This window comes from Neophocaena asiaeorientalis, unplaced genomic scaffold (assembly GCF_003031525.2).
Source record: "Neophocaena asiaeorientalis asiaeorientalis breed wild unplaced genomic scaffold, Neophocaena_asiaeorientalis_V1.1 scaffold322, whole genome shotgun sequence".
Classification (NCBI taxonomy): Eukaryota; Metazoa; Chordata; class Mammalia; order Artiodactyla; family Phocoenidae; genus Neophocaena; species Neophocaena asiaeorientalis.
The window spans coordinates 1,133,648-1,205,736 of NW_020185329.1; positions in this window are offsets into that span (position 1 = coordinate 1,133,648).

The window sequence follows — 72,089 nt, forward strand, 5'->3', positions numbered from 1 at the left end:
TTCTTGGTGAACCTGGCCAGAGGTTTGCCAATTTTGTTTACCCTTTCAAAGAACCAACTTTTGGTTTTATTGATTTTTCTATTGTCTTTTAATCTCTATTTTAGTTATTTCCTCTCATCTTTATTATTGCCTTCCTTCTGCTAACTTTAGGTTTTGTTTGTTCTTTATTAAATTCTTTTAGGTGATGAGTTAGCTTGTTTATTTGAGATTTTTCTTGTTTCTTAAAGAAGGCCTGCATCTCTATGAACTTTTCTCTAAAAACTGCTTTTGCTGTATCCCATAGATTTTGTATGGTTGTGTTTTCATTGTCATTTGGCTCAAGGTATTTTTTAATTTCTTTGATTTCACCATTGACCCATTGGTTTTTTAGTAGCATGTTGCTTAGTCTTCATGTAGTAGATTTTTTCTCATTTATTTTTCTGTGGTGGATTTCTAGTTTCATGCCATCATGGTCAGAAAAGATGCTTGAAATAATTTGTATACTCTTAAATTTGTTGAAGCTTGTTTTTTGCCCTAGTATGTACAACCCTGCATTTTATCCCTCCCCTCCCACACACACATTTACTGCTTTTCACATCATTTTTTACATCTTTTTGTTTTGTGTACCCCTTAACTACTTATTGTGTATATAGATGACTTCACTACTTCTGTCTTTTAACCTTCTTACTAGCTTCATATGTGGTTGATTTACTGCATTTACTGTATATTTGTCTTTTCAAATGAAAATTTTCTTTTTGTAATTTTCATACTTCTAGTTGTGGTCTTTTCTTTTTCACTGAGAAAAGTCCCTTTAACATTCTCATAAAGCTGGTTTTATAGGTGCTGAACTCTTTTAGCTTTTGCTTATCTGTAAAACATATGACCTCTTCATCAAATCTGAATAAAAGCTTTGCCAGGTAAAATATTCTTGCTTGTAGGCTTTTCCCTTTCATCACCTTAAATATATCATGCCAGTCCCTTCTGGCCTGCAGGGTTTCTGCTAAAAAGTTAGCTGATAGCCTTATGGGAGTCTCCTTGTACATAGCTTGTTGCTTTTTTCTTGCTGCTTTTACTATTCTCTCTTTAATTTTTCCCATTTTAATTAAAAAATGTCTTGGTGTGGTTTTCTTTGGGTTTATCCTGTTTGGGACTCTGTGCTTCCCAGAACTAAGTTTCTGTTTCCTTTCCCAAGTTAGTGAAGTTTTCAGTTATTAAGGCTTTATATAATGTTATCTGCCCCTTTCTCTCTCTGTTCTCATTCTGAGACTCCTATACTGAAAATGTTAGTTTGCTTGATGATTTCTCAGAGGTCTCTTAAACTGTCCTCATTTTTTAGAATCTTTTCTTTTTTCTGTTCAGCTTCAGTGTTTTCCACTACCCTGTCTTCCAGATCACTGATCCATTCTTCTGTATCATGTAATCTACTTTTGTTCCTTCTAGTGTATTTTTAATTTCAGTTATTTTATTGTTCATCTCTGTTTGGTTGTTCTTTATATTTTCTCTTTATTAAAAATTTCTGACTTCTTACTCTCTTCATCCAATCTTCTCCTGGGCTCTTTGAACATCTTTATGATCCTTACCTTGAACACTCTATAGAATAGATTGCTTATCTCCACTCCCTTAGTTCTACTTCTGTGGTTTTATCTCTTTTCTTCATTTGGAACACATTCCTCATTTTTGCCTAATTTGCTCTTTTTATTTCTATGTGTTTGGTAAGTTGTTTATATTTTCTGACCTTGTAAAAGTTACCTTTTTTAGGAGACATCCTATGAGTCCCAGCAGTGCATTTTATCTCTGGTCAGCAGAGCTATATGCTCTGGGGTATCCCTTATGTTGGCTGTATGTGTCCTTCTGCTGTGGTGGACTGACTACTGTAGATGGTCATATAGGTGTAGCTGACTCCCAGTCTGGTTAGTTGCCTGGCCTTGACCTGTGCAAAGGCAGCTGTACTCTGATTGACAGCATCAGTTCATAAGGTGGCTTGCTGTAGAGCCCAGGAGGGTCCCAGGGCTTATTCTGGCCCCCTGGTGGGCAGAGCTGTGTTCTTGTGTGAGTGATTTCAGGACCTGTATTCTTGGATATGTTGGAGGGCTTAAGTCAACCATTAGAACTCTATTCTAATGAAGGTGGAGACTCTGTAGATGATACAGAATACAGAAGGTTTATTTATTTGTTTGTGTTTGTGTCCATTCATTCATTTCATTCATTTACATATTAATTTATTTATTCAATAAACATTTACTGAGCATCTATTTTGTACCAGGCAATCTTTTAGTCATTGAGGATACAGGTGTACATAGATACATACATAGATTAAAAACCTGGCCTCCATGGAGCTTATATTCCAATATTCTAATAGTGACAGATACTAAAAAAAACAAATAAATAGATAATATGTGAGGTAGGGTTAAGAAACCTTTGAAAGAACAAAGTAGGATAAGGATATAGAGTCAGGATGGGAAGGTGCTATTTTCAATGTACCTGGTATGTTTGAGGACCAACTAAGAAACCAGTGGCTGGAGCTGAAAGAACTATAAGAAGAATGGTAGAAAATGGTGTCAGAGCAGCAGCAGGACTGGAGACTATAGAGTTTTATAAGATAGTATGTGTTTGAGCTTTTACTCTGAGTTAAATGGAAACTATTATGGGATCTTGAGTCAAGGAGTGTCATGATCTGACATTTTAGAAGGATTATTCTGCTGCTTTTTAGAGAGTACACTGTATAAAAGCAAGGATAGAAGCAGAAAAACCAGTTTGGAGGCAATTTAAATAATTCAGGAGAAAATGGATGGCTGTCAGATTAGGGAAACAGCAATGGAAGTGGAGAGAAGTGGTCTGGAATCTAAATATATTTCCAAGGCTGGGCTGACAGAAGTTATAAGCTGACAGAATATGCTAACGAATTGGATGTGTGTCATCAGAGAAAGATAGACATCAAAGATGACTCATATTAAGGAATGACTCTAAGTTTTTTTGGTCTAAGAAACTAACTGGTAGAATGAAGATGCCATTTGTGAGATGAGGAATAAAGTGAGAGCACAAGGACTTTGATGGAAGGTTTCAAATCAAGAATCATGTTTCAAAAATGTAGAGCTTGAGTTGCCTATCAGACAGCCAAGTAAGGATGTCAAGGAGGAAGTTATAGACATGCATCTGGAGATCAGAGAAAGGTCAAAGGTAGAGATATACATTTGGGTATCATCAGCATATAGATATGGGGCCTTGAGATTGAATGAGTTCACTGGGTAAGAGAAAATAAATAGAGAAGATGACCAGGAACTGAGCCCTAGAATTCTCTAACAAAGGTCAGGATGTTGATAAGAGAGTTATCAGCTTTGTCAAATACTGCTAGTAAATCCAGCAGAATGACAGATTTTACTTAGAATCCTCATTGTGACACAGGTGACTTTTTCTCCCTCATATACAATTGTGGTTCCCATCAATAGCTTTTCCTGCTAATTTGAATATGAAAAATGACCACTAAAATGAAACCAAACCTTCATCCACCACTTGTATGAAGGCTCAGAACTGGTTTCTATTTGGGATCTGTTTGTGTGTGTGTGTGTGTGTGTGAGAGAGAGAGAGAGAGAGACAGACAGACAGACAGACACAAAGAAACAGAGAGATATTGTGCAGAGAAGCACAATAGAATTAGACATTGTCCCTGGCTTTGAGGACTTTGTCTAAAAAGAAAGACAAGAGAACCACTAAATTGTATTCATGTGGATTCAAAACATGCTTAAATAACTGCCTGCAGAATTTCAGCATAGAAATATTAAGCAATCAAACAGGTGTTATGGGGCTGGGAAGGGTCTATAATGCTTGGAAATTATTGTGACTGCCTTTGGGAAAGGTAAGGAATCTCTTTCAGGAAGCTATGCCTCAGAGTCATTTCTCAAGTTGTGTTATTACATTCTAGATTTGCTTAAGAATGTCCAAAAGTGTTCCATTGTCTAGAGGATAATCTCTCTCCATAGCCCTGGCTGGCTTTCAAAGTTTTTCAAAACCTCATCCCAATCAGTCCTTCTAACTATTCTATTCTAACTTATAGCAAGCACTTCCTTCAAACTCTTAGATCACTAGTTACCTACCTATCATTCATTAGTTGTCTTTTTAAAAAGTTATTAAGATTTTACATTTTTAGAGCACTTTTAAGTTCAGAGCAAATTTGAGGGGAAGGTACAGAGATTTCCAATATATACCTTGCTCCCACATATGCATAACCTTCCCCATTATCAATAACCCCCACCAGAGGGTACATTTGTTACAACTGATGCACCTACATTGACAGATGATAATCAGCCAAAATCTGTAGTTTACATTACATTTCACTCTTGATGTTGTACATTCTATTGGTTTGTACAAATGCATAATGATACTATTCATCATTACAGGATCATACAGAGTATCTTCATTGCCCTAAAAAACCCTCTGTGCTGCATGTACTCCTCCCTCCCTCCAATCCCTGGAAGGCACTGATTTTTTTACTGTCTGCATACTTTAGAATATAATATAGTTGAAATCAAGCAGTATGTATCCTTTCAGATTGACTTCTTTCACTTAGTAATATGTATTTACATTTTCTCCATGTCCTTTCACAAATTGGCAGCTCACTTCTTTTCAGCACTGAATAATATTCCATTGTCTGGATGTACCAGAGTTTATTTATCTATTCACCTATTGATGGACAACTTGATTGCTTCTAAGTTTTGGTAGTTATGAATTAAGAGTCTATAAAATCTGTATGCAGATTTTTGTGTAGACCTAAATTTTCAAATCCTTTGGGTAAATACTAAGGAGTACAATTGCTGGTAAGAGTAACTTCAGTTTTGTAAAAAACAGCCAACTGTCTTCTAAAGTGGCTGTACCATTTTGCATTTCCACTAGCAATAAATGAGAGCTCTTGCTGCTCCACAACCATGTCAGTATTTGGTGTTGTCAATGTTTGGATTTTGGCCATCTTAATAGATATGTATAGGTATCTCATTGTTATTTTAATTGTCTTGTCTTTTTTTTTAACATCTTTATTGGAGTATAATTGCTTTAAAATGGTGTGGTAGTTTCTGCTTTATAACAAAGTGAATCAGTTCTACATATACCTATGTCCCCATATCTCTTCCCTCTTGCATCCCCCTCCCTCTCACTCTCCCTATCCCACCCCTCTAGGTGGACACAAAGCACCGAGCTGAACTCCGTGTGCTATGTGGCTGCTTCCCACTAGCTATCTATTTTACGTTTGGTAGTGTATATATGTCCATGCCACTCTCTCACTTTGTCCCAGCTTAAAATTCCCCCTCCCTGTATCCTCAAGTTCATTCTCTAGTAGGTCTGCACCTTTATTTCCATCTTGCTCCTAGGTTCTTCTGCTCATTTTTTTTCTCTTTATTTATTTTTTTTAGATTCCATATATATGTGTCAGCATATGGTATTTGTTTTTCTCTTTCTGACTTACTTCACTCTGTATGACAGTCTCTAGGTCCATCCCCTCACTACAAAAAACTCAGTTTCATTCCTTTTTAGGTCTGAGTAATATTCCACTGTATATATGTACCACATCTTCTTCATCCATTCATCTGTTGCTGGACACTTAGGCTGCTTCCATGTCCTGGCTATTATAAATAGAGCTGCAATGAACATTTTGGTACATGACTATTTTTGAATTATGGTTTTCTCAGGGTATATGCAGAGTAGTGGGATTGCTGGGTCATATGGTAGTCCTATTTTTAGTTTTTTAAGGAACTTCCATACTGTTCTCCACAGTGGTTGTATCAAGTTACATTCCCACCAACAGTGCAAGAGGGTTCCCTTTTCTCCACACCCTCTCTAGCATTTATTGTTTGCAGATTTTTTGATGATGACCATCATATTTGTATCATCTTTAATTTTTTTCATCAGTGTCTTATAATTTTCTGCATACAGGTCTTTTGTCTTGTTAAATAGGTTTAGTACTAGATATTTTATTCTTTGTGTTGCAATGGTAAATGGGATATTTTCTTAATTTCAATTTTAGACATTTCATCATTAGTGTATAGGAATGCAAGAGTTTTCTGTGCATTAATTTAGTATCCTGCTACTTTACCAAATTCATTTTTTAGTTCTAGCAGTTTTCTGGTAGCATATTTAGGATTCTCTATGTATAGTATCATGTCATCTGCAAACAGTGACAGCATTACTTCTTTTCCAATTTGGATTCCTTTTATTTCTTTTTCTTCTCTGATTGCTGTGGCTAAATATTCCAAATCTCTGTTGAATAAGAGTGGTGAGAATGGGCAACCTTGTCTTCTTCCTGATCTTAATGGAAATTGTTTCAGTTTTTCACCATTGAGGAATAGGTTGGCTGTGGGTTTGTCATATATGGCCTTTATTATGTTGAGGAAAGTTCCCTCTATGTCTACTTTCTGCAGGGTTTTTATCATAAATGGGTGTTGAATTTTGTCAAAAGCTTTCTCTGCATCTATTGAGATGATCATATGGTTTTTCTCCTTCAATATGTTAATATGGTGTATCACGTTGTTTTATTTATGTATATTGAAGAATCCTTGCATTCTGGGGATAAACCCCACTTGATCATGGTGTATGATCCTTTTAATGTGCTGCTGGATTCTGTTTGCTAGTATTTTGTTGAGGATTTTTGCATCTATGTTCATCAGTGATTTTGGCCTGTAGTTTTCTTTCTTTGTGACACCTTTGTCTGGTTTTGGTATCAGAGTGATGGTGGCCTCGTAGAATGAGTTTGGGAGTGTTCCTCCCTCTACTATATTTTGGAAGAGTTTGAGAAGGATAGGTTTTAGCTCTTCTGTAAATGTCTGATAGAATTCGCCTGTGAAGCCATCTGGTCCTGGGCTTTTGTTTGTTGGAAGATTTTTAATCACATTTTCAATTTCTGTGCTTGTGATTGGTCTGTTCATATTTTCTGTTTCTTCCTGGTTCAGTCTTGGCAGGTTGTTCCTTTCTAAGAATTTGTCCATTTCTTCCAGGTTGTCCGTTTTATTGGCATAGAGTTGCTTGTAGTAATCTTTCATGATACTTTGTATTTCTGCAGTGTCAGTTGTTACTTCTCCTTTTTCATTTCTAATTGTATTGGCTTGAGTCTTCTTTTTATTCTTGATAAGTCTGGCTAATGGTTTATCAATTTTATTTATCTTCTCAAAGAACCAGCTTTAATTTTATTGATATTTGCTACCATTTCCTTCATTTCTTTTTCATTTATTTCTGATCTGATCATATGATTTCTTTCCTTCTGCCAATATTGGGTTTTTTTTTTTGTTCTTCTTTCTCTAATTGCTTTAGATGTAAGGTTAGGTTGTTTATTTGAGATGTTTCTTATTTATTAAGGTAGGATTCTATTGCTATAAACTTCCCTCTTAGAACTGCTGTTGCTGCAGGTTTTGGTTTGTCATGTTTTCATTGTCATTTGTTTCTTGGTATTTTTTAACTTCCTCTTTGATTTCTTCAGTGTTCTCTTGGTTATTAAGTAGTGTGTTGTTTAGCCTCCATGTGTTTGTATTTCTTCCAGATTCTTTCCTGTAATTGATATCTAGTCTGTTGATATCTAGCATTGTTGTTAGAAAAGATACTTGATACGGTTTCAATTTTCTTAAATTTACCAAGGCTTGATTTGTGACCCAAGATATGATCTATACAGAAGAATGTTCCATGAGCACTTGCGAATAATGTGTATTCTGTTGTTTTTGGATGTAATGTCTTATAAATATCAGTTAAGTCCCTCTTGTTTAATGTATCATTTAAAGGTTGTTTTTCCTTATTTATTTCCTTATTTATTTTTATTTTGGATCATCTTTCCATTAATGAAAGTGGGGTGTTAAAGTCCCCTACTATGATTGTGTTACTGTTGATTTCCCCTTTTATGGCTCTTAGTATTTACCTTATGTATTGAGGTGCTCCTATGTTGGGTGCATAAATATTTACAATTGCTATATCTTCTTGGATTGATCCCTTGATCATTATGTAGTATCCTTCTTTGTCTCTTGTAATAGTCTTTGTTTTAAAGTCTATTTTGTCTGATATGAGTATTCTTACTCCAGTTTTCTTTTGATTTCCATTTGCATGGAGTATCTTTTTCCATCTGCTCACTTTCAGTCTGTATGTGTCCCTTGGTCTGAAGTGGGTCTCTTGTAGATAGCATATATACGGGTCTTGTTTTTGTATCCATTCAGCCAGTCTATGTCTTTTCATTGGAGCATTTAATCCATTTACATTTAAGTTAATTATTGATATGTATGTTCCCATTACCATTTTTAAATTGTTTTGGGTTTATTATTGTACGTCTTTTCCTTCTCTTGTCTGTCCTGCCTAGAGAAGTTCGTTTAGCATTTTTTGTAAAGCTGGTTTGGTGGTGCTGAATTCTCTTAGCTTTTGCTTGTCTGTACAGCTTTTAATTTCTCCGTCAAATCTGAATTAAATCCTTGCTGGTAGAGTACTCTTGGTTGTAGGTTTTTCTCCATCACTTTAAATACGTCCTCCAACTCCCTTCTGACTTGCAGAGTTTCTGCTGAAAGATCAGTGTTAACCTTATGGGGATTCCCTTATGTGTTATTTGTTGTTTTTCCCTTGTTGCTTTTAATATTTGTTCTTTGTATTACTTTTTTTATAGTTTGATTAATAGGTGTCTTGGCATGTTTCTCCTTGGATTTATCCTGTATGGGACTCTCTGTGTTTCCTGGACTTGATTAACTATATCCTTACCCATATTAGGGAAGTTTTCAACCATAATCTCTTCAAATATTTTCTCAGTCCTTTTCTTTTTCTCTTCTTCTTCTGGGACCCCTATAATTCGAATATTGGTGCATTTAATGTGGTGCCAGAGTTCTCTAAGACTTCCCTAAAGTCTTTTCATTCTTTTTTCTTTATTCTGCTTTGCAGTAATTATTTCCACTATTTTATCTTCCAGGTCACTTATCCGTTCTTCTACCTCTGTTATTCTTTTATTGATTCCTTCTAGAGAATTTTTAATTTCATTTATTGTGTCGTTCATCATTGTTTGTTTTCTCTTTCATTGTTCTAGGTCCTTGGTAAACATTTCTTGTATTTTCTCCATCCTATTTCCAAGATTTGGATCATCTTTACTCTCATTTTTCTGAATTCTTTTTCAGGTAGATTGCTTATTTCCTCTTCAATTTTTAGGTCTGTTGGGTTTTTGTCTTGCTCCTTCATCTGTTGTGTGTTTCTCTGTCTTCTCATTTTGCTTAACCTACTGTGTTTGGGGTCTCCTTTTCACAGTCGGCAGTTTCATAATTTCTGTTGTTTTTGGTGTCTGTCCCCAGTGGCTAAGCTTGGTTCAGTGGGTTGTGTAGGCTTCCTGGTGGAGGGGACTAGTGCCTGTGTTCTGGTGGATGAGGCTGGAACTTGTCTTTCTGGTGGGTAGGTCCACGTCCGGTGGTGTGTTTTGGGGTGTCTGTGGCCTTATTATGATTTTAGGCAGCCTCTCTGCTAATGGATGGGGTTGTGTTTCTGTCTTGCTAGTTGTTTGGCATAAGGTGTCCTGCACTTTAACTTGCTGGTTGTTGAGTGCAGCTGGGTCTTGGTGTTGAGATGGAGATCTCTGGGAGATTTTCTCCATTTGATGATATTACATGGAGCTGGGAGGTCTCTTGTGGACCAGTGTCTGGATATATATCGTTGTTCCAAAGTCCACCTCCTCAGTTTGGGATGATTCATTGTCTATTTAGGTATTCCACAGATGCAGGGTACATCAAGTTGATTGTGGAGATTTAATCTGCTGCTCCTGAGGCAGCTGGGAGAAATTTCCCTTTCTCTTCTTTGTTCGCACAGCTCCTGTGCTTCAGCCTTGGATTTGGACCTGCCTCTGCATGTAGGTCACCTGAGGGCATCTGTTCTTCATTCAGAGAGGACGGGGTTAAAGGAGCAGCTGCTTCAGGGGCTCGGGCTCACTCAGGCCGGGGAGACAGAGGGAGGGGTATGGATGCGGGGCGAGCCTGTGGCTGCACAGGCTGGCATGATGTTGCATCAGCCTGAGGTGCACCGTGCGTTCTCCCAGAGAAGTTGTCCCTGGATCACGGGATGCTGGCAGTGGCAGGCTGCCCAGGCTCCCAGGAGGGGAGGTGTGGATAGTGACCTGTGCTTGCTCACAGGCTTCTTGGTGGCGGCAGCAGCAGCCTTAACGTCTCATGCCCATCTCTGGTGTCCGTGCTGATAGCTGAGGATCTGCCCATCTCTGGAGCTCCTTTAAGCGGCGCTCTTATTCCCCTCTCCTTGCGCACCAGGAAACAAAGCGGGAAGAAAAAGTCTCTTGCCTCTTCGGCAGGTCCAGACTTTTTCCCGGACTCCCTCCCGGCTAGCTGTGGCACACTAGACCGTTCAGGCTGTGTTCATGCAGCCAACCCCTGTCCTCTCCCTGGGATCTGATCTCTGAAGCCCGAGCCTCAGCTTCCAGCCCCCACCCGCCCCTGCAGGTGAGCAGACAAGCCTCTCGGGCTGGTGAGTGCTGGTCAGCACCAATCCTCTGTGCGGGAATCTCTCCACTTTGCACTCCACACCCCTGTTGCTGCGCTCTCCTCCATGGCTTCAAAGCTTCTCCTTCCGCCACCTGCAGTCTCCACCTGCGAAGGGGCTTCCTATTGTGTGGAAACATTTCCTCCTTCACAGCTCCCTCCCACTGGTGCAGGGCCCGTCCCTATTCTTTTGTCTCTGTTTATTCTTCTTCTTATTTTTTTGCCCTATCCAGGTATGTGGGGAGTTTCTTGCCTTTTGGGAGGTCTGAGGTCTTCTGCCAGTGTTCAGTAGGTGTTCTGTAGGAGTTGTTCCACATGTAGATGCATTTATGATGTATTTGTGGGGAGGAAGGTGATCTCCACGTCTTACTCTTCCGCCATCTTGAAGCTCCTCCCTGTCTTGTTTTTAAAAAGTGTGTTTCTTATCTCCTCAAACAGAGGAGATAAGCTATGGAATAAATGAGACATTATTTTACTTTTTTTTTCCTGTCCTCTACTACAAATTATTATTAATAATGCTATTTGGATGAATGCACAAAAAATGCCAAATATGTTCTTTACCTGTCATTCCTAGTGTTTACCCAGAGGTAATGCAACTAAGAAAAAGATGAACAGAAACATTTTGGGGGTGGTGGATAAACATTGGTGAGGTATTCATCTGGTGTGTTTTCTAAACTTAAGCAGAATATAAATGAAGAAATTTAAATCAATATTTGGTGTGTATATTATTTGTCTTCAGAGAATTTCATAAAACTTCTCTCAAATCTGCCCTCCTTCCTGCCAAGTAAGTCATGACTTACTTCCACAAAAAGAAAAAACAATGCCTTGACCCACGGAGCTTAACTCGAGTGATTAAATAACTTATCTTTTAGGCTGGGACAATTTTGAGAAAGGGGATGCTAATAACAATTACACCAGATAAGCAGACATGAGCCAGGACAATCCTAGAGATGTTTCCTGGGTCATGGACTCCTTGAAAATGGATAGAATCTATAGTTTCTACCTCTAGAAAAATCTTACCTTAAGTTTCAGGATATACTCAACCCTCATAGACTGTCCCAATTCGCTGATTAAGAATCCCTGACTCACATGACCTCATGTCCATCTGAATGCCCTACTCCCTCAGTAAACTCACTGTCCACATTAAAAGGTTAAAATGATCTTCAAAGGTCCCTAAATTAAAACAGAAGGAAAAATATATATAGATATCATTTTCTGTAGCTGGTATATATTTTCAACCAAAATGTTTATAAATTTTATATCTGTGGAGAAAATCCTATTTTCTAAAGCTTCCCCTTAAAAGTAGGAGATATGTTCCCATTTAGTGAAACATAAATATTTTTCTATCTATATGAGCATAGTAACTACTTTTGAAATAGGTCTATATTTTTCAGTACGTTCAAATACAACCCTAAGCCCTTTGTCCTTAACTCCTTTTGGCCTCCTTGACATGCAGTTATAAACTCACCGAACTTGTTATAATGTCTGAGGGAGCTTGGTTACTGTACCACATCATGCCAGTAGGTGCCACTGTAACATGCTGGGCTTCTTTGGGAAGAGTTCTTAAACTACATATTTTGTGATTTCAAATTTTCAACAAAAAGATTATAATAATCCCATTATAAAGTTCAAACAAGGCTTCATGTGTATGCACTCTACTCATTCTGTTCCTTCAATTTTCTAAATATAATTAGTAAAAATATACAAGAAGCAATCATAGGACACTGCCAGTCAGTTGTCCTAAAAGTGGTCAATGTTTCTGTACACATACACACATACTCACACACACGTACATACACACACACACACACACACACACACACATATTTTTAGGATAGACTTTTATATCTTAAGAATTTTTTTAATAATAGTTTTAAAAATTTAAAGTTACTGCAATCTCATAGAAAATTTGATATCACACACAAAAATAGAAAATGTTTAAATCACCCACAATTCTATCATTCAGAGATAACCACTACTATCATATGCCTACAGATTTTTCTGTATATTTTCCTATTATAGAATACACATAAAGAAAAAGTATATACACATATAACTCCCTGCTTGTCTTTTTTTCAGCTCATACAAAAGTATAGACACTTTACAAAAATCTAGAATTTAGAGTCAGAGAAGACCCTAATGATCTCCTTCTTTGTTTAATGCAGTTTTATTATAGATGAAGACATGAAAACCTGGATCTTGCCCAACTTTTTTATTTTCAAGTGAACAATTAGACAAAGAACCTGTATTTCAGTAAGTAAATTGTTTATTAATATATAATCTCAAATTTAGATGTTATAGAATAGTTCAATAAACATGTATAGACTATCTACTATAACTACAATTGTACTTTTTTGAATAGTACTTGAGAGATAAAAAAGAACTTTCTTGTGGGGCTTACCTGGTGGTGCAGTGGTTGAGAGTCTGCCTGCCAATGCAGGGGACACGGGTTCGTGCCCTGCTCTGGGAAGATCCCACATGCCGTGGAGCGGCTAGGCCCGTGAGCCATGGCCGCTGAGCCTGCGCATCCGGAGCCTCTGCCCCGCAATGGGAGAGGCCACAACAGTGAGAGGCCCGCATAAGAACTTTCTTGTGAATTATTTTCTTTAATTTCCAGAAAGTGAGAAATACCATTATTATTATAACTTCCATTTTAGACATTAGGGAATTGAGGTTTAAACAGGTCAACCAACATGCCAAAAATCATATAAGAAATAAATGGATGAGCTGAAATTTGCAATTTAATCCTCTGATCTCAAACCCCATGTTATTTTTAGTATAGTATTGTAATCCAGGTAGTAAAGTTAATTAAAAAGAGTCGGTCCTTAAGTGATCTTACAATTTTGCTGAAGAGACAAAATATGTTAATCAGAATGTATGAACAGACAGAGAAACAAGCAAGAAAATCTAGAATTTATTGACTATTCACTAGGGGCTGAGCACTGTGCTAAAAATTTTCTTGCATTATCCTATTTGAGCCTTGCCTCTGAGGTAAGAACTATTTTCCGCATTTTACATGTGAAAAAACTGAGGCTTAGAGAGGTCAAATAATAAATCAGTTAAAGAACTAGGGTTCAGGCTCAGACAGCTGGACCACAGAATCATTATGCTGAATAATTATGATACGAATACAATGAATCTTCTTCACTGAACAACTTGAAGTTCTGTTTGAACCATTAAATCTGACATCGTTCCCAATGCTGAGAGTGGTGGGAAGAAGTTTCATAGAAGTTGTAGAGTGTTAGTCTGTTAAAAGTCAGTGGGACTTAAACTGGACTTTGACATTGAGTAGCAACAGTGGATGAAGTAAGATTAAGAACAGAACTGTTGCCATTGCAGGTGTGGGCAAGCACAAGAGAAAGGTAGAAACAGCAAAGAATGTGGCAACCCACACAGAAGCCTAAACCACATCTTGAATAAACGTTTTGAGCCAGATTTGGAAGGGCCAAATGCCTGGATAAAGAGTTTGAGCTTTGCCATTAAAGAATTGAGAGCCACTGAAGATTTTTGAATGCGAAAGTCTGACAATGGTGTGCCATTGGGGAGGTGTTTCTGGAAGGGAAGGATGTCTAGGTTAGTATAATTGGCATTGAACAGCAGCAGCTGTCAGCTGCTTCAGCCTAAAAGTTCATCTTTGGTTTTGCCTACAGAGTTAAGGAAAGAATCATTGCTGTCCATGGTTCTATTGAGGCTACAGCCTGGGGCAAGGTTGGAAAAAAAATAAATGTCAGCCTGATTCCTTCTGTTGAGAAGTAAAAAGCATAAACTCCACCCTGCTTTAGCAGTGTGAATTTTAGTATTCACATTTCAATAGTTCTCAAGTGTGAATGCACATTAGAGTTACCTGGGGCACTTTTCAAAAGCACAAATGCTCCTGATCCACCCGCTGGAAACTGATTTAGTTTCTTAGGGAGGAGCCCAAACATTGGGAATTTTGACAGCTCCCAGACTATTCTAATGTATAGCAATGGATAGAGAGCCATAGCTGCAACGGAGGAAGCTAAAACTAATGCTGTGTGTGTCTTATGGTCTTAAAATGAAATCTGCTTTCCAAATCTATTGTTTAAACCTGAGTATCCAGCCTCTTATAGCCAGAAAAGCATTTTAAAGGGTATCTTTGGATACTTTCTTTTACATTTCTGTATAACTTTGTGCAGAAGCCAAGAGAAGTAATGGAAAAACTTAATTGACTTGTTAGGGAATTTTTTCCCCTTGATTCTACTTCTCTTATGTCTCTCAAATGTAAGAAGGCAGGGGCTGATCTTATATGTAAACTTACCATCCAGACCTACCTTTCTGGCTCATCTTCTTACTTTCCCTCCACTAACTTTCCCTATTCATTCAACAACTACTGTGTTCTCAGCAGTTGGTGCCAATGCAAGTAAGACACTTTCTTTCCTCAAGAAACATTTGGCTGAATCATTCTTCAAGTCTCAGTCAAGGTAAGTCTTACCTCTTTCCTGGGTCTTTCCCTGGTGGACTCCACTTTTGAGAGGGTTTTAGCTCTTCTCCCTCAAATTGCAATTCCTCAGGTACCTTTATGTCCTGCTCACAGGAGATGCTCCATGAACCTTCTCTAACAGTCTTCCATGATAAACTTCTCCCCATACTCATCACTCTTGAACTCCACTTGTGAGTCCTGATGTTTAGGTAGTAGCACACTCTCATCTTTTTCATTTTCTCATCTGCTCATTCTAATTAGAGCTAATGATTCATGGACTGTAGCTTTTTCTGAGGAGGCCTCCACAAGATACTGGACCCTTCCTCCTAGGATGGAGCCTGGAAACTTGGATATTTTTATATCTCCTAGATGACGTTGTTAGCCAAGTTTAGAAAGATCTTTCTAGAGCAATATTTTAAGTTTATTTTAAATTTAAATGCACAGTAAGTAAAACATTTTTACCCTGCAACTCAATGCCACCACTTCCATAACTAAAACAAATATATACCTACTATATGTGAAGTATTCTGATATTTTCTATCCTATTTTAGTTCATTTTAAAAAATGGAAATCTTACAATTCTTTACTGGGTTGTATTTCTTAGTTTGAAAAATACTCTTCTAGAATTTAGCACAGTTATTCACATAAGTATTTGAAAAATACTAGTGGTATTGATTTATATCTTTTTATTTTACTTCTAGGGAATGTTTTTTTACTTAAAAATATCTCCCTATCCCATTTCTCTCTCTTTTAAACTAAGTTATGAATATAAGCCACTCCCCTGAGGCTGCTTACTATATCCCAGCTCTCTGTTTCTTTAAATCTTCAGAAAGTCTTGGTGCTTCCAGTAGGCATTTCTTTGGACAACTTCACCCATGCTCCAGCCCGTAAGGATAAGAGAATAGCTCCTTTCAACACCATAAAGACCTTACCATATATTTTGGTTTGTATTGTATATCTTCCTTGGTGGACTTTAGCCTCCTAGAGAACACAGACCTTGTCTGCCTCTACGTTTATTTCAAGAACTGCCAATACTGCTGTATACCATTTGTTTGTTCAATACATAGTTGTTGAGTGATTGTCTTGTGCCTCTTAACTTGGACTATGTGTAATAAAACTTGACATCAATTTATTCAGGCAGAGACCTCTTAATATACCAAGCTGTCACTTCTAGCTTTCCAGGTGAAAGATAAGGTGGTTGACACTCACACCAAGACAGATTGAATCACCTGTTCTCCAAAGTGAGAAAGTAAGGACAGGAGCTAACTCAAAGGGAATCAACAATACAGGAGCTGATTCATTTTTTCCTGTTTCTTTATTTTTTTTGGGGGGGGGCAGGTAATTGTTGGACAAGGCCCTGAAAACAACTGACAGGCCACATCATTTAATTGCAGAGGTAGAGCTATGAATATCCCTCTTGATTTTCCATTCAGTGTTAATTGGACCAAAGAAGGTGCTAAGAGGACCTCTCAGAGATTGAAGGAAGTTCTCTTAGTTACTTGACAAAAAGCTGATGCCAAACTCCTCACTAGTAAGTTGGATTTCACATGGATGCTGTGGATGCTGCTCAGAGAAAATGTTTAGATTTTTAAAAATGGTTTACGGGTAATACACTGTACTCTGATTGAAATTAATAGGGTTAAATGCGAGCTTAACTTTTAAAATATTCCATTTTAGATATCTAGGTTATGTTAGGCTACATGATAACCATATTACAGAAGCTATGTAGAGAAATAATAATAATTAAGAAACAGAACATTTCCATGCTGAAAGGCTAATTTTTATCACAATGAGATCTAGTTAAATTTATAGGACCATATTTTATATACATATACACAGAGATATACATACAGATATATATTTATATCAAGACTAGCTAATGCCATTAAAGAGGCCCAAATTCTGTGTAGAAAGAGAATGAACTCCTCTGAACTGATTATTGATATCTGAGACTGATAACTTCTTTGAATAAATTGGATTAAATAACTGCATGAAGATCAGAAGATACAATTTTCTTTTGATTTTTATAAATTTGCTTTACAGATTTCTTTTCATTCATTCAACAATAATTTATTGAGTACTCCTGATGTGTCAGGCAAAATGCCAGGTTCCTGACATTAAGGAGCTCTCAATCTAGTAAGAAAGCATATAAACAAAAAGGTTTTTTGAATACTAAGTTTCAATAGAAAACATAATAGAAACCTTCTTGGCTGATGTAATTCAAACCAGTATTTTGAGAATGATAGTTAAAGGGGAAAATTATAATAAATACTAATGCTATAAGTACTGTATATTTTGCTTAAAATGATAGTCAATTAACTAATTTTAATGTAGGTCAAGGACTTTTGCGTACAGGTTCAATAATTGGAGTTTCACATGCTCTTTCTTATGTAAACCACATCCATTATGCATTATATACTAATTTCCAATTTTATTTTTCATTTTATTTTGAAGAGTGAAAAATTTAAAATACCAGCCTCAAAACAATCTGAGTTCTGAACCCCTCTGGAATGTTATGTTTTTTGCCCCTACTCTTTTACAATTTTTCACCCATCCTTAATTTGACTTGCTTTTATCAAATCATTCTAAACCAATAACTTCATTTTCACAGAAATAACAACCCCTTTTCTTTCACACTCATATTTCATCAATTTAAATAATATATGATTTAATTACATAATTAAAAATTCAATTGTCATAAACAAATACGGGAATGAACTTGGTTGATTCTTGGAAGTGTGCTATTCGAATGCTGCTGAGAACAGATGTGAGTGCACTAGACAGAGTACCAGCCTCACCATCCTGTGTGCCCTGTCAGCTGCTTTATGGAGGATGGGAAACATAAGTTAATATAAAAAAATAATTATTTGAAAAGTCAAGAGAATTCCTAGTGTTGTAATCATGAGTTGAGCAAAATGGAACAGGAACACAGAAGAAATTAGAGAAGGGTTCATAGAGGTGAGGGTATTTGAACTGGATCTTGAGGCTTGAGAGGGGTTTTCAACATGAAGAAACAGCAAAGGATATTCCAGTCTGAAGAAACAGCTTGTAAAAGGTCAGAGAGTCAAGAAGGATATGGAGTGCTTGAAGCTAAATTGAAAGTTGAGGGTGATTGTAGCATAGAATTTAATGGGAAGAGTAGCAAAAGATGAAGTTGGATGAGTAGGATAGGGTAGATGGTAGCAGGGTGTAATAATTAATTAGAGACTTAAAATGTAATTTAGAATACATGATTTATTAATTTATAAAAGTAGGCTGGGTATTCATTAGGTATTTATTAAAGAAATGTAAAGGGAAATAGTTTAGTGTCTATTACTGTGTATCCCTTCTGGCAGAATAACAAGGTCAATATTAAATCTTACCTAGAATGTAAAGTATTTAAAAAAATTTAAACTCTCTTCTAAGTAGAAGGCTTGAAGTAATGCTTTTTATTTTTAATTTTTTGTGGTACGCGGGCCTCTCACTGTTGGGGCCTCTTTCATTGCGGAGCACAGGCTCCGGACGCGCAGGCTCAGCGGCCATGGCTCACGGGCCCAGCCGCTCCACGGCATGTAGGATCTTCCCAGAGCAGGGCACGAACCCGTGTCCCCCGCATCGGCAGGCGGACTCTCAACCACTGTGCAACCAGGGAAGCCCGAAGTAATGCTTTTTATATGAAGAAGACTTGTGTATCTCAAAACTCAACACTACAAAAGAAAAAAATCCAACTAGAAAATGGGCAAAAACATGCACAGACATTTCATTGAAGAGAATACACAGATGGCAAATAAACACATGAAAATGTGTTCAACATCATTAGCTATTAGAGAAATGCAAATTTCAGTCACAGTGATATATAACTACACTCGTATCAGAATGGTTAAAATGGAAAATTATGGTGAGGGAAAATTGTGTCAAGGATACAAAGAAATTGGATCACTCACACATTGCTGGTGGGAATGTAAAATGATATAGCTACTTTAGAAAATGGTTTCTTTCAAAACTGAGAATCTACTTAATATCTGGTTGTACACCCAAAAATTTCAGTCTTGAGTATTTATTCCAGGATAATGAAAGTTATTTTCATGCAAGAACATTACACAAATATTCATAGCAATTTTTATTTATAATAACCCAATTTGGAAACTACCCATACATCCTTCAATCATTGCATAGTCAAATAAACTGTAGTAATCTCTACCATGGAATACAATTCAGCAAGAACAAGGAGAAAACTTGCCACACACAAAACTTGGATGAACCTCAAGGAAATTATGCTGAATGAAAAAAATCTTAAAAAGACATATAATGTGTGATTCTATTTGTGTAACATTCTTGTAATACATAATTATAGAGATGGAGAACAGATTATTAGTTCCCAGGTATTAAGGGTGTTGATGAGGGTATGGAAAATGGGAGTGTGGCTATAGAGGAATAACATAAAAGAAATCTTTGTGGTAATGGCACAGTTAATATCTTGGTTGTGATTACACAAGGCTACACATGTGATAATATTTCCTAGAACTATACACACATTCCCACATGAATGTGTGAATATATAATTGGTGAAATCTTAATAAATTATATGATTATGCTCATTTCAAATTCCTGGTTTTAATAATATACTAGAATCATGTAAGACATTAACATTGGGGGAGGATGGGAGAATGGTGCACTGGACTTCCCTATGTTTCTTTGCAGCTTCCTCTGAATCCAGTTATTTCAAAATAAAAAGTTTTTTAATACTTTATATGTGTATGTGTTATAATTTTGATATGTTCTATTCCTTGTGCCAAGTATAAATGTTCAACCATGCCTGTTACCTGGTAACAGCTTCTGTGTTAGGAATTCTTTACTAGGGTGTGAAAAATCTATTAAGGGTCAAGTTTAAGGTCAAAGCCACAAAATATACGATGGATGTATCTTACCCTTGACTAAGTGATAGGCTTTATGATGGCTGGCTTCAAAACTCCCTACATGTCTTGTGTAGAATGGATCTTGGCAAGAGAGAATTGTTTATGGGAAATACACATTGATTATGTTCAGTAATGTCTGGCACATAGTCAACCTCAACATATTAATTCATCTTTTCTTTAATGAAGGGAATTTAATATAGCGTATTTCAAAATAAACTAACAGAAACCATTTAGTTACTAGCAAACATGTTTTTCTGACCAATATCATAATAAAAGCAAGAAAATCACTTCATATGATTCAAGAAAATTCTAAAAAAGTTTCATTCCACATGCAAACTCTCAGAGCAATCTCCCTTTGCAGGCCTGCTGGGTGGGTTTTCAGGATTGTAATAAAGATGTTATTTTTACCTACCCTTTTAAACAAATGCCTAAACTTTCATATCTAAGGGACAATACTTTTCCTTTCAGATGCAGAAATCAGACATAATGTAAGTCGCCTTAGAGGGGAGAGAAATGATGACTTCAATTTCTTTCAAGAGTTAGGTTACAAGTATAAGGCACTTTGATGACTACAGGTTTGATTAGCAAGGCCAAGCAAGGGTACCTGAAAAGAGGACAGGAGCATGACCTCTGAAGAGAGAGGCAGACATCGAAAAAGGAGATGGGGGAAATGGCTCACAGCAGGCTCTGAAGTTAGAATAATTGCATTTAAATTCAAATTCTGTTGCTTGCTAGTTGTGCCATGTTTCCTCAAGTATGTTCATAGAAACTACCTCATGGGGTAGCCATGAAGAGTCCAGAAGTCCAGCATTAGGTTCATAGGGGCCCACAGACAATGGTAGCCAGTGGTGGTGGTGGCAATGACTGTTGTAAGATTGTCGAACCTCAACCCCACAGAGTACATCTCTCGTGTACGTTTTACATGTCCCACCTTGGCTCACAGTCACAGGAAGCACTCTGCAGATTGCAGACCTGGGCTTCTACAGATACCACTTTCGACAAAAAAAGATACAATTCTGTCCAATACTTAGAAAAATTTCTCCAACTATTTATTCTCTGGAAAGCAATAATCTCTTCTTTTGGTTGAGTGTCTCTGGCAGGTTTTAGTTTGCTACCCACAGCAGGTGATCAATAACTGCTAGCTGACAATCATGAAGAAAGTACATTATCATAGGTGTTGTTTGAATGCATGAAACAGAAACCTACTAAAACCAATTTAGCCAAAAAAAAAAAACCATACACACAAAAAAAGACATAAATCCCAATTGTGAGATAGGCATTGGGTTTTATGCCCAGGACCTGAAAAGTCATCAAGCAGCCATTCTTTCTCCATCTTTCAGAGATAGCTTGTCTCCGCACTTCCACTTAAGTCTTTCATTCTCCTTCCTGCTTTAGATCATCTACAAGGTTCATGGATTCTGCTCCCCCATACCATTAGCTTGAATGTGGCTTTGGTGTCCTGGCAACTTGGAAGAATTACAGTTTAGTGCCTAACACTCCTTGACTGGCTCAATCTCCATATTTTACTTCCATTCTCCTGAGAGACTACCTCCTGACCTACCTCAGGCAGACATTCCTCTCTGGTTCAAGGGGCAAGGTCTGTGGTTTGAGTCCTGCTCCTGTTGGGCTGTGGGCATAGCAGCTTCTCAACAAGAAAGGATGGGCAAGGAGAATATAATGAATATTTCTAGAATATGGACACAAATATTTCAGAAATAAGTATCAAAGGAATTTTCAAATTGAATATGAATGCAATTTTCAAAATAACTTCCAGGATAGGTCTTGATATTGATCCAACTTTAGATCAGGTTATGGGGCCCATCCTTATGTATGTACAGAGTAAGTGTTCCCCAACATTTTGTGAATTCAAGGCTGACAGGAAAAGGTCCTGCTTCAAGAACCTGACCTTAGACAGGCACATTATTCTTGGATTGTCCGATTTCTATACTTTTGCTACTTTTGCTCCAAATGGTCAATGAATGTGCATTTCCCCTATCACGGGTTGAGATCTCCCTAATATCCAGCTAAGTATCATCTAAGGCACAAAGGCAAAGGGGCAGGGGGACAGCCAGCAGCAGTCCTAATGCGCCACCGTGTTGTGGATCTTGACTCCTCATCCAATTCCCTTGGTCTTGTTGTCTCAGTCTCTGGTGCCTCAGCTGCTCTTTGCAGCACATTAAGGACTTGCTGTGTCTATTAGCCACCAATAATGCACTAATACATTCGTTCTCTTATTACCTCGGACACTAATTTGGTGGAATTGGATAGTGACAGCAAATGGATGTTGTTGAAGTTAATGACCCAGAAATTTACAAGATAAGTTACATTAGTAGTCAAATTGATTGTAATCATTGTATCATTGAGCAGAATCTGCATTAAGTACAGTATATTGTGCTCTGTCCTTCACAACTCCATTAATTGAGAGAAAGAGGTGATCAGGATCTTCAGCCTTTTTATCTTCCTTCCTGTTTTCACAATGATTCTGTTGTGACTTCTACTTTCTCTTACATCTTGAAGAGAAAGATATTAAGCATACAAGGAAAGAATGGGATTTTAATTTATACATCTGTGAATTCAAATAGTTATGAATTCAAACAGGTCACTCAAGTAGTTATGGTTATTTATTTCTTCCTTTATTGGGTATCATGATTTATGCTAGGTCTTTTCTTGATCTCATTATTTATGCTAGGTACTTCAGGACAAATTGTAAGACATAGATTTTGCCCTCAAGGAGCTTACATTTGAAGTAGAATAATGCACCGATGACGAGACAGAAGACTCTATGTGAAAGTCACAGTGAGTGGAATAATCACTTCTGAGAAGGGACATGTTGAATTAGACAGAGAAGTTGTCATGTTGGAGCTGGGATTTCAGATAGAGATTAAAATATTTCTAAGATTTTGATAAAAATTAGTAATCAAGTCTTTATCTTTTAATTTATAAATAAAAATATTATTCAAAATATACTTACTGTTGAAAAATGTTCACAAATTCTTAAACCCTGTTTTCCTCCTCTATTAAATGGGGATAATATTGTTGGTCTCATATGTCTTTGATAATATGAAAATAATCAAAGAGGACATAAATATTCCATATCTCATTTAATTTTTTTAAGAAAATTAAAAGCTACATGAAGCCAAGATGGAAGTAACGTGAAGGGTCAGTCTTAAATATATTATTTGGGTTATAAATAAACAAGATGTGAAGATGGCAGAGTAGAAGGACGTGCGCTCACTCCCTCTTGTGAGAGCACTGGAATCACAACTAACTGCTGAACAATCATTGAGAGGAAGACACTGGAACTCACCAAAAAACATACCCCACATCTAAAGACAAAGGAGAAACCACAATGAGACAGTAGGAGGGGCACAATCACAATAAAATCAAATCCCATAACTGCTGGGTGAGTGACTCACAAAATGGAGAACACTTATACCACAGAAGTCCACCCACTGGAGTGAAAGTTCTGAGCCCCACATCAGGCTTCCCAACCTGGGAGTCTGGCAATGGAATGAATAATTCCTAGAGAATCAGACTTTGAAGCCTAGTGAAATTTGATTGCAGGATTTCGACAGGACTGGAGGAAATAAGACTCCACTCTTGGAGGGCACACACAAAGTAGTATGTGCATTGGGACCCAGGGGAAGGAGCAGTGACCCTGGAGGGGTCTCCAGCAGAGGCGAGGGATGGCTGTGGCTCACCGTGAGGACAAGGACACTGGAAGCAGAAGTTCTGGGAAGTACTTCTTGGTGTGAGCCTTCCCAGAGTCCATCATTAGCTCCACCAAAAAGCCTGGGTATGCTCCAGTGTTGAGTCACCTCAGGCCAAACAATCAACAGGGAGGGAACACAGCCCCACCCATCAGCAGACAAGTGGATTAAAGTTTTACAGAGTTCTGTCAACCAGAGCAACACCCAGCTCTACCCACCACCAGTCCCTCCCATCAGGAAACTTGCACAAGCCCTTAGATAGCCTCATCCACCAGAGGGCAGACAGCAGAAGCAAGAAGAACTACAATCCTGCAGCCTGTGAAATGAAAACCTCATTCAGAGAAAGGCAGACAAGATGAAAAGGCAGAGAGCTATGTAACAGATGAAGGAACAAGATAAAACCCTAGCAAAACAACTAAGTGAAGTGGAGATAGACAACCTTCCAGAAAAAGAATTCAGAGTAATGATAGTGAAGATGATCCAGGACCTTGGAAAAAGAATGAAGGCAAAGATCAAGAAGATGCAAGAAATGTTTAACAAAGACCTAGAAGAATTAAAGAACAAACAAACAGAGATGAACAATACAATAACTGAAATGAAAAATACCTTAGAAGGAATCAATAGTAGAATAACTGAGGCAGAAGAATGGATAAGTGACCTGGAAGAGAGAATGGTGAAATTCACTGCCACCGAACAGAATAGAGCAAAAAGACTGAAAAGAAATGAAGACAGCCTAAGAGACCTCTGGAACAACATTAAATGCAACAACATTCACGTTATAAGAGTCCCAGAAGGAGCAGAGAGAGAGAAAGGACCCAAGAAAATATTTGAAGAGATTGTAGAGGAAAACTTTCCTAACATGGGAAGGGGAATAGTCACCCAAGTCCAGGAAGCGCAGAGAGTCCCAAGCAGGATAAACCCAAGGAGACACACGCCGAGACACATGGTAATCAAATTGACAAAAATTAAAGACAAAGAAAATTTATTGAAAGCAACAAGGGAAAAATGACAAAGAACATACAAGAGAACTCCCATAAGGTTAACAGCTGATTCTCAGTAGAAACTCTACAAGCCAGAAGGGAGTGGCACGATATATTTAAAGTGATGAAAGGGAAGAACCTACAACCAAGATTACTCTACCCAGCAAGGACCTCATTCAGATTCCATGGAGAAATCAAAAGCTTTACAGACAAGCAAAAATTAAGGGAATTCATCACCACCAAACCAGCTCCAGAACAAATGCTAAAAGAACTTCTCTAAGTGGGAAACACAAGAAAAGAAAAGGACTTACAAAAAAAAACACATAACAATTAAGAAATAATAATAAGAGCATACATATAGATAATTACCTTAAATGTGAATGGATTAAATGCTCCAACCAAAACACAGGCTCGCTGAATGGATATAAAAACAAGACCCATATATATGCTGTCTACAGGAAACCCAATTCAGACCTGCGATACATACAGACTGAAAGTGAGGAGACAGAAAAAGATATTCCATGCAAATGGAAATCAAAAGAAAGCTGGAGTAGCAATATTCATATCAGATAAAATAGACTTTAAAATAAAAAATGTTACAAGAGACAAGGGAGGACAATACATAATGAGCAAGGGATCAATCTAAGAAGAAGATATAACAATTATAAATATACATGTACCTAACATAGGAGCACCACAATACATAAGGCAACTGCTAACAGCTATAAAAGAGGAAATCGACAGTAATACAATAATAGTGGGGGACTTCAACACCTCACTTACACCAATGGACAGGTCTTCCAAACAGAAAATTAACAAGGAAACAGAAGCTTTAAATGACACAATAGACTAGATAAATTTAATTGATATTTATAGGACATTCCATCCAAAAATAGGAGAGTACACTTTCTTCTCAAGTGTGCATGGAACATTCTCCAGTATAGATCACAGTTTGGGTCACAAATCAAGCCTCAGTAAATTTAGAGAAAATTGAAATTATATCAAGAATATTTTCTGACAACAACACTATGAGATTAGAAAACAATTACGGGGGAAAAAAAACGTAAAGAAAACAACATATGGATGCTAAAAAATATGTGACTAAATAACGAAGAGATCATTGAAGAAATCAACAAGGAAATAATAATAAAAAAAAATCTAGAGACAAATGACAACAGAAACACAACTATCCAAAACCTATGGGATGCAGCAAAAGCAGTTCTAAGAGGTAAGATTACAGCAATACAAGCCTACCTCAAGAAACAAGAAAAATCTCAAATAAACAATCTAACCTTACACCTAAAGGAACTAGAGAAAGAAGAACAAACAAAACCCAAAGTTAGTAGAAGGAAAGAAATCATAAAGATCAGAGCACAAACAAATGAAATAGAAACAAAGAAAACAATAGCAAAAGTCTATAAAATTAAAAGCTGGTTCTTTGAGAAGATAAACAAAATTCATAAACCACTAGCCAGACTCATCAAGAAAAAGAGGGAGAGGATTCAAACCAATAAAATTACAATTGAAAAAGGAGAAGTTACAAGAGACATGGCAGAAATACAAAGCATCCTAAGAGACTACTACAAGCAACTCTATGCGAATAAAATGGACAACCTGGAAGAAATGAACAAATTCTTAGAAAGGTATAACCTTCCAATACTGAACCAGGAAGAAATAGAAAATATAAACAGACCAATCACAAGTAATGAGATAGAAACTGTGATTAAAAATCTTCCAACAAACAAAAGTCCACGACCAGATGGCTTCAAAGGTGAATTCTATCAAACATTTAGAGAAGATCTAATACCTATTCTTCTCAAACTCTTCCAAAAAATTGCAGAGGAAGGAACACTCTCAAACTCATTCTATGAGGCTACCATCACCCTGATACCAAAACCAGACAAAGATACTACATAAAAAGAAAATTACAGACGAATATCACTGATTAGTATAGATGCAAAAATCCTGAACAAAGTATTAGCAAACAGAATTCAAGGACACATTAAAAGGATCATACACCATGATCAAGTGGAATTTATCCCAGAGATGCAAAGATTCTTCAAGCTACGCAAATCAATCAATGTGATACACCATATTAACAGATTTGAAGAATAAAAACCATATGATCATCTCAGTAGATGCAGAAAAAGCTTTTGACAAAACTCAACACCCATTTATGATAAAAACTCTCCAGAAAGTGGGCATAGAGGGAATCTATCTCCACATAATCAAGGCCATATACAACAAACCCACAGCAAACATCATTCTCAATGGTGAAAAACTGAAAGCATTTCCTCTAAGATCAGGAACAAGACAAGGATGTCCACTCTCACCACTCGTATTCAACATATTTTGGAAGTCCTAGCAACGGCAACAAGAGAAGGAACAGAAATAAAAGGAATACAAATTGGAAAAGAAGAAGTAAAACTGTCACTGTTTGCAGATGACATGATACTATACATAGAGAATCCTAAAGATGCCACCAGAAAACTACTAGAGCTAATCAATGATCTTGCTAAAGTAGCAAGATAGAAAATTAATGCACATAAATCTCTTGCATTCCTATACACTAATGATGAAAAATCTGAAAGAGAAAGCAAAGAAACACTCCCATTTACCATTGCAACAAAAAGAATAAAATACCTAGGAATAAACCTACCTAAGGAGACAAAAGACCTGTATGCAGAAAACCATAAGACACTGATGAAAGAAATTAAAGATGATACAAACAGACGGAGAGATATATCATGTTCTTGGATTGGAGGAATCAGTATTATGAAAATGACTATACTATACAAACCAATCTACAGATTCAATGCAATCCCTATCAAATAACCAAAGGCATTTTTTACAGAACTAGAACAAAAAATCTTAAAATTTGTATGGGGACACAAAAGGCCCTGAATAGCCAAAGCAGTCTTGAGGGAAAAAAATGGAGCTGGAAGAATCAGACTCCCTGACTTCAGACTATACTACAAAGCTACAGTAATCAAGACAATATGGTACTGGCAGAAAAACAGAAATATAGATCAATGGAACAGGATAGAAAACCCAGAGATAAACCCACGCACCTATGGTCAACTGATCTATGACAAAGGAGACAAGGATATACAATGGAGAAAAGACAGTCTCTTCAATAAGTGGTGCTGGGAAAACTGGACAGTTACATGTAAAAGAATGAAATTAGAACACTCCCTAACACCATACACTAAAATAAACTCAAAATGGATTAGAGACCTAAATGTAAGGCCAGACACTGTAAAACTCTTAGAGGAAAACATAGGAAGGCCAGTTTTTGACATAAAGCACAACAAGATCTTTTTTGATCCACCTCCTAGAGTAATGGAAATAAAAACAAAAATAAACAAGTGGGACCTAATGAAACTTAAAAGCTTTTGCAAAGCAAAGGAAACTACAAATAAGACAAAAAGACAACCCTCAGAATGGGAGAAAATGTTTGCAAACCAATCAACAGACAAAGGATTAATCTCCAAAATATATTAACAGCTCATGCAGCTCAGTATTAAAAAGCAAACAACCCAGTCAGAAAACGGGCAGAAGACCTAAATAGACATTTCGCCAAAGAAGACATACAGATGGCCAAGAAGCACATGAAAATCTGCTCAACATCACTAGTTATTAGAGAAATGCAAACCAAAACTACAGTGAGGTATTACCTCACACCAGTTAGTATGGAAATCATCAGAAAATCTACAAACAACAGATTCTGGAGAGGGTGAGGAGAAAAGAGAACCCTCTTGCACTGTTGATAGGAATGTGAATTGTTACAGCCACTATGGAGAAGAGTATGGCGGTTCCTTAAAAAACTAATAATAGTGTTACCCTATGACCCAGCAATCCCACTGGGAATATACCCATAGAAAACCATAATTCAAAAAGACACATGCACCCCAATGTTCACTGCAGCACTATTTACAATAGCCAGGTCATGGCAGCAACCTCATTTGTAGAGATGTGGTTGGATCTAGAGACTGTCATACAAAGTGAAGTAAGTCAGAAAGACAAAAACAAATATTGTATATTAATGCATATGTGGAACCTAGAAAAATGGTACAGATGAACCAGTTTGCAGGGCAGAAATAGAGACACAGATGTAGAGGACATACATATGGACACCAAGGGGGGAAAGTGGCAGGGGGTGATGGTGGAGTGATGAATTGGGTGATTGGGATTGACATATATACACTAATATGTATAAAATGGATAACTAATAAGAACCTGCTGTATAAAAAATAAGTAAAATTAAATAAGAAATTAAAAAAAAAAAGAAATGTAACCAAAAAAGTCCTTTATATTAACATTTTCCCCTCATAATTAACATTTATGTTCAAAATAAATTTTTAATTCTCTTGTCCTCTGGAAAAAAAAAATTTTAAATAAATAAATAAATAAACAAGATGCATCCCTGAAATGATTGTTTCATCTGTGGTGTGCATGCACACTTGTGCACTTGTGTATGTGTGTATGTATGTATGTATGCATGTATGTGTTTATAGCCATGCATGCAAGTCAGCTCTGAAGGCATCGTAAAGAGGAAAGTTCTAGAACGTTTTTGAGAGTCAGTAGACTAGCATGGTAGCATGTGACACTGTGTGCTACAGCCTTTTAATTGAACAGATGAAGAAACTGCAACCAAAAGACAGGAAGAAGTAAATTACCCTATGGCACACAGTTAGGTAAAGCACAAAATGTAGATTAGAACCCTGATGAACAAAGTCCTAGAAAAATATTCTTTCCACTACTTCAAGACCCTGAGGTGTCTCCTGTGAAGGACAGTATTGATTAGGCATTCTGGTTTGTTTTCTGGGTTTTTAGTCTCATTTCTTCATCTTCCTCTATCCTAGAAGGAACCTTCCTCTCCTGTGGTTTCTAGGGTCTTATTCTCACTCTTCCATTTCTCTGAAACAGAGGACCGCATCTTCACCTCTGCTCATCTGAGCTTGAAGCCCTTTCTTTGCCCCCTAGTTATATTGCAAGCTGCCTTGATGAGCATCCTGATCTGAGATGAGAACGCCTTGTGACACCAGTCCTGATCAGTCCTCAAGTGACTTCCCTGCCTGGCATCTGGAGCTGTCCAATCACAAAGCATCCCCATGTCTTTATGAATTAAAACATTGATTTTTGATGTTTCCTCATTTGAACTCCTGCTTTTGTGCTGCCAGAGAGACTGGGGCCTGCCTAAAACCTTCCATGTGACTGGGATGTCTGCTTGCTCTGCCAGCCCAAGGACCCTTTAACTAATGTCAGTGAAACTGTTGAAAGCAAAGGGAGAGAGAGAAACAATATCAATAATAATAATAATAAATGCGTTCCTTTTAGTCCAGAGAAGCCAGAGGGAAGGGCATGTCAGCAACTTGCCATGTGATGTATTGTGGGAATGCAACTGCTCACCCTGAACAGCAGCACATTCCAATTATAAATATAAAACAGGGTTCACTTCCTGCTGCAAACATGGCCTGTAAAATGGGATGGCAAAATTACTGTCCACCCCATGTTATACTTTCTTATTATCTCATCATAATTAAAAGTTGTTAGGATGCTGAGCTTCCCCTAATCCCTTATTGTTCTTCTCAGAGTATTCTTGTGTTTTAGGATTCGAATTGTTGAGACTGGATTACTGTGGTATAATGGTGATGTGAGCCTAAAGCAACCAACAAAATCAGGTTCAAAAATGCTGGTGAGATACGGAGGAAGATGCTCAGGCAGGACATCACATTTGAGTATGTGTAGGGAAAAGCTTGGCTCCTGGGGAGGACGTCAGGTAATGTGGAGGCAGCAATACAATAGAAATGGTGTCCATAAGAGTGACAGGAAGAACAGGCAGAGCGAATCACCAGGGTCAGCATTTAGGGAGAGAGGCAGTCAAATGGGGAAAGGCAGAAGCAGATGCCCAAAAGGCTTTAGTTAGAGCTTTTGAAATGTGAAGCTAGCTTTCAGAGCTGACACAAGGAAAGCTGGGGTTCAGAGAGAACAGGACAAGTACCAAATCCATGCTAAAGTATGACAAGTAAAAAATGTTAATACTCAGGCACTACAGTAAATTGTCATCTGCCCATATAGAGCCCTATTTTTTTAAATCTAGCAATGAAATCACTATCTTGAAGAGATATCTGCACTCCCATGTTCATTGAAGCATTATTCCCGATAGGCAAGGCATGGATAACCATCCTTGTATCCCTGGGGCATATATGTGGATATTATTAGGCCATGAAAAAGGAGATCCTGTTATATGCAACAATGTGGATGAAACATGCAGGCATTATGCTAAGTGAAGTAATTCAGGCAAAGAATACACTGTATGATCTCACTTATATATGGAATCTAAAAACATTTAACTCATAGAAACAGAGAAAATGGTGATTGTCAGGGGCTGAGGGGTGGAGGAAATGAGATGTTGATCAAAGGATATAAACATATATGAATAAGTTCTGGAGATGTAATACACAACATGGTGACTATGTATTAATACAGTTAATAATACTGTATCATACACTTGAAAGTAGCTATGAGAATAGAACTCTAATGTTCTCAACACAACACAACAAAATGGTAATAATGTGAAGGATGTGTTAACTAACTTTATTGTGGTAAACATTTTATAATATACATGTGTATCAAATCATCACATAGTAAGCCTTAAATTTACACAATGTTACGTGTCAATTATGTCTCAGGAAGCTGGAAAGGAAAACATAATCAAATTTGAGAAAAAAAACAGAATATGTGCAAAGAATGTATATTCTCCAATTTTGGAGTGTGATACTCCATATCTATCCATTAGATCAAGTTTATTAATTGTGCTATACAAATATCCTTACTAATATTTTATCATCTAACATATTATTACTGAGAAAGATGTATTGAAATGTCCCTCACCTCTAATAATCTGTCAATTTCTTCTTATAGTATTGTCAAATTTTTGCTTTATATCTTTTTAGGCTATATTATTGAACACATATGAATGTAGAATTGTACATAATCTTCTTAGTGAATTAACTCATGACTAAATTTTATTGACTTTATTTCCTTTTTTAATTAAAAACAATAAAAGAAATCATACCATTTAATATCCCTCATGTATTTTTCTCATCTGCCACCCCCTCCCCTCTGGCAATCACCTATTTGTTCTCCATACCTATGACTCTGTTTCTTATTGTTATGTTTATTCATTGTTTTGTTTTTTAGAGTCCACATATAAATGAAATCATATGGTATTTGTCTTTCTCTGTCTCACTTATTTCACTTAGCACAATATCCCCAGGTCCATCCTTGTTGTAGCAAAAGACAAGACTATATATATTTTTATAGCTGAGTAGTATTCCATTGTATGTGTGTGTGTGTATATATATATATATGTATACCACATGTTCTTTATCTACTCATCTATTGATGGGCTGTTATAAATAATGCTGCAGTGAATATAAGGCTGTAAATATCTTTTCAAATTAGTGTTTGCTTTTTTTTTTCTCTCCACCAGGAGTAGAATTGCTGGATTGTATGGTAGTTCTAGTTTTACTTTTTTGAGGAACTTCCATACTGTTTTCCATAGTGGCTGTACCAATTTATATTCCAACCAAAAGTGCACAAGGATTCCCTTTTCTTCATATCCCTGCCAACACTTGTTATTTGTAGTTTTGTTGATAATAAATAATAGGTGCAAGACGATATATTTGATTTGCATTTCCCTGATGATTAGTGATGTTGGGCATATTTTCATGTGTCTGTTGGCCATCTATATGCCTTCTTCAGAAAAAATTCTGTTCAGTTCCTCTGTCTATTTTTTACTTGAGTTGTTTGTGTTTTTGATGTTGAGTTGTATGTGTTCTTTGTATATTTGTCATATTAACTCCTTAAAATATATATTATTTGTGGATATCTTCTCCTGTTTAGTAGATGGCATTTTTCATTTTGTTGATACTTTACTTCACCAGGCAAAAGCTTTAGAGTGATGTAGTCCCATTTGTTTGTTTTTGTTTCCCTTACTTGAGGAGACATACCCAAAAATTATTACTATGATGATGTCAAAGAGAGTACTGTCTGTGTTTTCTTCTAGGAGTTTTATGGTTTCAGGTCTTGCATTTCAGTTTTTAATCCATTTTGAATTTATTTTTGTATATAGTATGAGAAAGTAGTCCACTTTGATCCTTTTTGCATGTAGCTGTCCAGTTTTTCCAGCACCGTTTATTGAAGAGGCTGTCTTTTTCCCATTGTCTATTCCTACTTCCTTTGTTGTAGATTAATTGACCATAAAAATGTGGGTTCATTTCTGTGCTGTCTGTTCTGTTCCATTGATCAGTGTCCGTTTTTGTGTCAGTACTATATTATTTCAATTACTGTAATTTTTAGTATAGCTTGAAATTAGGGAGTGTCCTATTTCCAGGTTTGTCCTTATCTCTCAAGATTGTTTTGGCTATTTGGTGTCTTTCGGTTTCCATAAAATTTTAGAATTATTTCTTCTAGTTCTGTGGACAATGTCATTGTTATTTGGAAGGGGATTGCATTGAATCTGTACATTGTCTTCAGTAGTATGCTAATTTTAATAATTTCAATTATTTCAGGCTATGAGCATAACATTATCTTTCCATTTGTTTGTGCCATCTTCAATTTCTTTCATCAGTGTCTTACAGTTTTCTGAGTATAGGTCTTTTACTTCCTTAGATTTATTTTTAGGTATTTTATTCTTTGTGATGTAATTGTAAATAGGATTGTTTTCTTACTTTCTCTTCCTGATAGTTTGGTATTAGTGTATAGAAATGCAACAGATTCCTGTATATTTTTTGTGTACCTAGCAACTTTGCCAAATTCATTGATGAATTCTAATAGTTTTTTGGTGGCATCTTTAGGATTTCCTATTTGTCATCTGAAAACAGTCATAGTTTTACTATTTTTCCAGTTTAGATTCCTTTTATTTCTTTTTCTTGTCTGACTGCTGCAATTAGGACTTCCAATACTATGTTGAATAAAAGTGGCAAGAGTGGGCATCCTGATCTTATTCCTAATCTTATAGGAAATGCTTTCAGCTTTTTGCCATTGAGTATGATGTTAGCTGTGGGCTTGTCATATATGATCTTTATTTTGTTGAGGTGTGTTCCCTCTATGCCCACTTTCTGGAGAGTCTATGGATGTTGAATTTTGTCAGAATGTTTTTCTGCATCTATTGAGATGATCATATGATATTTGTATTTCAATTTGTTAATGTGGTGGATCATGTTGATTGATTTATAAGTATTGAACCATCCTTGTACCCCCAGGATAAATTTCACTTGATTGTGGTGTATAATCCTTTTAATGTATTATTGAATTCGATGGGCTAATATTTTTTGAGGATTTTTGCGTCCATGTTCATCAGTGATATTGTAGAGTAATTTTCTTTTTTTGTAATGTCTTACTCTGGTTTTGGTATCAGGATGCTGGTCTGATAGAATAAGTTTGGAAGGGCTCCTTCCTCTGCAATTTGTTGAAATAGTTTGAGAAGGATAGGTGTTAACTCTGCTGTAAATGTTTGGTAGAATTCACTTCTGAAGCCATCTGGTCCTGGACTTTGATGGAATTTTTTTTTATTGCTAATTCAATTTCATGACTGGTAATAGGTCTGTTTAGATTTTCTGTTTCATCCTGACTCAATCTTGGGAGATGGTATATTTCTAGGAATTTACCCATTTCTTCTAGGTTGCCCATTTGATTGGCATATAGTTGTTTGTAGTAATCTCATATGATCCTGAATATTCCTGTGATATTCATTGTAACTTCTTCTTTTCCACTTCTGATTTTATTGATTCGGGCCTTCTCTCTTTTCTTCTTGATGTGTCTGGCTAAATGTTTTTCAATTTTATTTTTCTTTTCAAAAAACCACCTCTTAGTCTCATTCATTCTTTCTATTTTTTGTCTCCATTTCATTAATTTCTTCTCTGATCTTTATTATTTCCTTCCTTTTACTAACTTTGGGTTTTGTTTGTTCTTTTTCTCATTCCTTTAGGTGTAAGGATAGGTTGTTTATTTGATTTTTTTCTCATTTCCTGAGGTAGGCTTGTATCACTATAAACTTCCCTCTTAGAACTGCTTTTGCTGTGTCCCATAAATTTTGGATTGTTACATTTTCTTTATTTTAAAGTCTATTTTGTCACATACAAGTATTGCTTCCCTGGATTTCTTTTGATTTCCATTTGCATGGAATATCTTTTTTCATCCCCTCACTTTCAGTCTGTGTGTGTCTAGATCTGAAGAGAGTCGCTTGTGGGCAGCATATATCCATTCAGACACTCTGTTTTTCAATTGGAGCATTTCATTCATTTACATTTAAAATAATGATCGAATGGTACGTACTTCTTGTCATTGTGCTGTTTTGGAGTTGTTTTTGCAGTTCTTTTTTGTTTCTTGTTTCTTCTATTGTTGTCCTTTCCTTGCAATTTGATGATTATCTTTAGTGTTATGTTTGGATTCCTTTCTTTTTTCTGTGTGTGTTATCTGTTATAGATTTTGGTTTGTGGTTAACCTGAGGTTATATTTAACTGTATAACTATACATATAAAAATAAAACTACATATCTATTTATATTTATAAAATTATTTTAAGTTGCTGATCTCTTAAGTTCAAACATGTTTTAAAAATCCTGCATTTTTATTCTACCCCCTGAAACTTTATTGTTTTTGACAAATCATATTTTACATCTTTTTGTTTTGTGTATCCTGTAACTATTGTGTATGTAGATGATTTTACTACTTCTGTCTTTTAACCTTCTACTAGCTTCATACATGGTTGATTTACTACCTTTACTGTATATTTGTCCTTTCCATTAAGATTTTTCCTTTCATAATTTTCATATTTCTAGTTGTGGGTTTTTCTTTTTGACTTAGAGAAGTCCTTTTAACTTTTCTTGTAATGCTGGCTTTATAGTGCTGAACTCTTAGTTTTTCCTTACCTGCAAAAATTTTGATTTCTCCATCAAATCTGAATAAAAGCTTTGCCAGGTAAAGTATTCTTGGTTTTAGGTTTTTCCCTTTCATTATTTTAAATATATCTTTCCACTCCCTTCTGGCCTGCAGGATTTCTGCTGAAAAGTTTGCAGATGGACATTCCCTTGTACATAACTTGATGCTTTCCCCTCACTGCTTTTAATATTCTCTCTTTATCTTTAATTTTTGCCATTTTAATTACAATATGTCTTGGTGTGGCCCTCCTTGTGTTGATCCTGTTTGGAACTATTTGTGCATCTTGGACCTAGATGTTTGTTTCCTCAGGGCAGTTTTCAGCTACTATGACTTCAATTACATTCTTTGCCCTTTTCTCTTTCTCTTGTCTTTCTGAGAACACTATAATGCAAATGTTATCAAGCTTGATGTTGTCCTAAAGGTCTCTTAAACCGTCCTCATTAGTATTTATTCTCTTTTCTTTTTTCTGTTCAGCTTCAGTGATTTCCACTACTCTGTCTTCCAGCTCACTCATCTATTCCTCTGTATTATCTAATATACTGTGATTCCTTTGAGTGTATTTTTCATTTCAGTTATTGTATTCTTCATCTCTGTTTGGTTCTAATTTATATTTTCTAGCTCTTTTTTAAAAACTTCTAACTTCTCACTTTTTCATCCATTCTTCTCCTGAATTCCTTGAACATCTTTAAGATCATTTCCTTGAATTCTTTATTGGATGGATTGCCCATTTCCAATTTACTTAGCTCTTCTGTAATTTTATCTCATTTCTTCATTTGGATCATATTCTTCTGTTGCCTTATTGTGCCTAATTTGTTGTTTTTATTTCCATGGGTTTGGTAGGTTGATTATGTTTCCCAACCGTGGAGAAGTGGCCTTTTGTAGGAGATGTCCTATGCCTCTCAGCAGCATACTCTCCTCAGGTATCCAGAGCTATATGCTCCAGGGGTGCCCCTATGTGAGCTGTGTGGGTCTCTCTGTTGTGGCAGGCTGATTACTGTGAGTGGTCTTGTAGTCATTTTTGGCTCCTGGTCTAGTTGGTTGCCAGGCCCTGCCTGTACAGAGGCTGCTGGTCACTGGTGGGCAGAGTTAGTTTATGAGGCAACTGGCTGTGGAGCTCTCAGGGGTCCAGGGGCTAGTGCGGAACACTGGTTGGTGGAGTCAGGTTCTGGTTTGGGTGGTGTGAGGCCAGGCATCCCAGATCTAGTGTTTGCCTGCTGATGGTGGAGCTGGTTCCTGACATGGCTGGCTGAGGGGTACATGGTATGTCAGAGGTGGTATCAGCCTGTTGATGCGCAGGGCTGGGGCCTGGGTGTTCTGGAGGCTAGTACCAGCTCATTGGTGGGTGGAGCCAAGTCTTGGAGTCCCTTGCTGCAGGTACCTGGGGTTACCAGAGCTGGTGTGTCAGCTCATTGGTCAGTGGGGCTAAGGCCCAGGAGGTTCTGAGGCTTGTGCCTATTCACTGATGGGTGAGTCTGGTCTTTGGAATAGTGCAGACCCACTGGTGGGCAGAACCAGGTCCTGGGGCCAATAAGCTAAAGAAGGACTCCAAAATAGCACTTGCCAGCACCAGTATCTATGTGGTAGAACAAGTTCCCCAAAATAGCTGCTACCAGTGTCTATGTCCCCAGGGTGAGCTGCAAGTTCCCTCCTGTCTCTCCAGAAGGCTCTCTAATATCAGCAGGTGGGTCTAACTCAGGCTCCTTTCAAATTACTGCTCCTGCCCTGGGTCCTGGAGTGTATGAGAGTAGTCTCTATTTCCCATAGTCCTCTGGCTCTCCCAAAAGTAAGCCAAACCTTCAAAGCCAAACTGAACTACAAAGCCAAACCTTCTGGGGGCTCATCTTCCTGGTGCAGAACCCCTGGCTGGGGAACCTAATATTAGCCTTGGGCCAGTCACTCCTTGGGGACAGTTGCTGCAATGATAATTATCATCTTCTTGTGGGTCACCCACCTGGGTGTATGGGTCTTGACTGTACTGCGTCTCCACCCCTCCTACCCATCTCACTGTGGTTCCTTTTTTTATATCCTTTCTACTAGTCTCGTGGTTTTTCTCATCAGTAATTACTCTGTAAATAGTCGTAATTTTGGTGTGCCCATGGGAGGAGGTGAGCTCAGCATCTTCTTACTCCACCATCTTGTAACCAAACTCTAAAAATTTCCTTAACTGCAATAAATGCAAATAGACCACACTTCCCAGTTAAAGGTAAGTATTTCTAGACTGGATAAACAAAAATCCAGCTATATGTTGCTTGTAAAATTCACACCAAATATGACTTAAGAAACAGAAAACTCAAATAGTCCTATAACCTTTAAATAAATTGAATTGTTAATTTAAAAATCTTCCAACAAACAAATCACCAGGCTCAAACAGCTTCTTTATCAGATTGAGTAAATTCTATGAGACAGTTACAGAACAGAAATGCCAATCTTACTCTTCCAATCTTCCAAAGGATAGAAAGAGAGGGAAGACTTCCCAACTCCTAACCCAACTTTTTCCATACCTGGAGTGGAGGTTGTGAGAACTTTCAATCACATTTGCATCTTCATGACCCAGCAGCTCTTCCGTTTTTCATCACTCCCTCACTTCTGTATGTTGGACCACAATGGATTGATCACTGACCCAAGAGAAGTGCTCCAGCTGCCTCCAATGGGACAACACTCATGTTCTTGCACCTTTACACCTGCTGTGACTGACTTTATTTCAATAATGCTCTTTATTGTGTTTACTATCAATATCATTACACCAGATTTCTTTTTGTTAATAGTGCCTGACATATCTCCTTTTGTTCTGTAATATCATCTTTTGACCTTTATTAAGATATCTCTCTTGTAAGTAAGTTGAATCTGCCCTTGAATTTGGAGTGGAAGCTTCAGCAGCCATTATGACACAAATCTTCAGAGTCCAGCTCTTTCAGACACTTGATTTGAGTTCAGCCACTGCATGAAGAACTGTATCCTTTTGTCTGCCCAACCCTTATGGTAATTTAGCCCCACCAGGAGCCCAAACACCCTCAGTTGAGCCCCCAATACCCTCAGTTGAGCCCCCAACATCTGTGTTTACCTATATTGATGTGATTTCCACTGCTCTTCATTTTCTTCTATAGATTCAGGTTTTTCTGTAGTATCATGTTACTTCTGCCCAAAGAACTTTTAAGATTTCTCTTAGTGTACATCTGCTGGTATTAAATTTTCTCAGTTTTTGTTTGTCTGAAAAATTTTTTATTTCCTCTTTATTTTTGAAAGTCTTCTCCCCACCCTTCATGGGGTAGAGAACTCTGTTAACTTTTTTGTTTTTTTTAAAGCACTTTAAATTTGTTCTCCATTGTCTTCTGGCTTGAACAATTTCTGATGAGCAGTCTGTCTGGTATAATTCTTATCTTGTTTTCTCTATATTTGGTTCCCTTCAGGATTTTCTCTTTACCTTTGATGTTTAGCAGTTCAACATGACATATGTATATATCTTTTTTTGGGGGCTGGTGGTGTACTGTAGTTATTTATCCAGACTGGTGTTCTCTGAGCTTCTTGGAATTGTGATTTAGTTGTTTTCATTAATGCTGGAAAATTCTTGGTTACTATCTCTTTTTTAAAAATAGTGGTCTGTATTATTTATTTATTTTAATTCTTATTGAAATGTTGATTTACAATGTTGTGTTAATTTCAGGTGTAGAGCAGAATGATTCAGTTATACATATATATAAATATATATATATATATACTTTTTTAACATTCTCTTCCCTTATAAGTTATTATAAGATGTTGAGTATAGGTCCTTGTGATATACAGTAGGTCCCTGTTGTTTATCTATTTTATATATAGTAGCATGTATATTTTAATCCCAAACTCCTAATTTATTTCTCCCTCCCTTTACCCTTTGGTAACCATACTTAGAACATTCTCTAACACCATACACAAAAATAAACTCAAAATGGATTAAAGACCTAAATGTAAAACTGGAACACTGTAAAACTCCAGTTTGAGGAAAACATAGGCAGAACACTCTTTGACATAAATTGCAGCAATAGCTTTTTGGATCCATCTCCTAGAGTAATGGAAATAAAAACAAAGATAAATAAATGGGACCTAATTAAACTTAAAAGCTTTTGCACAGCAAAAGAAACCATAAACAAAACAAAAAGACAACTTACAAATAGGAGAAAATATTTGCAAACAATGCAATCAACAGGAGATTAATCTCCAAAATATACAAATAACTCATACAGCTCAATATCAAAAAAGCAAACAACCCAATCAAAAAATAGGCAGAAGATCTAAACAGTTCTCCAAAGAAGACATACACATGACCAAAAGGCACATGAAAAGATGCTCAACATCACTAATTATTAGAGGATTGCAAATGAAAACTACAATGAGGTATCACCTCACACCAGTCAGAATGGTCATCATCGAAAAGTCTACAAATAAATGCTGGAGCAGGTGTGGAGAAAAGGGAACCCTCCTACACTGTCGGTGGGAATGTAAATTGGTACAGCCACTATAGAAAACAGTATGGAGGTTCCTTACAAAACTAAAAATAGAGTTACCATATGATCCTGCAATCCCACTGTTGGGCATATATCCAGGGAAAGCCATAATTTGAAAAGAAACATACACCTCAATGTTCATAGTAGCACTATTTACAATAGTCAAGGCATGGAAGCAACTTAAGTGTCCATTAACAGTTGAATGGATAAAGAAGAAGTGGTATATATACAAAATGGAATATTACTCAGCCATAAAAAAGAATGAAATAATGCCATTTGCAACAACATGGATGGACCTAGAGATTATCATACTAAGTGAAGTAAACCATACAAAGACAAATATCATATGATATCACTTATATGTGGAATCTAAAAAAATGATACAAATAAACTTATTTATAAAACAGAAATAGACTCACAGAGAACACAAACTTATGGTCATTATCTCTTTTGTTTTTTTCCTCCCTTCAGCTGCTATTCTTCTTCTGAGATTTCATTTATATGTATGTTATGTTGTCTAATATTGTCCCACAGCTCCTGATGCTCTTTTATGCTTATTTTCTTCTTTTTCCCCATTCTTATTTCTTTCTGTTTCAGTTTGGGTACTTTTTGTTAAACTCTCTTCAAGTTCACTGATGTTTTTTCCTCCCCTGTGTAGACTTTTCTTATGAGTCCACCAAAGGCATTCTTCATCTCTTTTTTCTCTAGTCTTTTCATTTTTAGCATTTTCATTTGATTTTTTCTTATAATTTCTATCTTTCTATCTGTTCCATAAAATCCCCTGTATGTTCATGAATGTGTGCCACTTTCTCCACTGAAGCCAATAGGTTACTAATTAAAGTTATTTTAAATTCTTTATATGGTAGTTGAAGAACCTGGATCATGTCTGAGTCTGGTTTCATTGACTACTTTTTCTCCTGATAGTGTGTTGTCTGAGTTCTTTCTTCATAATTTTTTTGTTAGAAGCTGAGTATTTTGTGTAGAACAGTAGATATTAAGACCAATATTATTTTTTATTAGAAATAAGTATGCATTTTCCTTTACTATGCCTTTAGTGGGGGGAGGGAGAGTTTAATCACTATAGTTTGGTGTTGAGCTGGGTTTGGGTTTTATTCTTGCTATGTTTACCCTTGGCCTACCACAGGCTTCAAATTTCTCTAGCATTACCTTGTGCTTGAGAGAAGGATTGGTTTTGTCAGAGGTATTTTCTCAGTGTCTGACTCACTATTAGCATTGAGTCTTCTTGTTGTGCCTGAGATTTATAGAGGTTCACTCCCTCCAACCCTATAAACTGTTGTTATTTGTTACTCAATACTTGCTAACCTGGTTAAAGGCAGGGGGAACAGGTGGACATTCTCTGTTGTCCTGGTTCAGCCTCAGTCTTAGATGCTTTGTCCCAGGGTCCATGATTCTGCCTATTTCTCAATGGTATGGGATCTCCATTGTTCTGGACACAAGATATTTTCCTGTTCCCTTTTATTCCCCAAGGATAAACGTTTTACTCTTCCCCCTGTTGTGATGTCATCACTTGTACCTTATGTCTTGAAAAGTACAGGGTTTTGTTATTTTCTTAGCCTTTTGTTCTCTAAGAGAGACAGAGAAACAGAATACATGTGGGATTTCATGCCTTTCCTGCAGTTGCTGCTGCTCCCCTCTTCCAAGCCCAGTACCACCTAGAAGGCTTTCTCTCACCTTCCCCCATCTTTTTTGTGAGTGTCCAGTGTGGCCCATGGAAAAAAAAGCCTGAGAATAAGAGATAATTTCCTTGTGTCTGTGGCTCCAGTATTTCTATATTATCACACTATGTGATACTTAGCCTTTAGCAATTGTTATGAATTTTAGCTGAGTACTCCTTACCAGCTTAAATGATGCTCAACACATGCCCCAGATGAGCAAGTGCTTATGTCCCATCTCTCCTTGGAGACTTTCCCTTCCCATAGGTCTCAGGCTAGTCAGTTGCCCTGCAACCTTAACTTTCTGATGGCATCAAGAAAAAATATATTTTCATAGATTATCCAGATTTTTCTTGTTTTAAAGGTGAGAATGAAATTTTTTGAGATTTCTACATCCTAAGCAGAGGCCAGTTATTTGTTTCCATTGTTGTTTAATCTGCTAACCTATGTTTTATGGTTTCCTGTTCCCTGAAGATATTTTCAAGAGCTTTTAATATTTTTAGACATAGGTATAGTAAACATTTTATAGTATTTCTGTGATGTTTATAAAATATGAAATCTTTGTGATGATATTTTGGCTATCTATTGTTTCTGCTGCCTTGTGAATGTATTCACTTGTTTGTGAATCTGCTTATATTAACTGCAGGCTGGTTATTTCCCTTGAAAATTTATTTGTGGAGGTTCCCCAAGTCTTAGGATGAAGATATTTTCCCCCAGGAAAAATTTGTATTTATTTTGCTGAATTTCTACTTTTTAAAGTAAATTCATTGTTTTAAATCAATTCATGCATGATTTGATGTTTCTTTGGTCATCCTGGGGATACAAAGGTGGGATGTATATCCGTATATAGGTCTACCATCTTGGGATTAGACTGGCTCTCTCTCTCTCCTTTCTGTCTCTTTTTCTTTTTCTCCTTTTTTCCTTGTTCTCCTTAATAACAAGGCAATTATCCCTCAGTTTTAGGAAGGGAAGCTGTCAGGATGAGGAAGACTCATTCACACTGGGACATAGAGGCATAAGAATATGGAAACACTTGAATCCAAAGAATCAGTACTTCATGATAAAATCTCATACCATCACAGCAGATTATTAAAGGGGAAAGTCTATGGAAGAAAGGGGAACAAAAAGGGGACTCTTCCAAGGAAACTCCAATCTCTGTTATTATCTTTCTTTTATACAGACAAGTAACAGCTGGCACAGAAGACAAATGTGCTGCACTGTATGCTACAGGCAAGAAATAGCTGGATGCTGTATCAACAACTTTCTGGGTGGTCTAAGAATCAGAGGGTAGAAACCTGGGTAGGGCCAGCATTATCACTTTGTTTGGAGGCCAGGCTGGGACTTTTACTTGGCTGGAATGCATTCTACAGAATAGGTCATTAAGACCTGGGCTGAGTCCAGCTTCCTGGAGCCAGTCAGTGGTTTACTTGGGTTTTCTGTATGTTGGTCATTGAAGACTCATTTCAATAAGCCTATTCAATGTATCTTCCATAGGCTCTTAGCAAGGAACAAATTTTTTGACATAAAAATCTATACCTCTATGGCTCTTCCTAAAGCCAAACAGAGTTCAGAGTTTAGCAAAATCAATAAAATTTAAGAAAAGGAATATATTACATCTTGGCAAATCAGGAGCAAAAATAAACTTTCCCCATTTCCTGTCTTCTAGATAGAGAATTTCAAGACCTGAAATCGTCTTTTTGTTGCTCAGATTTGAAGACTCCAGGATTGGTCTTTGAAATTCTCATCTTGGTTTTGTTTCAATTTGTTATGATCATGAAGCAGAAGAAGAGCTTTGCTCCTGTGTTCCTTTAGGTGACTGCCTATTTTTCCAACTATTCATAGACCAGCCAAAACAGTCAAGTGTTTCCCAGAAAATTCATCCCTGAAGGTTGTGATGTGACCCTAGCCCCATGCTAGCCCTGTGCTACAGACTTGGATATAAAAAAAGCAGTGCAAATATTACTTTTATTTATTTAGAGGGGATCATTCAGTCTAAAAGTGTCTCAAGGTGGCTTACAAGGATATGCAAAATATAGCAAAATGGCAAAAAAAAAAAAAAAGAAAGAAAGAGGGAAAGAAGAAAGTAAATGGAGCCAAATATTCCAAAAATACTACTTATGAATTTACCAACAACTTTGATTCTAAAATATAATTTAGTCTCCTTTGAAAAGGAAAATCTGATGAATTATGAAAACTATATAGTGTCTTATCAGGTAAGGGATGTATTGTTCAGGAGACCCAGAACTCTCCTGATGTTAACACCAGCTAGGACAAAGGAAACAGTGATGTTGGAAATCAATATCTTGTACATATTTGAAGTTCTTTAAATGTAATGAGTAAATTCAAGGGAGACACAAGAAATAAATTCTTTAGGTAACTCTAAATTCCTTGAAGACTAGTGTGATAAGACTTTGTATCCTTAACATTGTGACCTTGATATGGTAAATGCTTAATAAATGGTAGTCATTAAACTAAGCCAAAGTAAGAAGCAGAAATGTACATGGTTGGCACAGAGAATAGTGAGAAGGCTCTTGTTACAGAGAAGTTCAATCATCTCCTCTTCCAGGAGGCTTTTCTTGACACACATCTTCAAACTGAGTTAATCACTTCTTCTGAAGAGCTATCTCGCTTCCTTACAATCCAGTCCTACTAAAAAATTTCCCCAGGCATTGTGATTAGTCTCCTTCACTGCCAGATCTGGATCCTTTGGGTACAAGGGCTCAAGATTTTACACTGTTGCATCCTAAGTCTAAATTCTCAATTAATGTTTAATGGATTGAATTAATAGGAATATTAGATGGTCCTAAAGGAGTTTGCCCTATCTTATAGAAAGACTTTATTCTACAGAAAAAAATTAAGTCCATTGGGCAAGTGAGTTAAATAGAAAATTTTGTAGGCATATTAGTTGCAAAAATTCAGGCCTGCTTTTCTCACAAAATCATAGTGAGAAAACACAAAACTAAAGCAATTATCTCAGCAGGTAATTTTCTCACAACCAAATTGCTCATGCAAAAAAAAGTTTTTGATGAAGTTCTGTTTAAATTATACTTCTTTCTTTCATTATTACACAAAAAATTATTTCTCTAAGTCCAAAAATAAATGTCCTTCCTATGTGTATTCACATGTCTTAATATATTTGGGGGAAAACTATAACAGCATTTATAAGGCAGTACTGAGAGCTGTCATGAGGTTTGTCTGTTTTGAAGGAATGTGGATAAAAAGGAATTCACATCTCTGAAGGACTGAGAAAGCTGGGCTTTTTTCCTTCTCCAATACTCATGCTGGAAAGTCACTTAACCTTTCTGAGTGTCCATTTCCTTGTTCATTAAAGGGAGGATAATAATATTTTTCACACCTTAGTCATGGGGTGATTGAGGGTAGGGACTCTGATTTATGACCTGACAGCACCAAGGAGTAGGAGAAAATCCATAAATATTTATGCAAAAAAGGATAAATTATGTAATGAATATTAAAATGTTGAGGCAAGACAACAGATCCCAGGAAACAACATCACAAAAACTAAAACCATCTCATATTTGTGCCATTCTGTTTTGGAACCCCAGCCACAAAGAGGGAAGCAGATTTTGCTCATGCTTTCATGCTCACTGAGACATAGCTGATTCTGGGATAGGGATGGCGTACTGCTGATGAGGAAATGGCAAGACACTTTATTCCTTTAGCTCTGAGTGTCTTGGGAGTGTCTACAGAGCTTGATTGTTTATGTAGAGGATTCTGGATTCCACCCTGCTTGCCAGAGGCTTCTGTGTCAACAGCCAGAATTGATGTGTGTCTAATTTTAACTCAAGTAGAGCAGACATTTATTTTGGGAAGACAGGATCCTTTGGAGAATGGCTGCAATTGCCTGTGGTCCGGATCAGAGCTGAATTTCTTGATCATCTTCCTTAGCTGGTGAGGAAGATTTTATTTAATTTTTACCTGACCATGATATGCTCTACTACTCTAACTTTCTAAAGGGCCATTATAATTTATTTTTGACTCCCCAAGATGCCTTATCTGTTTCACACTTCCTGGAGTCTATCTGGTTTAGCCTTCATATATGAACGAACAAATGTTCAAGCAGTAAACTTTGATGACATTTTGGGGATCACATTCCCCTCACCTTCCAGAGTATAGCAGCTGTGATGAGGGGAAGGATCCCTGGACGAAGAGTTAGATAAACTGGGGATGCACAGACATATCCTCCACTTTTTCACACCATAGCTTGAGTCACCTCAGGCACGAGACCTGCTAAGAGTCTCTATTTATTCTTTTATAAAATGTATATTTAAATAAAGTAATATTGCTTTTCTCCTGGAGTTTATGTCATTCATCTTACAAAACTTTTAGGACATATGTATGTTATTCTTGGAATCTCTAAGGCCTCGATTCCATAATCATTTTTTATATCTCTTTATACTGCCTTAAAAATGGAATTGGGCATGGAAAAGAGGAAGTTATAAAGGAAATTTCCCAAGAATGCCTTCAAGATAGGGCTGCTTCTACTTGGAAGCTAATGGTATCAGTAAAGACTCAAAGTAGGACATTAGCAGGGAACTGGTGGCATCTTACTCCTAGTGGGATAAGTGCAAATTGGTGTTTTCTCAAGACCATGTGACCAAGTGATTTTCTCAAGGTTAAGAGCTATCGTGGGGGTACTTACAGGTCATCGGACAACTTCATTCTGAGAAGCATTTCATTCAAGTTAAGGAATGTCTATTGGAGGCTTCTCTATATTCCTGAGCATATATGCTGCTGGAATAACTGTAAGAATGGTCTTGTCCTCAGGAGCTCACAGTTTACTGTGGGTATAGACACAAGAAATATAGACACAAGAAATCATCAGAGAATAGTGATACACAGTGTATATAAAATGTAAGTGGAATGAAACCCAAGTAGAGTGCCAGAAAGAGCAATGGAGGGTCTTAAATATCAGCTCAGGTTCCACTAGTTCTGTAACTTAAAAAAATCATTTTGTTTTTCTGGACCTCATTATTTCATCTTTTAAATGAGGGGTGGTATAGTGTAGTAGTTAAGTGTGGTCCAGGATCCAGACAGAATTTGAGTCTCTTTCAGAGACTAGCCTGTAGGCCTTTGGTGAATTAAAAGAAAAGACATCGTTTCCTCCAGGAAATGCTCACTGTTGGCTTGTTGAGCTGAGAATGGGTTAAATATCAAGCTCCAAATGGCCCCTTGCTGTGCACTTTTGTACATTGCACATGGCAGAGCTAAGTCTAATACATACTTGCTCTCTGATCTTTAGCAACTTACTTAGCATCCCTAAGCTTCAGCTTTCTTAGCTGTAAAGTGGGAGTAATAATATCTACTTAGTAGCATTGTTTTGAGGATGAAGTGCAATAACAGATGCAAAGTGCTAGGTATACACTAAGCATTCAGTGTAGGTTATCAGTAAGATCATCAAAATAATTTTGAAAATTCCAAGATGTATTTAACAAACACTGAATTTTTGAAAGCCAAGAAGGGGGAGTGGGTTACCATGAGCTAGAGATGGCTTTGTGAAGAGAGTGCCCATAGGTGGCCCTTAAGGAACAGCCAGAGTTTAGGTGAGCACCTATACAGGAAAATATATTCTGGGTAGAGGGAATTTCATCGAGTCCAGGGTAAGTGTAACATGTGAGAGAGCAAGTGAGCAAATTCATTTTTTTGGAACAGAAACTTCATGTTGTAAGAGCCAAGAGGAGGGCCTAAGTATTCTGATGATTCAGGGGATATTTAGGTATGAAAAAGGAGTGTAAGATGGGTACTGATTACTACAGAGATTCTGCAGGTGTTAGGGGTTACCGTTTTGTCTCCACATTGTAGAGAAGTGAAACATCCAAACTACCCCTTAAGTCTTCAGGCTAACATCTGTGTTCTTCCAGGAAGGAAATGTCACCTCGAATGTAAATGTGCTCTGATTTCATGATGAGATGACTGATGTCACTCTATTCTTATCCTTTTGTAGGGAGTCTGCCTTTTCCTCTCTGGCAGCTTTTAGGAATTTCTTTTCCCTTGATGTTTTAATTTTACAGCTTTGTGTCCAAGTATGTTGTAGTTTGTAATTCTCCTCAGGTTTTCAGATTCTTACAACCCAAGGACTCATGTCCTTTTTTTCCCCTTCGGTTGGGGATAGTTTCAGGCATTATGTCTTTAAATATTGCCTATTCTCCATTTTGTTTTTCTAATTGCTAATTCTGGAACTCAGTTAGATGCACTTGGAATTCCTGGATCAAGTTTCCATCCCACTTAATATTAGTCTCTTATTTCCTATCTATCTCCTTGTCTTCTGTGTGAATTGGGCTTAATATTTAGCTTACTGATTTGCCCTTCAGCTGTGTGTATTGTTTTCTTTTAGGACTTTTATCGTGTCACGTCTTTTTTTTTTAAACATCTTTATTGGAGTATAATTGCTTTACAATTGTGTGTTAGTTTCTGCTTTATAACAAAGTGAATCAACTATACATATACATATATCCCCATATCTCTTCTTTCTTGCGTCTCCCTCCCACCCTCCCTATCCCACCCCTCTAGGTGGTCACAAAGCATGGAGCTGCTCTCCCTATGCTATGTGGCTGCTTCCCACTAGCTATCTATTTTACATTTGGTAGTGTATATATGTCCATGCCACTTTGGCTGCATTGGGTCTTCAATGCTGTGTGCAGACTTTCTCTAGTTGCTGCGAGTGGGGGGCTAAACTTTGTTGTTGTGCACGGGCTTCTCATTGCGGTGGCTTCTCTTGTTGTGGAGCATGAGCTCTAGGCATGTGGACTTCAGTAGTTGTGGTGCGCCGGTTCAGTGGTTGTGGCTCACGGACTCTAGAGCGCAGGCTCAGTAGTTGTGGCATGTGAGCTTAGCTGCTCTGTGGCATGTGGGGTCTTCCTGGACCAGGGCTTGAACCGATGTCCCCTGCATTGGCAGGAGGATTCTTAACCACTGCACCACCAGAGAAGCCCCTGTGTTTTTTTTTTTAATCATTATATTTTTCATCTTAAAAACCCGGGTTCTTTGTCTTAGTTGCCTACTCTTGTTTCATAATCTCCTGTCTTTGTTTCATAGTTCTTTTTTAGGGAATGTGATTTTTTCCTTTATCTCCCTGAGAATAGGTAAGTGTACTATATTAAGAGCTCTTGAGATTACTCTGTTATTGCTGTTCCCTTTCATAGCATTAGCTTTCCTCAGGTTATTGGTGGTTGCTGGCCAAATGCTTGTCTTCAAGAAAAATTTTCCACATGACTTTCCCACACAGCTTTTTATTACCTGTGAGAGCCTCCTTGTGGGCAGAGCAGCAGGTGTGTGTCCTCGTTGGCACCATGATGTTGGCTTCTCCTGTCAGTCTATCTTTCTCTTTTAGAGATGTTTTCCTTGTTTTTGACTATGGCTTTGTAGTCATTGATTTCTTTTGTATGTGTGTGATGGTTTGGTACAAGATGTGAAAACTTCAGAAAGTGTCCAGTCCCCTTTCTTAAAATCAGAAATTTTGGATTTTAAAATTCTTAGAAATACCTGTTTCTAAGATCTCCTGTAAGTCTAAACTTCTATAGTTCTTTACATTCCCTTAGGCATAAAACTACACACTGAAATGAAATTTCAGGGTTTAAAATGTTTTGCTTGTTTTTTATTTCTTAAAAAGGTCAAATCAGTATTTGCCAAGCAAAATGGAATCTGTACTAAAATATTACAAAACACTGTTTTTGTTTGTGTTTAGCTTTCCTTGCTGTTTATTTCCAAACAAAACTGAAGCCATGTTTAATTTTTCCATATGATCTAGAACCACACTCTCCAATATGATAGCCACTAACTACAAGTAGCTATTTAAATTTAATGCAATTAAAATGAAATAAAATTAAAAATTCAGTTTGTCAGTAGCATTAGCCACATTTCAAGTGCTCATATGTGAATAGTGATTACCATATCCAGCACAAATATGGAACATTTTCATCATCACACAGATTTCTGTTAGCATACTGATTTAGATTATTGAGATTCCAGGGATATAAACAGTATTTGCCCTTATAAAATATATGTATTTATGCTTGTGTGAGCATGTGATTTCTTATATAATTCTGAGTTTCTTTAGTGAACAATATTGAACATGACTATCATATTTAAATCTTTAGTTAAAATCTTAACAATATAAATAGGCCATCTGAGTTCTTCACTGGTGGAATTCCAACTGGAGTGGCTACTGCTCCCTGTGCTTGTACCATCCTGTCCTGATAGATCGGGAACCAAGATTGATCAGAGTAATGGAAATGACCTACATGTCCCACCATTTGGAAGTAGAAGCAACAATTACCTCTCTCATCCATTTTCATCTCCATAAGAAAACCACTTCCATAAAGATAATGTATTAGTTTTCTAGGCCTGCCATAACAAAATGCCAGAGTGATGACCTAAACACAGAAATGTATTTTCTCACAGTTCTAGAAGCTAAAAGTCCAAGATCAAGGTGCTGGCAGGGTTGATTTTTCTCTCAGGGCTCTCTCCTTGGTTTGTAGATGGCTTCCCTGTAGATGTCTCCTCAAAGGGTCTTTTCTTTGTGTGCATGCATCCCTGGTGTCTCTTTCATGTATCTAAATTTCCACTTCTCATAAGGACACCAGTCATTTTGGATTAGGGCCCACCCTAATGGGCTCATTTTAACTTAATCACCTGTTTAAAGGCCCCATCTCCAAATATAGTCACATGCCAAAGTATTTGGGTTTAGGGCTTCGACATATGAATTTTGGGGGAACATGGTTCAGTCCATAACAGATAATATCTATAGGACTGGAAAAAAAATTATTGTCAACTCCTGTTGTACTAAAAGGCTAGGAGTTCTCCTGGTAAATTTAATTCTTTGTATATTGGAGGACAAGTAGAAAGGCTCAGTGGTTTCACCATGTTAATGTCCTTGTAATTGAAGTGTGTTGTGTATCAGTACTTGCTTTTCCCCACTAATGAGGAGGTTTCAGGGCCTGGGAGTAAATATTCCTTCTAAAAACATAGAGAAGATTAGAGAGTCATCTTGGGATTGTCATTCAACTTTTTGAAATCTGTGTTCTCCGTTATAAAATGGAAATAATCATAATTGTTTTATAATGCTGTTTTCAAAGTTAATGCCTGTGAAACTACCTAGCACAAATCCTATCTCACAGTCCATGCTCTACAAATATCTGTTGGAAAAAGAGGAGACTGAAGCTTGGTGGTGATCCCTGTGCAAAATTCGCCAGAAGCTTGGTGGTGATCCCTGTGCAAAATTCGTGGGTTAGCTGAGTAAGGGTGTAGGGAATCACCCAATCTGGAAAAAACTACTATTCCTGATAGTCTTTCTTTGGGAAAGTCCCTGTGTTCTGTGTCCATTTGGGAGCTCCCTGGAGGAGTTTTTGCTCCATTACATGTCTTCCTGATTAATTACATCCCTCTGAGAAATAACTAAGAAAAGAACACAAATACATTTGAATTGGAAGGAAACATAATCCAGCCTTCTACCCAGAGGAGGTATCTTTTCTCCTGCACCTTAAGCTTCCCTTTTGGTGTTCCTCAGTGTACCAAGTTTACTATCTGACAAGACACATCTTTCCCTTCTAGGGCCTAATTGTTAAGAATTCCTACCATATACTGAGAAAAATATCTTCTTGCCTATCACTTCTAACCCTGGAAGCAATTGCAACATCTCCCAGTCCAGTCTTCAAAACACTCTGAGGAGGGCTTCTCTGGTGGTGCAGTGGTTGAGAGTCCGCCTGCCGATGCAGGGGACACAGGTTCATGCCCCGGTCCGGGAAGATCCCACATGCCGCAGAGCAGCTGGGCCCGTGGGCCATGGCCATTGAGCCTGCACGTCTGGAGCCTGTGCTCTGCAATGGGAGACGCCACAACAGTGAGATACCACGTACCACAACAAAACAAAACAAAACAAAACAAACAAACAAACAAAACACTCTGAAGGAGTTCCCTGGTGGCCTAAAGGTTAGGATTCTGGGCTTTCATTGTCGTGGCCCAGGTTCAGTTCCCGGTCAGGGAACTGAGATCCTACAAGCTACGTGGCATGGTCCAAACAACAACAACAAAAAAAAACCACCCAACACTCTGAAAGCCAAATTTATAGGCTAGAAAGAGAACAAAATCACTAATTTAATGACAGCATTCACGTTCCAGGCAGCAATTTTAAAATGTTGCTCAGAGGACAATCCCTGCAGTTCAAGTTTGCCCGTTGTGCATTGAGTCATTAAAGGTGTGTGGGTGATGCCAACCTCATGGAAAGTTGGCTGAATGATTAATGGCCTTGGCTTCTGATTTTAAAGTTTCCCATTAATTACAAGGGTTTGAGACTTTTTCATGAAGACTCTGTTATGGCTTCTTCTGCCACCTCCTCATTTTCTCATAAAGTGAATGAGTGTTTTTAATTTTAGAGTGTGGAAACCATTTCTTGTCATTTTTTTTGGAACTTTCTGGACAATATCACCCTAAAAACACATTTTTTAAATCCTATAATATCTGAACAGCTCTAGAATAAGAAGAAAACTGGTAAAAATGCCAACAAATGTACTCCTGAAGTTTTATCTTGTGGAATTATTACCTTTATTGTGGGGAATTTCAAGGAGAGTATTTATAGAGATCTTAACAAAACAAGGATGTCAGTATCATTGGAATCATTAAAATGTGGAAGAAGCTTGTATTTCTCATCTCTGCCTCCTTACCAGGGATGGAAAATGGTTATGTTAGATGAGAGTACGGTGGAGTAGAACTAGCCCCAAAATATGGGTCAGGAAACCTGGGTTCGAATCTTGGCTGTGAAATAAACTGGCTATGTTGCACATAATTTTTGTTGGCTTCAGTTTTCTCATCAAAATAATAAATACAAAATATAGATAAGGTTATGTGAAAAACATAGAAAAATCTATATAAATATTAGTCAAATTTTTATTTAACGCACACTCACCTCTTGTCTTACAACACTTTATTACTCCCAGACTTTTAGCCGTACTGTGCAAAATTGAGGTTATCCTCTCTGATAACCTTTCAAGGTCATCAGCAAACTGACCAACAGGGTTGGAAAGTAGCATAGTGTTGTGGAAAGGATTTGGAGTCATATGTTCCTGGGTTCAAATTCTAGCTTAACTTACCCACATAATCTTAAGTTACTTTACTCCCTTGATTTAATATCTAAAATTGTAGTAATGTAATTTACTTCATAAGATTATTGTAAGGATAGAAAATATAATGTGTATAAAGTAACTCCATAGGGTCTGCCACCTAGCAGGTACTTATTAAATATCATGAATACGTAAACACCTCTGCTCCCTCCTACCTTCCCTCCCTTCTTTCCTTTCTTCATTCCATTAAAAATCACACTCTCTGACCAGCCAAGATGGAACATGCGATAGAGAATGGAAGAGGTGGAGAGAGGAGTAGATTTGGCTGGATCCAGAGAGTCAGCACGGCAGGAAAACAATCTACCTTGATCTTGTCCCTCTGTTACGGGATAAGAATCTTGTGAGGAATTATTCTCTCCTTTCATTCCAGACCCCTGATGGGTCCTCCCTACAACATAGAGGAGGAGTAGAAGAAAGATCAAGGAAAGATCCTTGTTCTTAAAACTCTCTACCATTGCTCTCTTACAGTATCTCCTTTCTCAGGCCAGGACAGCGGGCTGAGAATAAATGCATAAGCTCTCTGAGCTACTTGGAGAAGTGCCCCAAAGTTGCATTTTTGACATACTTCACACAGCAAATGAGAGACCTTCAGATTTTGCTTGCATGTAACCATACTGAGTCTCAAAATGAATCTACTTGGAACGTCTTCACAGTAATATTTCCCCAGCATGAGGAGGTTATAAATACTCAGGGTCATGCCTGCTAATCTAACAAGCCAAGTTTAAGTTGATCCTGGTTACAGTTGATCTCAGGACTCCCTGGAATGGACAGAGTGAGGCCCTGATTAGGCATGCACCTGGGAAGTTCAGGTCAGACCAGAAGCAGCACAAGGTAATGTGAAGAGCTCTGCATGATAAATTCAGGACACGGATGCTAGTCCAGACTCCACCATGACTTGCCTGGGACCTCAGGCAGATCTTTTGAGCTTTTAAGGACTTGATTCCTCATCTTTAAAATGTGGATAATTATCCTTATACCTCTTTGACTCACAATGATATGATGAAGATTAATGCACATTACAGGTGATTATAGGTATATGTCTTATATAAAACCAAAATGCTATCATTATCTTTAATAATAGTCCTCTGAAGTCTTGCCATAACTGTCCTGGGGCTCTAATCTATGGGACCACTTTATAATGAGGTCTTTTGGGAATTCCAGTAACAAAATGTCCTTGGATGCCATTCAAATTGGACCAGAATCATAGTGTTAGAGAGTATTAGAGCTGGAAGGGATCATAATACGTCTAGTCCAACCCTCTCATTTTACAGATGAAGAAAAAGAGTCCTAGATAAAGAAAGGGGGCTTCCCTGGTGGCACAGTGGTTGAGAGTCCGCCTGCCGATGCAGGGGACGCGGGTTCGTGCCCCGGTCTGGGAAGATCCCACATGCCACGGAGCGGCTGGGGCCATGAGCCATGGCCACTAAGCCTGCACGTCTGGAGCCTGTGTTCCACAACAGGAGAGGCCACAACAGTGAGAGGCCCGTGTACACAAAAAAAAGAAAAAAAAAGAAAAAAAGGGACTTCCCTCAGATCACCTATGTATATAGTGGAAGAGCTGGTATAGGAACACACTGGCTCTATACACTACATTTTACTTTTACATAGAGAGTGCATAAACCACTTCTTCCCTTCATCACTGCCACAGCTATAGCTTGACCCCTTCTCATTTCTCAGATGAAGTCTCATAATAGTTCTATCTAGTTTTCAATTTGACAGTGCAATCTCATTCTACTTACTGCCACTGTGAGCTTTTAAAAGTACAGATCTGATTATAAACACACATACATTCACCATTTAAATCTTTTAATGCTTCTCCATCACCATCAACATAAAATTAGAATTTCTTAAATTAGAGAATTAGATACATCAGCCTGGATCCACCTCACATCCAGGTTCCCTTTTACTAGGACTTAACCTTCCAGACCTCCCGACTTGCTTATCATTTAGCAAATGATCCATGCTTTCTCTTCCTCCCTTTACTTTCAGAGTGATCTTCCCTCTACCTGAAGCCCTGTTTCCCCACTTCTTTATAAAGAAATTCCCTCCTAGTCACCCATTATGTAATCTCCTCTGCCACACCCAAGACCCCTGCTGTAGGTGCTTTATTCTCACTCCAGACACACCTTTATTATAATATCTCCACATGGTGGGAGCTGGAAGAATCAGATCAAGGCTGGCATAACTGACCTTTAGAGTCTGTGCCAAGGGAGACCTTCAGATGGCAGAAGAGTAAGATGTGGAGCTCACCTTCTTCCCCACAAATACATCAGAAATACATCTACATGTGGAACAACTCCTGCAGAACACCTACTGAACGCTGGCAGAAGACCTCAGAGTTCCCAAAAGGAAAGAAACTCACCACATACCTGGGTAGGGTGAAAGAAAAAAGAAAAAACAGAGACAAAGAATAGGGACGGGACCTGCACCTCTGGGAGGGAGCTGTGAAGGAGGAAAAGTTTCCACACACTAGAGAGCCCCTTCACTGGCGGAGATGGCGGGTAGGCAGGGGGAAGCTTTGGAGCCACCAAGGGGAGAGCAGCAACAGGTGTGCAGAGGGCAAAGCGGAGATATTCCCATGCAGAGGATCAGTGCCAACCAGGACTCACCAGCATGAGAGACTTGTCTGCTCACCCGCCAGGGTGGGTGGGAGCTGGGAGCTGAGGCTCGGGCTTCGGAGGTCAGATCCCAGGGAGACGACTGGGGTTGGCTGCATGAACACAGCCTGAAAGGGGCTAGTGTGCCACAGCTAGCAGGGAGGGAGTCTTGGAAAAAGTCTGGACCTGCTCAAGAGGCAAGACACCATTGTTTCAGGGTGCACGAGGAGAGGGGATTCAGAGCACTGCCTAAATGAGCTCCAGAGACAGGCGCAAGTCATGGCTATCATTGTGGACACAAGAGACAGACATGAAACGCTAAGGCTGCAATTGCAGCCACCAAGAATCCTGTGTGCAAGCACAGGTCCCTATCTACCCCTCCCCTCCTGGGAGCCTGTGCAGCCTGCCACTGCCAGGGTCCCGTGATCCAGGGACAACTTCCCTGCAGAACACACAGCATGCCTCAGTCTTGTGTAATGTCATGCCAGCCTCTGCCGCTGCAGTCTCACCCACATTCCGTACACCTCCCTCCCCTTGGCCTGAGTGAGCCAGGGCCCCCTAATCAGCTGCTACTTTAACCACGACCTGTCTGGCTGGGGAACAAATGCCCTCAGGTGACCAAAATGCAGAGGCGGGGCCAATCTGAAGCTGAACCCCAGGAGCTGTGCAAACAAAGAAGAGAAAGGGAAATCTCTCCCAGCAGCCTAAGGAGCAGCGGATTAAATCTCCACAATCAACTTGATGTACGCTGCATCTCTGGAATACCTGAATAGGCAATGAATCATCCCAAATTGAGGTGGTTGACTTTGGGAGTGACTGTAGACTTTGGGTTTGCTTTCTGCATCTAACATCTTTATGGTTTTATGTTTATCTGAGTTTAGTATTTAGAGTTTATTGTCATTGGTAGATTTCTTTATTGATTTAGTAGCTCTCTTCTTTATATATATATATATTTTTTTTTCTTTGTCTCTTTTTGTGAGTGTGTATGTGGATGCTTCTTTGTGTGATTTTGTCTGTATAGTTTTGCTTTCACCATTTGTCCTGGAGTTCTAACTGTCCGGCTTATTGTTTGCTTGTTTTTGGATATTTTTTGGTGCTTGTTATCATTGGTGGATTTGTTTTTTCATTTGGTTGCTTTCTTTTGTTCTTTTTGATTACTTTTTAATTTTTTAATATTTTTAATATTTCATTTTAATAACTTTATTTTTAAAATTTATTTATTTCTCTTTTCCTCCTTTTTTTTCTGAGCTGTGTGGCTGACACGGTCTTGGTTCTCCAGCTGGGTGTCAGGCCTGTGCCTCTGAGGTCAGAGAGCCGAGTTTAGGACACTGGTCTGCCAGAGACCTCCCGGGTCCAAGTAATATCAAACAGCAAAAGCTCTCCAAGAGATTTCCACCTCAACACTAAGACCGAGCTCCACTAAACGACCATCAATACACTGCTGCCACTATGCCACTATGCCACACAAGTAGCAAGACAGGAACACAATACCACCCATTAGCAGAGAGGCTGCCTAAAATCATAACAAGGTCACAGACACCCCAAAACACAACACTGGACATGGTCCTACCCACCAGAAAGACAAGATCCAGCCTCATGGCCAGAAGGCTGTGTTCATGACCAGAACACAGGCACCAGTCCCCTCCACCAGGAAGCGTACACAATCCACTGAACCAAACTTAGCCACTGGGGAAAATATTTGAAGAGATCATAGTTGAAAACTTCCCTAATAAGAAAAAGGAAATAATCATTCAAGTATAGGAAGTGCAGAGAGCCCCATACAGGATAAATCCAAGGAGAAATATGCCAAGACACATATTAATCAAACTGTCAAATATTAAATACAAAGAAAAAGATTAAAAGCAGCAAGGGAAAAACAACAAATAACATACAAGGGAATCCCAGTAAGGTTAAGAGCTGATCTTAGGCAGAAGCTCTGCAAGCCAGAAGGGAGTGGCAGGACATATATAAAGTGATGAAAGGGAAAAAACTACAACCAAGATTAAATTACCCAGCAAGGATCTCATTCAGGTTTGATGGAGAAATTAAAACCTTTACAACAAGCAAAAGGTAAGAACATTCAGCACCACCAACCAGCTTTACAAAAAATGCTAAAGGAGCTTCTCTAGGCAGAAACATAAGAGAAGGAAAAGACCTACAATAACAAACCCAAAACAATTAAGAAAATGGTAATAGGAAAATACATATCGATAACTACCTTAAATGTGAAAGGATTAAATGTTCCAACCAAAAGAAAGAGATTGGATGAATGGGTATAAAAACAAGACCAGTATATATGCTGTCTACAAGAGACCCACTTCAAATGTAGGGACACATACAGACTGAAAGTGAGGGGATGGAAAATGATATTCCATGCAAATAGAAATCAAAAGAAAACTGGAGTAGAAATTCTCATATCAGACAAAATAGACTTTAAAATAAGGACTATTACAAGAGACAAAGAAGGACACTACATAATGATCAAGGGATCAGTCCAAGAAGAAGATATAAAAATTGTAAATATTTATGCACCCAACATAGAAGCACATCAATATATAAGGCAAAAGCTAAGAGCAATAAAAGGAGAAAACAACAGTAACACAACCTTAGAAGGGAGTTTTAAACCCCACTTTCACCAATGAACAGATCATCCAAAATGAAAATAAATAAGGAAACACAAGCTTTAAATGACACATTAAGTAGCATGCACTTAAATGATATTTATATGTCATTCCATCCAAAAACAACAGAATACACTTTCTTCTCAAGTGCTCATGGAACATTCTCCAGGATAGATCATATCTTGGGTCACAAATCAAACCTTGGTAAATTTAAGAAAACTGAAATCATATCTAGTATCTATTCTGACCACAATGCTATGAGACTAGATATCAATTACAGGAAACAACCTGTAAAAAATACAAACACATGGAGACTGAACAATACAGTACTTAAAAACCAAGAGATCACTGAAGAAATCAAAGATGAAATAAAAAAATACCTAGAAACAAATGACAATGAAAACATGACGACCCAAAACCTGTGGGATGCAGCAAAAGAAGTTCTAAGAGGGAAGTTTATAGCAATACAAGCCTACCTGAAGAAACAAGAAACATCTCAAATAAACAACCTAATCTTACACCTAAAGCAATTAGAGAAAGAAGAACAAAAATCCCCAAGTTAGCAGAAGGAAAAAAATCATAAATATCATATCAGAAATAAATGAAAAAGAAATGAAGGAAACAATAGCAAAGGTCAATAAAACTAAAAGATGGTCCTTTGAGAAGATAAAAAAGTTGATAAACCATTAGTCAGACTGATGAAGAAAAAAAGGGAGGGCTTCCCTTGTGGCACAGTGGTTGAGAGTCTGCCTGCCAATGCAGGGGACATGGGTTCATGCCCCGGTCCGGGAAGATCCCACATGAGGTGGAGAAGCTGGCTCCGTGAGCCATGGCTGCTGAGCCTGTGTGTCCAGAGCCTGTGCTCTGCAACGGGAGAGGTCACAACAGTGAGAGGCCAGTGTACCGCAAAAAAAAAAAAAAGAAAGAAAAAGAAAAACAGGGAGAAGACTCAAAACAATAGAATTAGAAATGAAAAAGGAGAACAATTGACATTGCAGAAATACAAAGGATCACGAGAGATTACTACAAAAAACTATATACCAATAAAATGGACAACCTGGAAGAAATGGACACATTCTTAGAAAAGCACAACCTTCTGAGACAGAACCAGGAAGAAATAGAAAATATAAATAGACCAATCACAAGCAATGAAACTGAAATTGTGATTAAAAATCTTCCAACAAACAAAAACCCAAGGCCAGATGGCTTCACAGACAAATTCTATCAAACATTTAGAGAAGAGCTAACACCTATCCTTCTCAAACTCTTCCAAAATATAGCAGAGGGAGGAATACTCCCAAACTCATTCTACAAGGCCAACATCACACTGATATCAAAACCAGACAAAGATGTCACAAAAAACAAAAAAACTGCTCAATATCACTAATGAACACAGATGCAAAATACTCAACAAAATACTAGCAAACAGAGTGCAACAGCAGATTAAAAGGATCATAAACCATGATCAAGTGGGCTTTACCCAAGGAATGCAAGGATTCTTCAATATACAGAAATCAATCAATGTGATACACCATATTAACAAACTGAAGGAGAGAAACCATATGATCATCTTAATAGATGCAGGAACGGCTTTCAATAAAATTCAACACCAATTTATGATAAAAACCCTCCAGAAATTAGGCATAGAGGGAACTTACCTCAACATAATAAGGGCTATCTATGACAAACCCACAGCCAATGTCATTGTCAATGGTGAAAAACTGAAACCATTTCCACGAAGATCAGGAAGAAGACAAGGTTGTGCACTCTCACCACTATTATTCAACATAGTTTCGGAAGTTTTAGCCACAGCAATCAGAGAAGAAAAAGAAATAAATGGAATCCAAATTGGAAAAGAAGTAAAGGTGTCACTGTTTGCAGATTACATGATATTATACATAGACAATCCTAAAGATGCTATCAGAAAACTACTAGAGCTAATCAATAAATTTGGTAAAGTGGCAAGATACAAAATTAATGCACAGAAATCTCTTGCACTCCTATACACTAAAGATGAAATATCTGAAAGAGAAATTAAGGAAACACTCCCATTTACCACTGCAACAAAAAGAATAAAATACCTAGGAATAAACCTACCTAAGGAGACAAAAGAACTGCATGCAGAAAATTATAGGACACTGATGAAAGAAATTAATAATGATACAAACAGAGGAAGATATATACCGTGTTCTTGGATTCAAAGAACCAACACTGTGAAAATGACTATACTACCCAAAGCAATCTACAGATTCAATGCAATCCCTATCAAACTACCAATGGCATTTTTCACAGAACTAGAACAAATAATTCCACAATTTGTATGGAAACACAAAAGACACCGACAGCCAAAGCAAAAATGAGAAAAAAAAATGGAGGTGGAGGAATCAGGCTCCCTGGCTGCAGACTATACTACAAAGCTACAGTAATCAAGAAAGAATGGTACTGGCACAAAAACAGAAATATAGATCAGTGGAACAGGATACAAAACCCAGAGATAAACACAGGCACATATAGTCACCTTATTTTTGATAACAGAGGCAAGAATATACAATGGAGAAAAGACAGCCCCTTCAATAGGTGGTGCTGGGAAAACTGGACAACTACATGTAAAAGTATGAGATTAGAACACTCCCTAACACCATACACAAAAATAAGCTCAAAATGGATTAAAGACCTAAATGTAAGGCCAGAAACTATCAAACTCTTAGAGGAAAACATAGGCAGAACACTCTATGACATAAATCACAGCAAGATGCTTTTGACCCACCTCCTAGAGAAATGGAAATAAAACCAAAAATAAACAAATGGGACCTAATGAAACTTAAAAGCTTTTGCACAACAAAGGAAACCATAAACGAGACCAAAAGACAATGCTCAGAATGGAAGAAAATATTTGCAAATGAAGCAACTGACAAAGGATTCATCTCCAAAATTTACAGGCAACCCATGCAGCTCAGTATCAGAAAAACAAACAACCCAATCCAAAAATGGGCAGAAGACCTAAACAGACATTTCTCCAAAGAAGATATACAGTTTGTCAACAAACACCTGAAAGGATGCTTAACACCACTAATCATTAGAGAAATGCAAATCAAAATTACAATGAGATATCACTTCACACTGGTCAGAATGGCCATCATCAAAAAATCTACGATCAATAAATGCTGGAGAGGGTGTGGAGAAAGGGAACCCTCTTGCACTGTTGGTGGGAATGTAAATTGATACAGCCACTATGGAGAACAGTATGGAGGTTCCTTAAAAAACTAAAAATAGAACTACCATACCACCCAGGAATCCACTCCTGGGCATATACCCTAAGAAAACGATAATTCAAAAATCGTCATGTACCACAATGTTCATTGCAGCTCTATTTACAATAGGCAGGACATCGAAGTAGCCTAAGTTGCTCAACGGCTAAAGAAGATGTGGCACATATATATATATAATGGAATACTACTCAGCCATAAAAAAACCGAAATTGAGTTATTTGTAGTGAGGTGGATGAACCTAGAGTCTGTCATACAGCGTGACATAAGTCAGAAAGACAAAAACAAATACTGTATGCTAACTCATATATATGGAATCTTAAAAAAAATTAAAAGGTTCTGAAGAACCTAGGGACAGGACAGGAATAAAGGTGCTGGAGTAGAGAAGGGACTTGAGGACATGGGGAGGGAGAAGGGTAAGCTGGGAAAAAGTGAGAAAGTGGCATGGACATATATACACTACCAAATGTGAAATAGAGAGCTAGTTCAAAGCAGCCCCATAGCACAGGGAGATCAGCTCGGTGTTTTGTGACTACCTAGAGGGGTGGGATAGGGAGGATGGGAGGGAGACACAAGAGGGTGGAGATATGGGGATATATGTATATGTATAACTGATTCACTATGTTATAACGCAGAGGCTAACACACCATTGTAAAGAAATTATACTCCAATATAGATGTTAAATAAATAAATAAATAAATAAATATTTATAGATTGGTGTACCATCACCAATCGTCTATGATTCTATGTAATAATGGAAGAATGGAGTTTCAGGGAAGAATTTATATAGCATTAGGGATCTGAAGGATCCAGGAGTTTGGAAAAAGAAGAGAGAAAGAAATATATCAATTTTCACTTGCCCATGGGTTGTTTTATGAGACACTTACAGCAGTCTGTCACCCAAGTCATGTTATAATGTTCCTACAAGCAGGGCTCACGTTTTTCTAATTCTTGATTCTTGGTCTCTCCCTGTCCCCACACCTCATGCTCAGACAGGGCTCTATATGCAGACATGTGGCGACACAATGCAATATACCTGTCTCAGTATATTACAAAGAAAAATTGCTCACTGTCACTTCTGCTGCATTCAAATAATGCCACTGTCCTCTCTCTCTTTCTCTTCTTCTGCCTCCTTCTCTCTCTCCTCCTCCTCCTTCTCTTCTTACAGGTAGTAACTTAGGAGAAGATGTAGGAAGGCTGTGGAGGAATGCTCCAGGTCACTCAGAATGAACTGTTCAGGTGTCTCTAGTAACCCCATTCATCCTAGAGTAGGTGAAGGAAATAATTTTAAAAACAGTATTTAGTAATTACAGCATAACCTTACTGATTTATAGAGTCTATAGTGTCCTAAAACATCATTATTAGATGCATAAAAAAACTTAGGAAGCCGCAGATGGCATTATTTCATTCTTTTCTATGGCTGAGTAATAGTCCATGGATGGACATAGAGATTATCATCTGAATGAAGTATGTCAGACAAAGAAAGTCAAATATAAGGTATCCCTTATATGTGGAATCTAAAAAAAAGTACAAATAAACTTATCTAGAAAACATAAATAGAGGCACAGATGTAGAAAATAAACTTATGGTTACCAGGGGGAAAAGCCAGGGTGGGAGAAGGGATAAACTGGAAGATTGGGATTTACATATACAGACTACTATATATAAAATAGATAACTAATAAGGACCTGCTATATAGCACAGGAAACTCTACTCAATACTCTGTAATGGACCCTTCTGGAAGGTGGCGGAAGAGTAAGACGTGGAGATCACCTTCCTCCCCACAAATATATCAGAAATACATCCTCCCCACAAATACATCAGAAATAGAGAAATACATGTGGAATGACTAAAAACACCTACTGAACACTGGCAGAAGACCTCAGACTTCCCAAAAGGCAAGAAACTCCCCACGTACCTGGGTAGGGCAAAAGAAAAAAGAAAAAACAGAGACAAGAGAATAGGGACGGGACCTGCGCTAGTGGGAGGGAGCTGTGAAGGAGGAAAGGTTTCCACACACTAGGAAGCTCCTTCGCGGGTGGAGACAGCAGGTGGTGGAGGGCGGAAGCTTCAGAGCCACGGAGGAGAGCACAGCAACAAGGGTGCGGAGGGCAAAGCAGAGAGATTCCCGCACAGAGGAGCGGTGCCGACCAGCACTCACCATCCCAAAAGGCTTGTCTGCTCACCCGCTGGGGCAGGTGGGGGCTGGGAGCTGAGACTCGGGCTTCGGTTGGATCCCAGGGAGAGGACTGGGGTTGGCTGCGTGAACACAGCCTGAACGGGGCTAGTGCACCATGGCTAGCCGAGAGGGAGTCCAGAAGAAGGTCTGAAACTGCCGAAGAGGCAGGAGATTTTTTCTTGCCTCTTTGTTTCCTGGTGCACAAGGAGAGGGGATTAAGAGCACCGCTTAATGGAGCTCCAGAGATGGGCGCGAACCACGGATAACAGCGTGGACCCCAGAGGTGGGCATAAGACTCTAAGGCTGCTGTTGCCACCAAAAAGAAGCCTGTGTGTAACCTCAGGTCACTGTCCACAACTCCGCTTTCTGGATCCTGTGCAGCCCGCCACTGACAGCATTCTGTGATCCAGGGACAACTCCCTTGGGAGAACACATGGCATGCCTCAGGCTGGTGCAACGTCACGCCAGCCTCTGCTACCACAGGCTCGCCCCGCATCCGTACCCCTCCTGCCCCCCGGCCTGAGTGAGCCAGAGCCCCTGGAGCAGCTGCTCCTTTAACCCCGTCATGTCTGAGCGAAAACAGATGCTCTCCAGCGACCTACACGCAGAGGTGGGGCCAATCCAAAGCTGAACCCCGGAAGCTGTGCGAACAAAGAACAGAAAGGGAAATCTTTCCCAGCAGCCTCAGGAGCAGCGGATTAAATCTCCACAGTCAACTTGATGTACCCTGAGTCTATAGAATACCTGAATAGACAACAAATTATCCCAAATTGAGAAGGTGGACTTTGGGAGCAACCATGTATATATATATATATTTATTTTTCCCCCCCCCTTTTTTTCTTTTTGTGAGTGTGTGTGCATATGCTTCTCTGTGTGACTTTGTCTGTGTAGCTTTGCTTTTACCATTTGTCCTACGGTTCTATCTGTCTGTTTTTTTTTTTTTTTAGTATAGTTTTCAGTGCTTGTTACCATTGCTGGTTTGTTTTTTGGTTTGGTTGCTTTCTTCTTTCTTTTTTTTAATTATGTAAAATTTTTTTAATAATTATTTTTGTTTTTTATTTAAATAAATTTTATTTTATTTTACCTTTTTCTTTCTTCCCTTCTTCCTTCCTTCCTTTCTGTCTTTCTCTTTCTTTCTTTCTTTCTTTCTTTCTCCTTTTTATTCTGAGCTGTGTGGATGACAGACTCTTGGTGCTCTACCCAGGCATCAGGGCTATGCCTCTGAGGTGGGAGAGCCAAATTCAGGACATTGGTCCACCCAAGACCTCTCAGCTCCACATAATATCAAATGGCAAAAATCTCCCAGAGATCTCCATCTCAATGCCAAGACCAAGCTCCACTCAATGACAAGCAGACTACAGTGCTGGACACCCTATGCCAAACAACCAGCAAGACAGGAACACAATCCCACCCATTAGCAAAGAGGCTGCCTAAAATAATAATAAGGTCACAGACATCCAAAAACACAACACAGAACATGAACATGCCCACCAGAAAGACAAGATGAAGCCTCATCCACCAGAAAACAGGCAGTAGTCTCCACCACCACGAAGCTTACACAATCCACTGAACCAACCCTAGCCACTGGGGGCAGACACCAAAAACAACAGGAACTACGAACATGCAGCTTGCAAAAAGGAGACCCCAAACAGTAAGTTAAGAAAAATAAGAAGGCAAAGAAACACACAGCCGATGAAAGAGCAAGGCAAAGACCCACCAGACCAAACAAATGAAATGGAAATAGGCAGTCTATCTATTCTTTCAGAAAAAGAATTCAGAATAATGATAGTAAAGATGATCTATAATCTTGGAAATAGAATGGAAAACATACAATAAATGATTAAAAACAACCTAGAAGAACTAAAGAGCAAAAAAACTATGATGAGCAACTCAATAAATGATATTAAAAATTCTCTAGAAGGAATCAATAGCAGAATAACTGAGGCAGAAGAACAGATAAGTGACCTGGAAGATAAAATAGTGGAAATAACTACTACAGAGCAGAATAAAGAAAAAAAGAAGTAAAAGAATTGCAGACAGTTTCAGAACCTCTGGGACAATATGAAATGCACCAACATTCCAATGATAGGGTTCCCAGAAGAAGAAGAGAAATATAAAGGGACAGAAAATATTTGAAGAGATTATACTTGAAAACTTCCCTAATATGGTTAAGGAAATAGTTAATCAAGTCCTGATATCAAAGAGAGTCCCGTACAGGATAAATCCAAGGAGAAACACGCCAAAGACACATATTAATCAAACTATCAAAAATTAAATACAAAGAAAAAATATTAAAATCAGCAAGGGAAAAACAAATAACATACAAGGGAATCCCCATGAGGTTAACAGCTGATCTTTCAGCAGAAACTCTGCAAGCCAGAGGGAAGTGACAGGACATATTTAAACTGATGAAAGGGAAAAACCTACAACCAACATTACTCTATCCAGTAAGGATCTCATTCAGATTTGATGGAAAAATTAAAACTTTTATAGACAAGCACAAGATAAGAGAATTCAGCACAACCAAACCAGGTTTACAGCAAATGCTAAAGGAACTTCTCTAGGCAGGAAACACAAAGGAAGGAAAAGACATACAATAACAAACCCAAAATAATTAAGAAAATGGTAATAGGAGCACACATATAAATAATTACCTTAAATGTAAATGGATTAAATGTTCCAACCAAAAGACATAGACTGGCTGAATGTATACAAAAACAAGACCCATATATATGCAGTCTACAAGAGACCCACTTCAGACCTAGGGACAAATACAGAATGAAAGTGAGGGGATGGAAAAAGATATTCCATGTGAAGGGAAATCAAAAGAAAGCTGGAGTAGCAATTCTCATATGAGACAAGATAGACAATAAAACAAAAACTAATACAAGAGAGAAAAACGGACAGTGCATAATGATCAAGGATCGATCCAAGAAGAAGATATAAAAATTGTAAATATTTATGCACCCAACATAAGAGCACCTCAATACATAAGGCAAATACTAACAGCCATAAAAGGGGAAATCCACAATAACACAATCATAATACGGGACTTTAACACCCCACTTTCACCAATGGACAGATCATCCAAAATGAAAATAAATAAGGAAACACAAGCTTTAAATCATACATTAAACAAGATGGACTTAATTGATATTTACAGGACATTCCATCCAAAAACAACAGAATACACTTCCTTCACAAGTTGTCATGGAACACTCTCCAGGATAGATCATATCTTGGGTCACAAATCAAACCTTGGTAAATTTAAGAAAATGGAAATTGTATCAAGTATCTTTTCTGACCAAAATGCTATGTGACTAGATATCAACTACAGAAAAGACACCTGTAAAAAATACAAACACATGGAGGATAAACAATACACTACTTAATAATGAAGAGATCACTGAAGTAATGAAAGGGGAAATCAAAAAATACCTAGAAACAAATGACAATGAAAACAAGATAACCCTAAACCTATGGGATGCAGCAAAATCAATTCTAAGAAGGAAGTTTGTAGCAATACAATCCTCCCTCAAGATATAAGAAACATCACAAATAAACAACGTAACTGTACACCTAAAGCAATTAGAGAAAGAAAAACAAAAAAATCCAAAATTAGAAGAAGGAAAGAAATCATAAGGATCAGATCAGAAATAAATGAAAAAGAAATGAAGGAAACGATAGCAAAGATCAATAAAACTAAAATCTGGTTCTTTAAAAAGATAATCAAAATTGCTAAACCATTAGCCAGACTCATCAAGAGAAAAAGGGAGAAGACTCAAATCAATAGAATTAGAAATGAAATAGGAGAAGTAACAACTGACACTGCAGAAATACAAAAGATCATGAGAGATTACTACAAGCAACTCTATGCCAATAAAACGGACAATCTGGAAGAAATAGACAGATTCTTAGAAATGCACCACCTGCCAAGACTGAATCAGGAAGAAATAGAAAATATGAACAGACCAATCACAAGCACTGAAATTGAAACTGTGATTAAAAATCTTCCAACAAACAAAAGCCCAGGACCAGATGGCTTCACAGGTGAATTCTATCAAACATTTAGAGAAGAGCTAATACCTATCCTTCTCAAACTCTTCCAAAATACAGCAGAGGGAGGAACACTCCGAAACTCATTCTCTGAGGCAACCATCACCCTGATACCAAAACCAGACAAAGATGTCACAAAGAAAGAAAACTACAGGCCAATATCACTGATGAACATAGATGCAAAAATCCTCAACAAAATACTAGCAAACAGAATCCAGCAGCACATTAAAAGGATCATACACCATGATCAAGTGGGGTTTATTCCAGGAATGCAAGGATTGTTCAATATGTGCAAATCAGTCAATGTGATACACCATATTATCAAATTGAAGGAGAAAAACCAAATGATCATCTCAATAGATGCAGAGAAAACTTTCGACAAAATTCAACACCCATTTATGATAAAAACCCTGCAGAAAGTAGGCATAGAGGGAAATTTGCTCATCATAATAAAGTCCATATATAACAAACCCACAGCCAACATCATCCTCAATGGTGAAAAACTGAAACCATTTCCACTAAGATCAGGAACAAGAAAAGTTTGCCCACTCTCACCACTCTTATTCAGCATAGTTTTGGAAGTTTTAGCCACAGCAATCAGAGATGAAAAAGCAATAAAAGGAATCCAAATTGGAAAAGAAGTAAAGCTGTCACTGTTTTCAGATGGCATGATACTATACATAGAGTATCCTAAAGATGCTACCAGAAAACTCCTAGAGCTAACCAATGCATTTGGTAAAGTATCAGGATACAAAATTAATGCACAGAAATCTCTAGCATTCCTATACACTAATGACGAAAAATCTGAAAGTGAAATCAAGAAAACACTCCCATTTACCATTGCAACAAAAAGAATAAAATACCTCGGAATAAATCTACCTAAGGAGACAAAAGACTTGTATGCAGAAAATTATGACACTGATGAAAGAAATTAAAGAAGACACAAATAGATGGAGAGATATCCCATGTTCTTGGAATGGAAAAATCAACATTGCAAAAATGACTATACTACCCAAAGCAATCTACAGATTCAATGCAATCCCTATCAAATTAACACTGGCATTTTCCACAGAACTAGAACAAAGAAATTCACAATTTGTATGGAAACACAAAAGACCCTGAATAGCCAAAGCAATCTTGAGAAAGAAAAATGGAGCTGGAGGAATCAGGTTCCCTGACTTCAGACTATTGTACAAAGCTACAGTAATCAAGACAGTATGGTACTGGCACAAGAACAGAAATATAGATCAATGGAACAGGATAGAAAGCCCAGAGATAAACCCACCCACATATTGTCACCTTATCTTTGATAAAGGAGGCAAGAATATACAATGGAGAAAAGACAGCCTCGTCACAAAGTGGTGCTGGGAAAACTGGACTGCTACATGTAAAAGAATGAATTTAGAACACTCCCTAACACCATACACAAAAATAAACTCTAACTGGATTAAAGACCTAAATGTAAGGACAGACACTATCAAACTCTTAGAGGAAAACATAGGCAGAACACTTTATGACAAGAATCACAGCAAGATCCTTTTTGACCCACCTCCTAGAGGAATGGAAATAATACCAAAAATAAACAAATGATACCTAGTGAAACTTAAAACCTTTTGCACAGCAAAGGAAAACATAAACAAGACAAAAAGACAACCCTCAGAATGGGAGAAAATATTTGCAAATGAAGCAACTGACATAGGATTCATCTCCAAAATTTACAAGCAGCTCATGCAGCTCAATATCAAAAAAACAAACAACCCAATCCAAAAATGGGCAGAAGACCTACATAGACACTTTTCCAAAGAAGATATACAGGGAGAGGGGGAAGATGGCGGAAGAGTAAGACTTGGATATCACCTTCCTCCCCACAGAGACACCAGAAATATATCTACACCTGGAAAAACTCCTACGGAACACATACTGAACGCTGGCAGAAGACCTCAGACCTCCCAAAAGGCAAGAAACTCCCCACGTGCCTGGGTAGGGAAAAAGAAAAAAGAATAAACAGAGACAAAAGAATAGGGACGGGACCTGCACCAGTGGGAGGGAGCCATGAAGGAGGAAAGGTTTCCACACACTAGAATCCCCTTCGCGGGCAGAGACTGTGGGTGGTGGCGGGAGGAAGCTTCGGAGCTGCAGAGGAGAGCAGAGCAACAGGGGTGCGGAATGCAAAGTGGAGAGATTCCCATACAGAGGATCGGTGCTGACCGGCACTCACCAGTCCGAGAGGCTTGTATGCTCACCTGCCAGGGAGTGCCGGGCTGGGAGCTGAGGCTTGGGCTTCGGTCGGAGCGCAGGAAGAGGACTGGGGTTGATGGCGTGAGCACAGCCTGCAGGGGGTTAGTGCACCACGTCTAGCCATGAGGAAGTCTGGGGAAAAGTCTGGACCTGCCAAAGAGGCAAGAGACTTTTTCTTCCCTCTTTGCTTCCTGGTGCGCATGGAGAGGAGATTAAGAGTGCCGCTTAATGGAGCTGCAGAGACGGGCGCGAACCACAGATAACAGAGCGGACCCCAGAGACTGGCATAAGACTCTAAGGCTGCTGTCGCCACCAAAAAGAAGCCTGTGAGCGAGCACAGGTCACTATCCTTACCCCGCTTCCGGTGAGCCTGTGCAGCCTGCCACTGCCAGGTTCCCGGAATCCAGGGACAACTTCCCGGGAGAACGCACGGCGAGCCTCAGGAGGGTGCAACATCATGCCGGCCTCTGGCGCCGCAGGCTCACCTGGCATCAGCACCCCTCTCTCCCCCCGACCTGAGTGAGCCAGAGCCCCCGAGTCAGCTGCTGCTTTAACCCGGTCCTGTCTGAGTGAAGAACAGACGCCCTCCGGCGACCTACACACAGAGGCGGGACCAAATGCAAAGCTGAGCCCCGGAAGCTGTGCGAACAAAGAAGAGAAAGGGAAATCTCTCCCAGCAGCCTCAGGAGCAGTGGATTAAATCTCCACAATCAACTTGATGTATCCTGCATCTGTGGAATACATGAATAGACAGCGAATCATCCCAAATTGAAGAGGTGGACTTTGAGAGCAAGGTTTATTAATTTTTTCCCCTTTTCCTCTTTTTGTGAGTGGGTATGTGTATGCTTCTGTATGAGATTTTGTCTGTATAGCTTTGCTTTCGCCATCTGTCCTAGAGTACTATCCATCCGGTTTTCTTTGTTTCTTTACTTAAAAATTGTTTTTTTCTTAATAATTATTTTTTATTGTAATAACATTATTTTATCTTATTTATTTTATTTTATCCTCTTTCTTCCTTCCTTCCTTCCTGCTTTTCTTCCTTCCTTCCTTCCTGCCTTCCTTCCTTCCTTCCTTCCTTCTTCCTTCCTTCCTTTCTTTCTTTCTTTCTTTCTTTCTTTCTTTCTTTCTTTCTTTCTTTCTAATTTTTCTCCCTTTTATTCTGAGACATGTGGATGAAAGGCTCTTGGTGCTATAGCCAGGAGTCAGTGCTGTGCCTCTGAGGTGGGAGAGCCAACTTCAGGACACTGGTCCACAAGAGACCTCCCAGCTCCACATAATATCAAACGGTGAAAATCTCCCAGAGTTCTCCATCTCAACACCAGCACCCAGCTTCACTCAACGACCAGCAAGCTACAGTGCTGGACACCCTATGCCAAAGAACTAGCAAAACAGAAACACAACCCCACCCATTAGCAGAGAGGCTGCCTAAAATCATAATAAGTCCACAGACACCCCAAAACACACCACCAGACGTGGACCTGCCCACCAGAAAGACAAGATCCAGCCTGATCCACCAGAACACAGGCACTAGTTCCCTCCACCAGGAAGCCTACAAAACCCACTGAACCAACTTTAGGCACTGGGGACAGACACCAAAAACAATGGGAACTATGAACCAGAAGCCTGCAAAAAGGAGACCCCAAACACAGTAAGATAAGCAAAATGAGAAGACAGAAAAACACACAGCAGAGGAAGGAGCAAGATAAAAACCCACCAGACCTAACAAATGAAGAGGAAATAGGCAGTCTACCTGAAAAAGAATTTAGAATCATGATAGTAAAGATGATACAAAATCTTGGAAATAGAATAGAGAAAATGCAAGAAACATTTAACAAGGACTTAGAAGAACTAAAGAGAAACAAGCAACAATGAAGTCAGTATGGTTCTGGAACAAAAACAGAAATGTAGATCAATGGAACAGGATAGAAAGCCTAGAGATAAACCCACGCACATATGATCACCTTATATTTGATAAAAGAGGCAGGAATGTACAGTGGAGAAGGGACAGCCTCTTCAATAAGTGGTGCTGGGGAAACTGGACTGCTACATATCAAAGAATGAATTTAGTACACTCCCTAACACCATACACAAAAATAAACTCTAACTGGATTAAAGACCTAAATGTAAGGACAGACACTATCAAACTCTTAGAGGAAAACATAGGCAGAACACTCTGTGACAAGATTCACAGCAAGATCCTTTTTGACCCACCTCCTAGAGAAATGGAAATAAAAACAAAAATAACCAAATGAGTCCTAATGAAACTTCAAACCTTTTGTACAGCAAAGGAAAACATAAACAAGACCAAAAGACCACCCTCAGAATGGGAGAAAATATTTGCAAATGAAGCAACTGACAAAGGATTCATCTCCAAATTTACAAGCAGCTCATGCAGCCTAATATCAAAAAAAACAACCCAA